The sequence below is a fragment of the Rissa tridactyla genome, chromosome 19 (genome assembly GCF_028500815.1).
Source record: "Rissa tridactyla isolate bRisTri1 chromosome 19, bRisTri1.patW.cur.20221130, whole genome shotgun sequence".
NCBI classification, from domain to species: domain Eukaryota; kingdom Metazoa; phylum Chordata; class Aves; order Charadriiformes; family Laridae; genus Rissa; species Rissa tridactyla.
In genome coordinates, this window is record NC_071484.1 from 349,602 (window position 1) to 421,690 (window position 72,089).

General features: G+C 42.6%; 4 protein-coding genes across 4 annotated transcripts; 3 read left to right on the forward strand and 1 right to left on the reverse strand.

Annotated features, from left to right (window-relative positions):
* Positions 1–7,084: 7,084 nt before the first annotated feature.
* On the reverse strand, positions 7,085–21,672 carry LOC128919437 (histo-blood group ABO system transferase 1-like). Its single transcript, XM_054224764.1, has 5 exons — positions 21,608–21,672; positions 20,828–20,896; positions 16,101–16,139; positions 8,692–8,826; positions 7,085–7,760 (listed from the first exon to the last, which is right to left on the reverse strand). Exons 1-5 carry the CDS (start codon positions 21,670–21,672, stop codon positions 7,085–7,087), a joined length of 984 nt encoding a protein of 327 aa, XP_054080739.1.
* Positions 21,673–36,104: 14,432 nt separating this feature from the next.
* On the forward strand, positions 36,105–37,073 carry LOC128919251 (olfactory receptor 6B1-like). The gene has a single exon (XM_054224459.1). It carries the CDS (start codon positions 36,105–36,107, stop codon positions 37,071–37,073), a length of 969 nt encoding a protein of 322 aa, XP_054080434.1.
* A 6,497-nt stretch (positions 37,074–43,570) lies between these two features.
* On the forward strand, positions 43,571–44,506 carry LOC128919439 (olfactory receptor 6Y1-like). The gene has a single exon (XM_054224765.1). The coding sequence runs from the start codon at positions 43,571–43,573 to the stop codon at positions 44,504–44,506; it is 936 nt and encodes a 311-aa protein (XP_054080740.1).
* Positions 44,507–50,566: 6,060 nt separating this feature from the next.
* On the forward strand, positions 50,567–51,502 carry LOC128919425 (olfactory receptor 1052-like). The gene has a single exon (XM_054224753.1). It carries the CDS (start codon positions 50,573–50,575, stop codon positions 51,500–51,502), a length of 930 nt encoding a protein of 309 aa, XP_054080728.1. The 5' UTR covers positions 50,567–50,572.
* The last annotated feature ends 20,587 nt before the right edge of the window (positions 51,503–72,089 follow it).

The following is a 72,089-nucleotide window of genomic DNA, read 5'->3' on the forward strand; positions in this document are numbered from 1 at the left end:
AGTTCGGCTTCACTCTCGCACCATCATCATCCAGCCTACACAGTGACATGGAGAGGTGTTTGGTCTCATCAACTTATACATGCTCTCTAGTCACCACTGTGATCAAATTAAATCAAGCAAGCAGAGAGCTTGTGCTTATTTTAGTTTTCTTTTAACATCCAAAAGCTTTATTTTGGAAGCTTTATTATGGAAAGCTTTATTTTGCTGTGATCCCAGATAATTAACATGGATCATACGGGAGAACTGTGGAAGAATTCTTGTCCATCCACAGTACCATGCTGTCCATATTGTGTCCAATCCATCTCCCATTAAGGGAAGAAATTTTATCTTTACCTCCCAGAGAGAGCAGCTGAAGATACTAACTACAGGTAAAGCGGGGAGAAGAGCCTGCTACTCTGGTTTGTGAGGGGGGAGGGCACAGTCAAAACTGGCTCTTCTGCAATAACGAGCACTTCTCAATAGCAGGATGAGAAGCACCTGCTGCTGTGGCTCCTGTGGTGGTGCATAAGCTAAGACTGAATTTGGTGCAGATTGAATGACTGGAAGTTCAAATGTCAGCAATGGGCTGAGCACTGTAGGGAAGAGATGCCATACAAGTCACTGCTCTCTTCTAGCACAGGCATGCTTGCCTAATGTGTGTTGCCAGTTCACCAGTACTGACCCATGAACACCATCACCTGTTCCACAACTGTTAACCCATTCAGTTTTGCTGCAGTGTTATCATGATTTTTCACGTTTGTATTAAACCCCTGCTTTGGGCTGGTTCTGATACATTGCTTCGATAATCTCTCCCAGCCTTCTGAAAGAAACAAGGAAGACACGATCATTCTTTTCCCCATGGTCAGAGTATTTCAGAAATGTAGGTTAGTGTGAGTGATTCACACCAGCTACCCCCAGAACCTGGTTTCAAAGGTATCTCCCTGGTATGAGCTGAGATTTCAGTCAGAGTGCTGGAGTTTTGTTTACTACTGGCAATTCCAATATCATTTTACCTATGGAATTAAATGCAGACCACAGAACTTAGTTCCTTCTGTTAAATAACAGAGGAAAATGACTGGCCATGATGAACCTCCTATAATAATAGATATTAAAAGCTACCAGATTTGAAGGTGGTGTAGTGTATGGCCAGGAGTTCAGTCAAAGAGTAAAAGAGTCCTGCAGGTAGCAGAAACTGTAAGATTAACCTAATTACATTACCCTTATTTAGCCCATGTCCATTCATCTCAGTCTTGAGTTTCAGAGCCCAAAATATGTTACAGACTGTTACTATGAAGAAGGAGATCTGCCACTGCAGGACAGAGAATTTACATAAATATACATGGCCCGTGCAGAACCCTTGCCAAGTTCTAGGAATGAGTCAAAGCCCACTCCAAGCTTTCTTTTGCTCTGGATGCCATGAGCTAAGTATGCTTGAAGGTGGGCCTGAATCTCTTGAAGACAGCTGGCAGTGAGTAATGGTAAACATTGAGGTCATCTCTGCGGACGGCACCAAGCTGAGTGCTGTGGTTGACACGCCTCATCCCTCTGGATGAGATGCCATCCAGAGGGAACTAGACAGGCTTACCTAGACTTTGACACTGTTTCACACAGCATTCTCCTGCATAAACTGGCTGCTCATGGCTTGGATGGGCATACGCTTCACTGGGTAAAAAACTGGCTGGATGGCTGGGCCCAAAAAGTTGTGATGAATGGAGTTAAATCCAGTTGGCGGTCAGTCATGAGTGGTGTTCCGCAGGGCTCACTATTGGGCCCAGTTCTGTTTAGTACCTTTATCAATGATCTGGATGAGGGGATTGAGTGCACCCTCAGTAAGTTTGCAGATGACACCAAGCTGGGCGGGAGTGTTGATTGCCCTGAAGGGAGGATGGCTCTACAGCGGGATCTGGACAGGCTGGGTCGATGGGCAGAGGCCAATCGAGGACAAGGACAATTGAAGAAGGACAAATGCCGGGTTCTGCACTTGGGGCAAAACAACCCCATGTAGTGCTACAGGCTTGGGGAGGAGTGGCTGGAGAGCTGCCTGTCGGAAAAGGACCTGGGGGTGTTGGTCGACAGCCGGCTGACTATGAGCCAGCAGTGTGCCCAGGTGGACAAGAAGGCCAACAGCATCCTGGCCTGTATCAGGAACAGTGTGGTGAGTAGGACTAGGGAAGGGATCGTCCCCCTGTACTTGGCACTGGTGAGACCACACCTCGAGTATTGTGTCCAGTTTTGGGCCCCTCACCACAAGAAAGACACTGAGGTGCTGGAGCGTGTCCAGAGAAAGGCAACGAACTGGTGAGGGGTCTGGAGCACAAGTCTTGTGAGGAGTGGCTGAGGGAGCCGGAGGTGTTCAGCCTGGAGAAAAGAAGGCTGAGGAGAGACCTTATCCCTCTCTACGACTACCTGAAAGGAGGTTGTAGCAAGGTGGGGGTCGATCTCCCAAGTAACAGGCGATAGGACAAGAGGAAATGGCCTCAAGTTGTGCCAGGGGAGATTTAGATTGGATATAAAGAAAAAATTTCTTCACTGAAAGGGTCAATAAGCATTGGAACAGGCTGCCCAGGGAAGCAGTTGAGTCACCATCCCTGGAGGTACTTAAAAGACGTAGAGATGTGGTGCTTAGGGACAAGGTTCAGTGGTGGAGTTGGCAGTGCTAGGTTAATGGTTGGACTCCATGATCTTAAAGGTCTCTTCCAAACTAAATGATACTCTGATTCTATGATACTCTTAATCCACCACCCTGGCGTGATCCATCCATATTAAACCCCTTCTCCTGTTACCAATTTAAGTCTAATCTAATACCCATCATCATGACCAGCCTCAAGCTCATGCAACATCCACCCTGGCTCAGTACCTGACCTATCCCCTCATGCTTTCTCGCTTGCCTCCTCTGTTCTGTTCAAACTATCCTAGTATGCCAACATGTCCAATCCACCGTAATTTACTAATCCTGCCTGCTCTGTCTGATTTTATACTGTATCCCAGCATTGTTCATTCATGTCGATGAATAATGATGAAATCACGCTGCAGTAATGATGAAGTCCATTCTGTTCATACACGATCCGTTTTTCCATGACCTACCCCCATTAACCCTCTATTGTAGCCAGGTTTAACTTTAACACAAGGAAGTAATTTGGATGGAGCTCTGATTTTTAAAGATCAGCTGAATTTTCTTACCTTAATATGATGCAGGTTGCCAAGGCAGCCTGTTTGGTAGTCCTTTCTCATGTTCACCAACTCAGCTTTTCTCTGTACGTTGTGTGTTCAATCCTGCCTCTGACAGTGGTGGAAAACTTGTCTCCAATCTCCAGAGGCACTGAGCAGGAGTAAGCAGGCATGGATAAGAGATTTTTCCAGCCCTCAGACAAGATGCTGCAAGAGACTGGGACTGTAGAACCTGCGGGAGTCTTTGTTCTTCACTGAAAAGCAGGAGTGAGACACTTGTAGTGTCATGCCTCCCGAGGTGTCAAGTTTCACATGTAAAACCGGTTTGGCAGTGGCACAGAGCATGGCTGAGAAATCAGCAACAGCGGATTAAATCTTGCAGAGGGGAAAAGCTGCAAAAAGAATCTTGAGTCCCTCCCCTCACCTAGTCCAACACTATTATTCGATTGCACCATCCCAGCCTATGCTTTCTAAAGTGATTCAAATGGGTCGGTTCATGCTGAGACTGACTCTCTCTAACTCTTATAACTCAATACGTGGCTTGTTCTGTTCACGTTAAATGATTTGATTACTTTGGCCTGACTATACTAACTCAATTCGCCAGAATGCTTCAGCTTCACTTGCCCACTAATCTTTATCATGCATCTGTCAGATTCCTTTTTTCTGGCCCATCTTCAGGAACCTTTTACCGCCCACCCCTTGGAAAAACCAGCCTTGAGTACGGTGGTGCTTTCTTGCTCTATTTTCAAACCCGGGAAACCACTTTTAATGGACACAGTTGCAACAAAATGGATAACAGCATCAGAAAGCTGGGACTACCAAACCAGAGCAGAGAGCAACACATTCATAACAGATATTATGAAAAAACAGACAAACAGGCCTTAGAGAGAGACTGTCCCACCCACCTAAACCTTCTGCATAGCCTGGCCTATTCGCGTGCATGCGGGTCAGGTCTGGCTTTGCTTATCTCGTGTTCTGGCTTGTGCTGTTCAGCTGATTGCAGGGTCTGGATTGCTGCTTAGCAAGACGCTTATTCCTGGTGCAGAGCATATGGGACTTTTTTCCACAGACCCCTTTCCCTCATTCCACACCTCACAGCTCATTGTACTACTGTCATCCTGGAAAAAATACAGTGGGACACTGTGGGGAAGGTTTATGGATTATCCTCAAGCCTACAGAGAATGATCGGAGAGTGTTTTCTTTGTCTGCAGCAAAGTTTCCCATAACTCTTGGAATGACCTCAGGAATTGTGACACCTCTGTTTCGAGATATCACCCCTCAGCTGGGTTTGAAAATTATCATGAAAATGGTTGAGTTTTAAACTGACCCCATAAGCAAAGAAAGACTGAATGCTTCTATAGACAAGGAGAACTGAGTTCTTCCTAATTCTATGTCCTGTCTTGATCCACCTTTGTTAAATTGCTTCCCTTGACAAGTCCACTTTTGGCACTGTGCTGTTCTACTTTCATATATCAGTGTTAACTCTCAATTTCAATTTTGTCCTTCAAGTCTAACCTGCCTAGAATAAATTAATTCACTACCATAATCTGGCCTTAATGTTCAGGCTTTGCCCTGATCTATTTCAGTCATGATGTTCCATACTAGGTTTTAATTGGGAAATTTAACCACAGTGCCAAACTAATGGATACGTTGTAACACATTGCTCCAGTTTCTTCTTATCTTAATAGCCCTGTGCTCATCCTCTGTCAGGGTTGGGAATTAATTCTCAAGTGAAAAGACCGAGCCCTGAAAGGTGCAGAAAATTCAAGATACATATTAACACACTGGCTTCCCCTTGTGCATCTGTGTTTGTGCAGTCCTGGCCCACCCATCTTAACTTAGATACGCACAGTGCTTCAGTTTGCTCACACATTAATGTCACTCAGGCTTCACAGGATCTTTACGGATTGCCTTGGGTGGAGACACTCAACAAAACGTCTAACCCCTGCTATTGCAGCCCAGCCAATTTGGAGCTGCCAGTGGCAGTAACAGGCCCCAAGCATATAAGAATAATATGTATTACGCCTCAGAATTTGTCAGGTATTGCCTGGATCTGAACTTATTTTTATTCACTTTTAGTTTTCTGTGTGAAGTAATTTAAGAAGCTGGCTGTACCTGCAACTTGCTTTTGGATCAGAGTTGTCCCAGCTGCAACAGCAGAAATACTTAATGATCTTATATTTATGACTAGCCAGAGGTTTTGTGTGTGTTTTTAGAGCAAATTATCTGGCTTCCAATGAACATATTTTTAATTATAATTTTATTATGAATGGCTCAATGTCCAAATAGAGATTGGTGACAAGTGGTGTCCTGTAGGGGTCAGTACTGGGACCGCTGCTGTCTAATATCTTCATCCATGACATAGACAGTGGGATCGAGTGCACCCTCAGCAAGTTTGCAGATGACACCAAGCTGAGTGGTGCAGTTGACACACCTGAGGGACAGGATGCCACCCAGAGGGACAGCTGGAGAAGTGGGCAGTCCATGTGTACCTCATGAGGTTCAACAAGGCCAAGTGCAAGGTCCTGCACCTGGGTCAGGGCAGCCCCCAGTACCAACCCAGGCTGGATGGAGAATAGATTGAGAGCAGCCCTGATGAGAAATGCTTGTGGGTACTGGTGGATGAAAAGCCGGACATGAGCTGACAATGTGCGCTCGCAGCCCAGAGGGCCAACCGTATCCTGGGCTGCATCAAAAGAAACATGGCTAGCAGGTCAAGGGAGGGGATTCTGCCCCTCTACACTGCTCTGGTGAGACCCCACCTGCAATACTGCGTCCAGCTCTGGAGCCCCCAACATAAGAAGGACATGGACCTGCTGGAGCGAGTCCAAGGAAGGACCACGAAGACAGGCTGAGAGAGCTGGGGTTGTTCAGCCTGGAGAAGAGAAGGCTTTGGGGAGAGCTTATTGCAGACTTTCAGTACTTAAAGGGAGCCTACAGGAAAGGTGGTGAGGGACTCTTTATGCGGGAGTGTAGCGACAGGACGAGGAGTAACAGTTTTAAACTGAAAGAGGGTAGATTTAGATTAGCTACTAGGAAGAACTTCTTTACTGTGAGGGTGGTGAGACACTGGAAGAGGTTGCCCAGAGAATTTGTGGATGCCCCATCCCTGGTGGTGTTCAAGACCAGGTTGGATGGGACTTTGAGCAACCTGGTGTAGTGGGAATTGCCCCTGGCCGTGGCAGGGAGGTTGGAACTGGGTGATTTTTAAGGTGCCTTCCAACCTAAACCATTCTGTGATTCTATGATTATGAGGGGTACGTGTCTCTAAGGTCCATAAGAGACCTGTTAATTGCACTAGCACTTGTACATTAGGATTTTTTTTCTTGGCATCTCTATACATCTAGACCTTCTAAGATTAGCCAATTAAGAGAGCATTGAAATATGTTTTGTTGGGATTATTAACTTTGTTGGTGGTGTGTGAGTGGGTACGGTTGACTCAGTGTTATGGCAAATTAAGTCTGTGAGAGGCTAGAAAAGACATAACTCAAGCAAAGGCTAGTCTAATAATGCTGAATATATTAGAGGATAAGGAAGAAGAAAAGGAAGAAGTGCTTGAACTAATGACTTTAAATGATTATAAAATCTAGAGGTAAGACTACATGATGGGACAGCATGGCCCACATGGAGATTGATCCTGGACTCCCAGGAGTCATGAGCACTGAAGACAGTAGTATCACAACTACAAAGCAAGATGAGTGAAAAGACAAATAGGCATACTTATCGCATTGCTTTCTTATCGCCTGTACTCTGCAATAAAAATTATGTTAATAGAGAAAAAAATCTCAATAAACATCATAATTTGGCCTTTCCTATTTGCATCAGAAATGCAGAAAGACAGACACAGGTAAATTTATGACTTTATAACCTCCACATCTGTTTTACTGTCTTGACACTGATGATCTGTTTTCTTTCTTTCTTTCTTTGTTTTAGAAGCTTAATTATTGCTGTCCTTGCGAATGGAGCACATCCTCTTCACCTGGATGATGCGGGGCCGTCTTAGTTCTTCATCCCAGTAGTACTCTGGGGAGAGCAGGCGCGTGGGCTTGTGATACAGGAGATACCTGTTGAGGTGGCTCTCATCATGCCACCTAGCCTCAATGCCATTTTCTCTGTCCTCCATGACCCCTTTAAAACAGGCTCTAGTCAGTTTGTAGACCTCGGCTACACTTCCCCCATAAAAGCTTGCTGTATAATAGAAGTCCCCTTCTCCTTTAGGGATAGCAGCTTGTGACTCAGTGCGTGTCTCATACGGTTTGCTGTCACGACGTGTGGTGTACTGCCAGGGGCTGATGGTTGCCACCAGTGCATCAATGATCTCCACACCAATGTGTTCAAATAGCTGGACATCAATGTCTATGTAGTAGAGATAGTCGACCTCATACTGGAATTGGCTGTGGATATATCTCCTGATGATATCCATACGGCTCATGGAGATATCCTGCCAGTGTGAGTGATTCTGGACAGGGATGACAAAGAGGTTATTCTCAGGGGCCATCTGAAGGTGAGAGATGTGGTCAGGATTGTCTGTGAACAAGTAGAAGTTCACCTGGTGCCCAGCAAGGAAGTACTTGTTGGCAGAGCTCATGAACCCTTGTACGAACTGGACATATCTGAGAGACAAGGAATGGAAGAGAATGGAGAGGGGTTCCTTCTGCTGAAAATGGTGGCTTTTCAAGTTCATTTGTTTCTCCTTTTCTATCCATTGTTCCCTTCTAATATTAGTGCTCTTTATTTAATGTAGCTGCTACCCCTTCAACCCTTCCCCATACTGCTGCACATTATACCGTTTCTCAGTTTTCACTATTCTCTACTCCATTGGTCTTTCATGCTCACTATAGAGAACACATACCTTCTAAGCCGTGCTGCTCCCTTATATAACTGCATCGTATAAATACTTCTCCTCACCCTTCACTCTTACATGCTGCCTGTCTCCCTGACACTCTTTCTGCAGTTTAACTTTTTGACTTACTGTTCTAGAGAGGATCGAAATTATCAATTAAATAATTTTGATTGCCTCGAGGTGCCTGAAGTCTCTATTTAAACCTGGGATGCTTAGTGGAGGTAGAGGGAGTACAGTTCTTTACTAATTCAGAAACTCGAAGACAACCTCCCCTAGAACTTACAAGCTAAAATGGCATGGTTAATAATTTTACTGGAGCTAATATTTTCACTCTAAAATCTAATAGGAGCCCATTTAACGTCTCAACTTTGCAGAATTTTTGTATTTTTTACCCCAGGTTAGAGGCAAAACTTGTTGTTAGAAACATAGCAGGAGCTGGAATTGTTTTTCTCAAGGGATCAAAATGCTAGTTATATTTCCAAGGATATTTTTTGCCCTTTGAAAGGCAATGTCTCCCACTTTTTCACAGCCAGTTGCCTTATTTGGGAAGTTGATGCTCACATGTCACATTTCTCCCAGTCTAAAGCTGCTCATATTCTGTCTTTGGAACCTTTCTCAATCCTGCTCCACCAGCAGTATTTCAGCATAGCTGGAAGAGAGAGGTTTAAGCAGTTGACAAGAAATAAATGACAAACCAATACTTTTTAACAGCAAAAGTGGCCACTCCAGTGACGAGGTTCTTCTGCATATATTGGGCATTCAGGATGTCTCTATTGAATGTGCCTTCCCAGACAATTGGAGCCAACCAGGGTGTCAACACCAGTACATCCCGCCTCCTGCAAGGAGTTTGAGAATGAAGGTAGTCTTTAGAGGACCTATCGAATTCATGAGGAAAAACACAAACTTCTTCAGCACAGATGTCCACCTTTGAGTTAACCATCTCAGACTCCCTTTGAAATCACTAGGGGTCAAGAAAGTACTGTCAATGAAATCCGAGGCATGAGGCATCTTATCCTGCAGTAGACACCTTAAATAAGTCAGATGTCTCTAAAATATTTGCTTCTCTACAAAGTATCTAACTGCAAAAGAACTGGAGTAAGTTTAGTACCTGTGCTCCCAATTCAGCCTTTGGTGATAGGAAAGTTAGAGCCACACCTGACTGTATACAGCCATACCTGACTACTATCTCAGCTTCACAGAGCCATGCGATCGGAACCGTTTGTGTCCACACAGTATTTAATTCTTTCATCCAGTTTTAACATCCAGAGAGTGTACTGGATCAGTCCAACATATACTCAGAGAGCAAGCAACCATGTAAACAACACACGCAATCAGGGGCTTTAGACACAAGTATGGGCTTGAGCCCTGAGTTAATTTGAAAGTACAGAGAAAAACAAAATTGGCAGAATGTAATTTGCTGCTGAGACTGTTTGGATCACCTTTTGGGGATGCCAATGACTATTGAGCCCCTTAGCCCATACACTGATTAAATTTTTCTGTATGATTATTTAGATTTTATAAAATTGAACCAATACGGTTCTCAAGGCATTTTTCTGTCCAAATGTAGGTGTCTATATTGTAGATGCATAGACAAGTTGTCAGGGATCCATTATTGTAAGTGAAGAGAAACAAGCACTTCTATAGTATAATCAACCTTCTCATAATATAAGCATATAGAATATGTTTATGCCACAAATTCCTCAAAATTATTTTAAATATTTGTATGAACTACACCTAAGAATTATCTGTTTATACTTACTGAGTATAAAGGGGAAATCTAGCATCATTAGTTGAAGGTAGATATTGTTAGGGGAATTGCTGAATCTGGTAGCCCAGTAGAGGCAAGGCTGCTGAAACTCAGTGTCCCCTGGCCCAACCAGCAGTGAGGATGAGAATATATTCCCAGTAAACATGCACACAGGCACAGATATACAATGTACACATAGATACGTCTGGCCACACAGACATATATGTGTATGTTGTATACAGACAGAAAACAACACTTACGCAAACACAAACAACACAAAGAGTGTATCCTGTCCCCCTTTTCAACTACTGAGGATGAAAGCCCTTTAGTAAAAAATATATATACGCACATATATTACACACAGATATATATGTACATATGTGCAACAAGGATCCCTCCAGCAGCTGGCCTTGCAGAATTTATCCAGAATTTATGTCCCTGGACTCCCAGCCTCCCAGTTACCTCGCAAGCCCATGTGCTCACTAGCACTGACACATATGCAGTATTGACTCCCCATGCTCACACATACACAAACATTCATGGTGGATCCCTCTATTAACTGGCCTTAGACATTCAGTCAACTCAGTAGCTGTCCTATGGATGTTCTCATCTCCGGCTCGCTCATACACATACACACACATGCAGGTGGGTCTCACAGGCAACCCCCAGACCTTACAGTCTCTCCAGGAGTTGGCTTGGACCTCTTGGTCCCTCCAATAGCCAAATCTCAGACCATCTGATCTCTCCAGTATCCAAAGCAGGCTTATGGCTACTTTGATGCCTACCTCCCAAATCATTTATCTACTTGCCAGCAAGTACAGCTTGGCATTCGCTAGCTATTACACCCTGACATATGTACCCACAAAATATGCGTGCACTCCAGTCTCTCCAGTTGCTGACATCACAAACATGTGGGCCTCCATGACCTGTGGTCCCCTGTCCAGTTGCTAGCACTTACATCCTCACTCATTCCAGTTTGGGACCACAGATCCACAAGCCCCTATGACCTGTGGTCCAACTATATTCACTAGCACTTAAATTTTCACTTGTTCTGGTCTCTCCAACTGTAGGCACCCCAGACACACAGGTCCCCAATCCATGGTCTGACTACAATCGCTGATATTTAGCCTCCATACAAATACATGCACACAGAAGAACCTCTTACCTAGGAAGACAGGTAGAAATAGAGCTTAGTGAGAAGACAGAGCAGACTGTGCTGACCAGGTACAGGGCATTGTCACAAAGGCATACTGACCAGCATGCTTTTACATGCAACCACCCCATTATATAACCTTATTCCTTTATTTTCCCATGCTCATTCCTCCCCAAACCACCTTGATCCCTCCCTTTCTCCACTTGTGCTTCCTCCTCTCAACATCCCATAATCCGTCTTGCGTAATCCCAAAATGCTTTTCCCTGCCATCCCATGCCCTTGTAGGCAGTAACTTCTCTCAGTCCGAAAATTGCTCTAGAGAGCCGCTCCCTTTGACTCACCTTAATAGATTTTATCCCTGGACCAATTGCTCTCCCCTTAAAGCCTTGGTAGGCACCTTTACACTGTGATTGTTTCGCTTATTAGGCTCCTGGGGTTCCCTGCCTCCCACTGTCCCTCCGTGCTCCTTTGTGTTGTGTGGAGATGAATCTTTTATCACATAACCTAAAAAGTATCTATACGACAAATCTCTGAAGTTATCTGAGAAGAACCATCCTTGATACATCTTCTTTTTCTTTTCAGTGCTTACAGATTTACAAAAATCAAGCTTACCTTGGTTTTGTCAGAAGCGGCTCAGGATATAATATGCTGTAGAAAAGAAAGAAATACATATGACCTTGGAATAATGTACATGGCCATTCATTATCACTATAATACAATAATAGTAATAACAAGAATAGCAGGGATCGTAAGGACATGTGGAGTGTAAAGACTTCTGATTTGAGAGGATATCTGGTTAATGACTATTCAGCATCAAAAGCAAAGACAAGAAACTAAGGACGTAATCAGTTAAAAATTTGACACACAAACTTTAATGAGCAGTAGATTATTAAAACAATAACAGGGAAGGAACTCTTAAGTCAGTGAATGACGGGCTGAGGCACATTGTGGGAATATGCAATATTTATATTTCGTGGAAGAGCCAAAGCAGAGAAAGGGAGAAATAGAAATAGACTGGGGAGAACAAATGTGTGAAAATGGAGAGAAGTTGGTGGACAACAGGGTCCAGACTTGTATAAACAGGATGTTGGTCACTCAGCTAGTTTGGCTAAGCCTTGAGTCTGATTATGGCAGTCTGTTCCATCTTCTTTTTGGACTGTATGTTTATTTATTTTCCATGTGACCTTGCTTTCTAGTCTGTGCATGCAGATGGATATGTCAGCAAATGTCAAATTGATCTAGCCTGTGAGTAGGAGACCAGAATCTGGAAAGACTTGAGGTCAGAGCTGGAGACTGGATAAGTGAGGCCCAAGGTCTGGGCTTTGGATTTCAACAGAGGTGCCGTCTGGTCTGGGCTTCGAGGAGCTCACAGGCATGTTCATCCCTGTGAAACGACAGAATGGGTTGGGGTGTTTGTCCACTTGTAAACTATAGCTTCGATGAGCAGGAAAGAGCAATAGGATCAGGCACTCTGAGTTGTTTACATGACTCTTGCTTATGTAAAAAACACTACTCTTTGCTCTGTCTGGGTCAATCTTGGTGTGCCTTTATTCCGTGCATCTTTCAAATTTGTGTTCAGTTTACCCATAGACTGAGAAGGAGAAATCCTTGCGTCTTAAAGATGATGAGATTCATCTTGCTTTAACAAGAATAATAATTACATAGCCCTATGTTTTACACTAAAGAAGCCATGGCAGTTCTCTGTAAACTTTGGAAAAGGGCAGCTGCTATATATTTTATTTCAAGTGAAGAAGCTATTCTTCACATCGGCCATAAGATGGCGGAAGAGGACAAGGGAGAAATCCCTCAGACTAATCACTTGCAGGATGTTCTTAGGTTTGTGTTTTAATATACTGAATCATGTATAACCTGAAACCTTCCAGTTACAGGGATGTGTTTCTGAATTAATTTAAGAAATATGGATACAACTCAGGGAAAACAGGAGAGTTTATGGCCTTTGGAAAAAGGGCCAGGCCACTCAGCAAGGCTACAAAGATGCTGTAAGGCTATGTAGGCAGAAAATTAGAAAGGCCAAAGCCCAACAAGAAATTAACCTGGCTTTGGATGTTAAGAACAATAAAAAGTTTCTATAAATATATTAGTAACAAAAGGAGGACTCAGGAGAATCTTCACCCTTTATTATTGGATGAAGGCGGTAACATAGGGACAAAGGATGAGGAGAAGGCTGAGGCACTTAAAGCCTTCTTTGCCTCAGTCTTTAGTAGGAGAGTCAGTTGTTCCCTGAGTACGCAGACCCCTGAGGTAGCATATAGGGGCGGGGAGCAGAATGAAGCCCCTGTAATCCAGAGGGAGGTGGTGAGGGACCTGCTCCAACACCTGGACATACACAAGTGTATGGGGCCAGGTGGGATCCACCCGAGGGTACCGAGCCACTTTCCATCATTTACCATCAGTCCTGGCAAACCGGGGAGGTTCCAGTTGACTGGCATCTAGCAAATGTGATGCCCATCCACAAGAAGGGCTGGGAAGGATGATTTGGGGAACAACAGGCCTGACCTTGGTGCCTGGGAAGGTCGTGGAACAGATCATCCTGAGTGCCATTATGCGGCACATGAAGGAAAACCAGGCAATCAGGCCCAGTCAGCACGGGTTCATGAAAGGCAGGCCCTGTTTGACTAACCTGATCTCCTTCTATGACAAAGTGACCTGCTTGGTGGATGAGGGAAAGGCTATGGATGTTGTTTATCTGGACTTTAGCAAGGCCTTTGATACTGTTTCCCACAGCATCTTCCTGGAGAAACTGGCTGCCCATGGCAGCTCTTTTCATGTGGCTCTTTTGGCTCCTCAGTCTGACTCAGCACAGGTAGTCCACATCCAGCTACAATCCATTCTGCTCTTCATAACCCATCATCTTAGCCTGCTTAGTAGTCCACTGTAAGCAGTTGATTTTGACCAAGTCACCCAAGGTAACTATTCTTTTGATTTGGTTCCTTTTTCCCGAGGACGTTGATCTCTTTTGATAGATTTTCTTCCAGAAATCTGGAGATTCAAGTTAATCTAAAAAAATTTAATACTGCATTCGGTTCAGCCATCTTCACCTCATTTGATGAACATTGGTAACAGCTGGGACTTTGTATAACACCTACAGAAATCCAAGTTCTGGCTGACACTGGCTCACAGAAGAGGTGAGAAGACAAGAGGACAACTCTGATCCTTTTGTTTTCAGTCCAGGCCTTATTTCACTTCTGATATTTCAAGGAGAATTAGTCTCACCAGCCCCATGGGACTTGGGCTGGCTGGCAGCCTGGATTCTGGGATAGCTGGTTACTAATGGAAACAGGAGCTCTGTAAACCAAGTTCAGCATAGATAAATGAAACGTGACTTTCGCAGTCCTACTAGTTACCAGGTACTTCTCTCTTTCCTTTTCTCAGAATTCAGTGTAGCAACTGAGTTCAAATTCTATGATTCTATGATTCTATAATTTACAAAGCCACTATTTGGAAACAATCCATGCATTCCAGAGGGCCTGTAGATGACTACATGCAAAAGGATAATTTGAGACCATGGTAAAGGATAATATGAGATCAGATTGCATCTGAATAGCTTCAAAACAGTCTCTGTGTTAATAGTGGTAAATTGTGGGTCTAGGTGTGTATGAGTTTGTGTGTAATGTCAAAAAACACTATCAGTAGTTAGTCAGGTGAAGATTTCACCTGAGGAGGATCTTCCTGAATATGACTAAAGAAGGCCAAGAACAGAACAAAGAACAAAACAAAGAACAAAATTTCTCAGAAACTCCCAAGAGAAAAAATGAACTCCCTCCTTTTAGGTTTGTAGTAGTGAAACTTAGAATCTGAGAGGAAAAAATAATTAAAGAAACGTTAATGTGGAGCATATATATATTTAAATTTATACATCTGAAAGTAAGTTAAATAAGTACCAGAGTTCAGTCATCTAAATATGAATTTGTCATCTATAATTCTTCAGAGAATCACAGAATGGTTGAGGTTAGAAGAGAACTTTGGAGGTTATCTGGTCCAACCCCATGCTCAAGCAGGGACACCTACAGCCAGATGCCCAGGAGCATGTTCAGACAGCTTGTGAATCTCTCCAAAGAGAGACTCCACAACTTCCCTGGCTAACTTGTTCCAGTGCTCAGTCACCCTCACACTAAAAAATGTTTCCTGTTGTGCAGAGGGAACCTCCTGTGTTTCAGTTTCTGCCTATTGCCTCTTGTCCTGGCACTGGGCACGACTGAAAAGGGCTTGGCTCTGTCTTTGCACCCTCCCCTCAGGTATTTATATGTATTGATAAGTTACCCCCCAAGCCTTCTCTTCTTCAAGTTGAACAACCCCAACTCTCTGAGCCTTACTTCATAGGAGAGATGCTCCAGTCCCTTCATCATCCTTCTGGCCCCTTGTTGAACTCTCTCCAATATCTCCGTTTCTCTTCTACTGTTTTTCTAGAGCCAATGGCTCTATTCTAGGCAATTCCAGAAAATAATTCATCCCACTGACCTAACGTGTCCCTTTCATAGACAATTACAAATCATTTGTAATTCTGACTGTTACCATTTAAAATAGTGTCCTGGTTCCGGTGGGGATAGGGTTAATTTTTCCTGGTATTCCATGCCATGTGAGCCACGCCCACCCTGAGCTGCCGGGGGAGGGGGCAGGAAGTTGCTGCTTAAAAGCGGGCTGGGGCGTCCCGGGTCCAGCAGGCAAGCGGCGGCGAGCGGCGGGGGAGCGGCGGTTCCGTAATCGTGTTTGTATATTCCCCTATCCGTGTTGTTGTTGTTGTTTGCCTGTTCCCTTTGCTGTTCTGTTAAACTGCCTTTGTCTCAACCCAAGAGTCTTGCCTTTTCTTACGATTCTTCCTGTATTAGGAAGGCACGAGCGAGCGGCACGTGGTTCTTTGTTGCCGTTTGAGGCTAAACCACGACAAATAGCATCAACCAAGGACTCTTCTTTTTTAGCTTCTGAGATGGGTGGTGACAAGGGAGGGAAAAAATGAATTGAGCTCTAAGTAATCCGAAAACGTTTCAACATTCATCATAATTTCCCAGTTTCCTTTCTGAAAGGAAACAGATGAAAGACATGACGGTTTCTGGAAGAGTACCTTCTCTAAAAAGGCACGCTTTCCTATTCATACAGCCTTGTTCTCAGCTGTCCTGACTTGTATGGGCCAGAAACAGAGTCATGAAAAAAATGTAATATCACATTAATGAAGCCAGAGGATATATACTTACCGTGGAAGCATTGCAGATGTTTCATTTAAGTCTGCTTGTCTGTAAATGAGAGAGAAATAAAAGACAAATAAATACCTTACACCACAGCAGTTTCATATTTTCCTTTTTCATGCTAGGAGGCCCACAAGAGATCCTTTTGTCTTTCAGGAGTACTTCCTTGATCCAGTGTCAATGCGTATCTAGTCAGTTAGCTGGCTATGATATTTACTTCACCTCCACATAATGTTAACTACATTTAAGTAATGTTCCTCAGACATACAACTCAGCTGGTCTAACTAGGCTTGAATGCAAAATAATCTATTTTAACACAGAATTGTGAGCTTCTCATCCAACACCCCCAAGTCCTTCTCCTCAGGGCTGCTCTCAAGCCATTCTCCGCCCAACCTGCATTTGTGCCTGGGGTTGCCATGACCCAGGTGCAGGACCTTGCACTTGGCCTGGTTGAACTTCAAGAGGTTCACACAGGCCCACCTCTCAAGCCTGTCCAGGTCCCTCTGGATGGCATCCCTTCCCTCTAGTGTGTCGACCGTGCCACACAGCTTTGTGTCATTGGCAAACTTGCTGACATTATTTCAGCGAATCTGTTCCTGTAGGGCATCTTCAGGAAATTTGATTTTAATTCTACATGGTAAGTGTCTGGTCCAATCTTCAATACAGTTTGTAGGTTGCTCATGGGTGCATGGCTGCATGCCTGCCCTCTAGAGAAGATGGCACTGCTGTCCATTCTCATTGTTTATGCAGGTTCCTGTAAATGGGTCACAAAATGGGAATACACCAGTCCTGATTCCTAGATTTTCCAGTAGGAAAACCAGGTTCTATAAAGTGGGAACACTAAAAGTAATAGTTTAAGCAAGCTAAGAGAGAGGTATAAAAAGAATCACATATACACATACGCAGAAAGATATGTCTAGCCATATTAATTTTTTGGGGGGGCGGAGGTGGTGAAAATACTGTCTTATATTGGATACTTTTTAATTCCAAAACAGTTACAAGAATAATACATTCTCTCTGTCATATTTTGGTGTCATGTTTTGTTGGTGTTAAAGTTTATTTCTCCTTCAATCACACATGCTAGACTCCTTAAAGAATAGTGTGTGACATTGTGAATGCATTTAGAGCAGCATTGCCAGACAGTAACATGACTCCGTGTATTATGAGAGAGGTGATGAAGAGGGGATGTCTAAGCCAAAAAAGCAATGAGGATTAGAAATGCATAATTCATAAGGCAATAAAAGAAGCTGATGAAATACAGCTCAGTTAAAAGAAATAAAGCATTTTTTGTTTAAAAATATGGAAGTGTTTCATTATGGTAAACTGCTAGATTAAACTCTTTCTTGCTTCCATATTCAGAATCTGCTACTTCTCAGCGAGTTTGTGTACAACACCACATTAGAGGGAGTGAGTCAATATGCCAAAGGGCAAGGTTGCCATTCAGAGGACTTGGAAAGGCTGACAGGAACAACATGAAGTTCAGCAAAGGCAAGTGCAACCTGGTCCAGAGTAACCCTATGCAGCAGGACAAACCGGGGGCTGACTGACTGTGGCGGTGTCCTGGTGGACAAGTCAGCAGTGTGTACTTATATCAAAGAAAAGTAACTGCACCATGGCCCATATTAATAAGAGTGTAGCCATTACCAAATGGGACAGACACTTTGGGAGATACATCTGCAGTACATGTCCCGTCTGGGACTCCCTAGGGCAAGAAAGAGATTGACATACAGATGTGAGTCCAGCAGAGGCCACCAAGCTGGTGGGGGCTGGAGACATGAAACAGGAAGAGAGGCTGACATAACGAGGCCTGTTCAGGTTTAAGCTGGAAAGGCTAAAGGGAGATCTTGTTGCTGTCTAGAACTACCCAATGGGAGCACGATACAAAGAAGATGGAGCAAGGCTCTTCTCTGATGTGCACAGCAAAAGGATGAGAGGGAATAGACATAAGTTGGAACTTGCAAAATTCCAATTATGTATGAAGAATTTTAAATTAACTTTAAGTGATGAGAGTGATCAAATACTGGAATGGACTGCCCAAAGAGGTTGTGGAAGCACCATCTTTGGAGGTTTTTAAGACTTGACTAATCAAGTCCCTGAGCAACCTGCTCTAGCTGACCCTGCTTTGAGCAGGGGCTTGGACTAGATGAACTTGTCGTCCCTTTCAAACCGAATTATTCTGTGATTCTGTGAAAGGGTTTCTTCTCCTTGCTTTGCATTTTCTTTAAAAGAATATTCTGATCTTTCAACTGTGATAATCTCAGGGCAGAATTAATGTCAATGGCCACATCTTTCTGCTTAAGACACTCCAGGAAGAATTGCCCAAATGTGTAGAGTGACCCATGTTGGCAAGGCTCCAGGCAAATGACTAGGCTGCTGGCTATACCTTACCCTGAGGTTAATCTAACTGACCAAGATATAGAAAGCTACTGTACAAGACATAAGAAATTGCTGGATATTGCAAATAAGAGTGTGGGAATCTGACAGAACCTGCAGATAGTGCTGTGCAGGATGGCTGGATTTCATAGCTGGTTAAGGGGGAATCTTGTGAGAAATGACCAAGATTGACAGTGTGTTGGAGACTTTTTAGGGACCAGATTCTTGAAAGGCCAACAACTCCTAGATAACCCTACCAGTAACACTATATAAGTCCAAGGTCAGATAACAATATCAGAAATACAAAATTTAGGTCTGGATGTAGCAGAACTGTGAGCACTGGATAAAAAGTACCTAGAGGTGATTTGTTTATTTGGAAGGGGACTGGGGTGGAGAAATGGAAGTACATGGCTGGCAAACAGGAGAGTCAAGAAATGGGAGAGTGAATATGATGAATCATGTAATTAGGGCTGTCTAAGGGTACCATTGGGTAAACCTGGGTTTCATTTTAGCAATGTACATCAGGACAATAAACCAAACCTGTTTTTCTGATGATACCACAGGAGCCAGATCTGCTTCCACGAAGAGTAGAACCACTATGGGAGAGAGGTACCTCCCATGTCTAAAAGGGGAACACCCAGCACTGATGGACTGAGAATTCTGGTATCATCGTGCCCGCTCTTATTTGAGGATCAATGGCACTAGCAACTATACACCACTTCCTCGCACGTATCTGCTATGTTCTTATCCCTCTTTGCTTTATCAAGTGTGCCTAGTGTGTATGGCATATAACCTGTGTCTCTACTGAGTCTGACATAGTTGGCTTATTACCAAGACATAATTTTGACTTTTGAGATTATTCAGGTTCAAAATTCATAAAAAGAATGGGATCTGTGTCACAGACCATATGAGTGTTATCTTCATTGTTTCACACAAAGCGTGTCAGTTGCATTCGCTCCTTGTGGATGAATCTTGCCCTCTTCCAGCAATAACATGTATAGGTATTCTGAATATCTTTAAAGAAACGCTGAAAAAATGAATACATATAATCCTAATGTGGTCTGCACTACATTTTCTAAAGGAGTTAATGCAGGGAACTTTTCCCCTATATTGAACCCACGTTTTTGCCTCCCATTAAAGCACAGCCCAGGATTCAACATATTCTCCTGGTGGACAATCAGCACTTGTCATTAAGAATAAAACTCAGGAATTAAATTATTCAACAAGCTAGCTGTTCTATAGGACAGAAGGCCCAGCTTTGGCACTATGTGTTAATCAAAACTGATGAAGAGGGATGATGTTTAGCAAGATATCCATATTCATAGGTCAGAGCTGTGGGAGAGCAGAGGTAAGAGGCCCTTACCGTGAAAGCTGGCACGAGCTCTGATTCATGTTGGTCATACTAAAAACAAAACAAAACACAGAAACGAACTTCAGATGAATGAAAAGAATGTCACAGACATAAGGCAGGTCCTGCTTATATAGTGGTGTACATCCCATGTTTCACATTTCAAGGCAATGGTTTGGAATTAAGGTCATTGAAGACACACATCTGACCAAATAAGAGTAGGTTTTTTCCCTATAATAGGTTTATAACATAATATAATATAATGTAATGTAATATAATATAATAATAATAAAATAATATACCTATTTTAATTGTGTACTTCCTTTAATTCAAGTTACTCCTAACACATCCATGCACATGCGTATGCACACGTGCACACACACACACAGAGTTTAAATAATTCAAAATGCAGCTGTACTAATTTCAAAGGATTTACTTCTGGCTTATAGCAAAATAAAAGGTCCTAGTGGTCCTCTCTTTGTATTTGCATTATCTTATAACAGCAGCCCCAGATCTAGAAATATAATTAGTTGTCCAGAGTGTTATTTGCATAAGAACATGACACAGGCTAACTACCTTTAGATCCCTAAGTATGGGATTAATAGACTTTGGCAGGGCCCACTCCTTTCTAATGATTACAGAGGACACCTAGATGACTTTCTTAGAAATATACAGACAACTTTTAGGTGTCTAAACCAGGTGGGATTATACTGTCTTTTTATTACATGATTTTGGAGGAGCTGGATCAATCAATTTGTATTTCCCTCTTCAGAGTACCCATGTTAAATCTCTGGAATCTGAGTCTGTTCATGCAGCTCAAGACATTCACAGTAGAAATGTCTGCATCTTAGCTGGTCACTGCAGGATGATTTATCCCGAAATGGAGATAAGCACTTCTACGGCATGTCTCTTCTGCTTAAGAATTAGTCTTAACAGATGAGTATTATCCTAGTGGCCTAGAATGACACACATGCGGCATCTTGAAAGGCAGGCAGAATGAAACTCAGTCCCTTACAGCGATATACCCTCTTCAGAGGAGGTTGTGTGTTCCTGGTTACTGTCTGGGGAGAACGGGTGATGGTACCTTGGACAGAATAAGAAAGCAATGAGTCAATGATAAAAACAATAAATCAAACCCTCCTCCACCCTCTTTATGACTGAAACTGTAAAACAAGTCTAACAGAATACATATTTGTGGGACCAAACTGGTGATGGGGGTGCGCAAAGCCCAGTTATTTCAAGAGAGCTGTCTAGCCTGGTGTTACCTGCAGATCTATTCACTCTGAAGATCTGCGGATGATTTAATTTGCATTTTATGAGGCCAAATATTATTCCAGCAAACTCTGCATTCCCAAATATTCCCACTTGATCTCATGCCAGGCCCCAGGGCACTGAGCACATACTGTCAAAGCATCACTGTAGCAGGCTACTATAGGGACATGCAAACCAAAGGAGACCAGGCTAACCATTACACAGGATAAATACAGCTAAATCTACTCCACAGAGTACTAGCTCTATGCCAGGATCCTTCTCTTGGTCTGGAGTCCAGTGGTATGTAAACAGGAAAATAAACACTTGTGCTCACAGGAATACACATAGGCCAGTTTCACAAAAGAGATGAAAATGTCCACACTTGTTTATTTTCATCTTTTGAATATAAAAAGGGCTCAGGAATTTATCTTTGTATAAACGCTTACATCGTACCTGCCTAAGTATCGCTAGAAGAAACAACACTCAAGCTGGGCAAGAAAAATACATACTAGTTGAGAATCATTATCAAAGGTTAAACACCCACCAAATTGCTCCAGTGATTCCTGCTGTCACTAGAATAGCCAGTCCATGTAATTTTGTGATTGCCATGTTGGTGTTGCAAAAAAGATTGTGAACCCTGGAATGACAGTAAAGTGAAAAACCCACACAGAAGATACTGTAGTTATTAAATGTTGAATAAGCCTCCTGTTTTGGGCAGCAGGTCTGGACACAATACAGAGAAAAATCATTCTTTCTAGAGGGAAGGTTTTACATCTAGGTATTTATAATAGGTACTACGTGCTTACAACAGCTGTTCCACAGACTGAGCTCTCATTTTAACATGGTAGTACAGTGTACAGTTTTATTAATGTACAGAATTCTCAGTTCAGATTTTCTCTGGATCAGGTTTTCTTTTCCTGGCCAGTGCCTACTCTGCTGTTTGTCTTCTCTGCTCCAGTCTCTCATTCATCTTTTCTTCCTGTCTAGCTCTCCTTTCTGACCTGAATTCCTTGGGTTTTCTACTGTCTCTTACCTGTGCAGTTCTCTTCTCTTTCTAACGGTTCCAATCCATTTCTCTAGGTCATCTTCTCTTCTCTATCCACTATGTGGCTGTTCAAAATTGTGGTTCAGCCAAATCTTCCATTGTGTCAGCCTTATGAAAAGACTCTTCATAGCATTCTTTGTTTGTCCATATTACCTTCCCCTGCTCTTCAGCACCCCTTCCACCTGTAACCACCATCATTAGCCACCATGCCCTAGCCCCAACCTACTCCCCCCAGCCATACTACTCACCTATGGTGCTTTCAGTCCCTTCACTTCAGCAGCTTCTGCTCTCTTCCACTTCTGCTTGGTCTCTCCTCACACATCTGCTGAACCAGTATCAGCTCAGCAAATCCTTCCCATATGTCAACCATGTGTCAGCAGCTGGGCTCAGGGCCAAATGACGGGCCTCCACCCAAGTTCTTTACTTTATGTGGGAGTGCTGCCTCCTGAGTAATGGGGAAACAACAAGAAATTTGCAACAACCGCTTATTCCCTAACACTGCAACACTCAGATTTCTGATGAGCAAGAAGGTGACTGCCTAGACTTCTGATATGGAGATTTTTTCTTAGAATGGGAGCCTTTTTGTTAAGAGTTATTTGTCCTAGATGCAAATACTTTTAATGTAGACATTTCCAACTGCACTGAACTTAAGACACATTTTTGTAGTCACAGGAGAGAAATAAACATTTTCATAGAATCACAGAATGGTTTAGGTTGGAAGGCACCTTAAAAATCACCCAGTTCCAACCTCCCTGCCACGGCCAGGGGCAATTCCCACTACACCAGGTTGCTCAAAGTCCCATCCAACCTGGTCTTGAACACCACCAGGGATGGGGCATCCACAAATTCTCTGGGCAACCTCTTCCAGTGTCTCACCACCCTCACAGTAAAGAAGTTCTTCCTAGTAGCTAATCTAAATCTACCCTCTTTCAGTTTAAAACTGTTACTCCTCGTCCTGTCGCTACACTCCCGCATAAAGAGTCCCTCACCACCTTTCCTGTAGGCTCCCTTTAAGTACTGAAAGTCTGCAATAAGCTCTCCCCAAAGCCTTCTCTTCTCCAGGCTGAACAACCCCAGCTCTCTCAGCCTGTCTTCGTGGTCCTTCCTTGGACTCGCTCCAGCAGGTCCATGTCCTTCTTATGTTGGGGGCTCCAGAGCTGGACGCAGTACTGCAGGTGGGGTCTCACCTGCCCTGACCCAGGTGCAGGACCTTGCACTTGGCCTTGTTGAACCTCATGAGGTACACATGGACTGCCCACTGCTCCAGCCTGTCCCTCTGGGTGGCATCCTGTCCCTCAGGTGTGTCAACTGCACCACTCAGCTTGGTGTCATCTGCAAACTTGCTGAGGATGCACTCAATCCCACTATGTCATCAAGGAAGATATTAAACAGCACTGGTGGCAGTAATGACCCCACTCATCACTAGTCTCCACTTGGTCATTGAGCTATTGACTGCAACCGTTTCATTGCGGCCATCCAGCCAGTTCCTTATTCACCAAGTAGTGCATCCATCAAATCTGTTTCTCTCCCATTTAGAGACCAATGTCAAACACTTTGCCTAAGTCCAGGTAGATGATGTCTATTGCTCTCCCCTTATCCACCAACTCTGTAACCCCACCACAGAAGGTCACCAGATTTGTCAGGCATGACTTGCACTTGGTGAAGCCATGTTGGCTGTCACTGATCACCTCCTTATTTTCCATGTGCCTTAGCAGAGTTCCCAGGAGGATCTGATCCATGATCTTGCTGGGCACAGAGGTGAGAGTGACTGGCCTGTCGTTCCCTGGGTCTTCCTTTTTTCTCTTTTTGACAATGGGGGTTATGTTTCCCCTTTTCCAGTCTGCATGAACTTCACCAGACTGCCACAAATTTTCAAATATAATGGAAAGCAGCTTGGCAACTTCATCTGCCAGTTCCCTCAGGACCTATGGATGGATTTCATCAGGTCCCATGGACTTGTGTACCTTCAGGTTCCTCAGATGGTCTCATACTTGATAGTAACCTACAATGGGCAGTTTTTTATTCTCATAACCCCTGCCTTTGCCTTCTGCAACATGGGCAGTGTGATTAGAGCCATTGCTGGTGAAAACCGAGCTGAAAAAGTCATTGAGTAACTCAGGCTTCTCCATATCCTGGGTGACTAGGTCTCCTGTTTCCTTCTGGAGAGGGCGCACATCTTTCTTAATCTTCCTTTTATCATTAACCTACTTACAGATGTTTTTCTTGCTGTCCTTGATGTCTCTGGCAAGATTTAATTCTATCTGGATTTTAGCTTGCTTAACCTGATCCCTGCTACTCAGATAGTTTCTCTGTATTCCTCCTAGGCTACCTGTCCTTGCTTCCACCCTCTGTACACCTCCTTTTTAGTTTTGAGCATGTATAGGAGCTCTTTGTTCATCCATGCAGGCCTCCTGGCTTTTTTTGCCCAACTTCTTCTTTCTTGGGATACACCGCTCCTGAGCTTGGAGGAGGTGATCCTTGAATACCAACCAGCTTCCTTCCTTCCTCCAGTATCTTATCCCATGGAACCAAACCAAACAGATCCCTCAAGAGGCCGAAGTCTGCTCTCCTGAAGTCCAGGGTAGTGAGCTTGCTGCATGCCCTTTTCACTGCCCTAAGTCTCTTGAACTCTACCATTTCGTGATCACTGCAGGCAAAGCTACCCTTGAGCTTGACATTCCCCACCAGCCAACCGTGTTGGTAAAGACAAGGTCCAGCATAGCTCCTCTCCTCATTGGTTCCTCTACCACTTGGAGAAGGAAGTTGTCATTGACGCATTCCAAGAACTTTCTGGATTGCCTGTGCCCTGCTTTTTTGTCCCTCCAACTGATATCAGGGTGGTTGAAGTCCCCCATGAGGACCAGTGCCTGTGAACGCAATGCCGCTCCTATCTGTCTATAGAGGGCAACACCCCCTCCTCATGTCCCCTGCTTGTCCTTCCCCAAAAGCCTGTATCCCTCCATTTTAACAATCCAGTCCTTGGAGCCATCCCACCATGTCTCTGTGATGCCAATGAGATCATTGCCCTGGAGATATATCTCTGCCTCCTCTTGTTTGTTCCCCATGCTAAGTGCTGTTGCATAGAGGCACTTAAGCTGGGTCCCATTTGAAGCTGACTTACTTCCTTTGTGCTGCTCTCCAGGTGGCCTTCCTTTGAGGTGTTTTACCTGTGTTTCCCGTGAGCTCCTATTCTCTCTGGAGCTCCTGGCTCATCTGCATAAGACTTCGAGTGTTCTGCAGTGTACACAGCACATCTCAGAGCAACAGGCTGAGGGCTCTTGCTAGTGCCCCATCCTCAAACCTTGGTGTGTAATCCCTTGGCTATCACGGACAAGCCTGATAATAGCCTACTCCTCCATCAAGTCTAGTTTAAAGCTCCGTTAATGACCCCCACTTGCTCATGAGCAAAGACCCTTTTCCCTCTTTAATAAAGATGAACCCCATCCGACGCCAGCAAGCCTGGTGCTGTGTAGGCCATCCCATTGTCAAAAAAACCAAAACTGTGTTGGTAACACCAGCCACGGAGCCATATATTAACAGACTAAGTCTGTTTCTTCCAGTGTCACTGCTTGTAACTGGAAGAAGGAAAGATAACCTGTGCCCCAGATTCCCTTACTAACTCTCCCAAGGCCATGAAGTCTCTTTTAATCACCCTTGGGCTACATGTTGCCACTTGACCGCCACCCACATGGAAGAGAAGGAGTGGGTAATAGCCTGAGGGATGTACCAGGCTGGGAAGTTTCCTAGTGATGTCCCTAACCTGGGCCCCAGGGAGGCACCAGACTTCCCTACGAGGAGGGTCTGCTGGGCATATTGGACCCTCTGTTCCCCTCAGAAGGGAGTTTCCCACAACTATAATACATCTTTTCTTCCTCTCAGAGGTGGTGTAAAACAGGGGGTAGACCTTTCCGGTCCTGTCAACTTCTCTAGTGTAGTTGGACCATCTTCCACATCATCCATTGACTGGCCTTACCTCATCCAGAGCCTCATACCTATTGTACAGAGGCACCTGAGTAGGCAAGGTGAGCAAGGAGGGGGTTCTCTTGCGACTCCTAGCACGGACTTGCCTCCGTTCACAGCTTTCCATTTGGCCACCACCTTCAGCCTGGTGGGGGGAGGGTATGGGATCCCCTTTATCTTGTTTTTTTTCTGGTGTCTGTCCCTGTTTCTCTCTCAGAGAGGTCAGAGCATGATCCCACCAGTCTATTTCTTTCTCACACTCCCTGGTACTCCTTAGCCTTTCTACTTCCCCTCTTAGCTCTGCCACCAGGCCGAGCAGGTTGTCCACCTGGTCACACCTCGCGCAGGTGTCATCTCTGCTACTGTCCATTAGCCGTGTAAAGTTGTGGCACTCCCTGCAGCCTGAGACCTAGGTGGCTGCATGTTTCCATGGGACCTCTCTCTGTGTGGCTACATCTACTCTGGCAAGTCCAGAGGACGTAGCTTTCTGCTGGGTGGAAACCATGGCTAAGCTCTCTCACCAGCTGAACTCCCCTCCTGAGCTGGCAGAGCTTTCTGTGGCCCTTGCTGTGAGCCCTTCCACGTGAACTGCCAGGCAAACTGCCATGCCATGCCCTGGCTGTTTGCCCATCCTGGTCACTGCACTCCTGGTCACCACACTCCCTTGTGCTGCCTTTTAGGCGAGTGGGGCAGCCACTGTTGCTTCTGGCCCCATCCCCACCTCGCCAGTCACCCTCGTGCCAGCTGCTGGCTCCCTGCAGGTCTATGCACTGCCCTGACCTTTCCCCACCACAAAAAAGCTCTGGAAAAGCCCCTGCCTCCCACGGTCACCAGGCTCCACTGTGGATGTGCTTGCACCGGAGCTGTTCGTCTCGGCAAGTGACCTTTTCAGGACATAATTTAATCTTAAGGCGGTCCTTTATAGTCAGTACCCTAGGTTCACCAGAGCTAATGGATACCTAAGACGGTAGATCCATTGTCTGTGTCTTTCTCTTCATTTACTGAAGGAAAAGCAAGTTGCCTATGAAGAATGATTCAGGTCCTACACAAGATGAATCTGTTCTGTTGGTGCCAGTCTGTTCAGTTCCAGTGATCGTACAGAAAGCATGCAGCTGATACGAATAGCATTACAACAGCTGGATGGATAACAACTGCGGTTTTTTGAGTGAACTACAAATAATGCAGGGAAGCTTGGACAGAGAACGGTAACTGTGAGTTACCTGCTGCTTTTCAGTATTTGTGGGTAGGCTCAGACTAGTAACTGGGGTTAGTCGGTAACTTGAAGTAACGTTCCTTATGCCTACCTTCACATCATGGGCTATTCAGCCAGACTACAATATGTTTACTATCAATGGAGATAATGATAAAATTCTAGGGAGTCTTCATGTGACCTACTTCCATTCATCTATCTGAAAATTATGTGACTGAGATCCTCACCCTTAACTATTAAAAGAATCAGACTGTAAGGTTAGGTATATGTTTCTATGCCCTACGTGCTTAAAATGAAGTGAGATGAAGCTTACAACTAATTTAAATTGCTAGGAGACATAAAATCTAAGAGGAATAATGAAAGATGTAAGCTAAAGAAATGGTAGGGGAATGATAACAAGAAAATAACGCATAAAAGTGGAGTTAAGTGGCTCACACATGCAAAATGACCTAATGTCTTGCAGAGTTCTCTTGCACCTATGTTGTTACTATTTACATCCTGAAGGAGTTTTAATTAAACAGAATGCTGGGAAGTAGGAAAAGGGGATGAGAACAGGTCACAATCAGACTTACAAACACTCACCTTTCCAGAATTTCACCCTCCCGTTTTGGTCTCCAGGCATTCAAAAATACTATGTCCAAAGTTCATTATTTATGACTTTAATTATATTTAGTACAACTCTGAATGTCTGTCCATCACTGCAGATATGGGCACGTATGCCATCAGTGCATCAATCAACACAACAAACACAAAGTCTGTTTACAAGTATGCTATTAATAACACCCTACCCTGAGTGATCTGTGGTCACCCAGACCAAGTGTTACATAGTTAGTTGGCTCTGCATTGGACAGGATTAAACCCATATGAAGTTAATTGCTACATACAAATCACATCATAACATTTCACCCAGGTCTTCCCTGGGGTCTGTCTGGTCCCTGTGGCTCTTTGAGATTTCTCTTTGACAAAAGTACAAGTTGTGTTACAGTCCAGAAAAATGTTGTTTCACTTGCATGAAAGAGAGTGTATGAATTCTGTGTTCTGTAACTGCATGAAGCATGCAGCTGTGTTTAATGGGACAACCCAAGGTTTCCTTGGACCAAGTCAGAAATTGAAGTTATTTGCCAATTTCAGGCCTGCCTGAAAACTTAACTGTTGTCTCATCTAGAGTGCTTCACTGGCCCTTTATTACTTTTGTTTGCCCATACTTTGAAATAGAAGTTGGACTAGACTGAGAATTCTGGTCTCTAAAGGAGCTTTGTACCATTTTAAAAATTTGTTTTTGACAACTTTGAACTTTAGCTCTCACTCAGGCCCAGACTTCCTGACTATCTGCCTGGCTACGCATATTTGCACTCTACTTCTAATGAGAAATAGATTTTCAGAGATGAAGACTTAATTTCTCAAACCAGTAGGTTTTCCAGCAGCACAAAACTGAAGTGAATGTGTAGACACACATAGGTGATGGGACACATCTGCTTTATTTTAGTCATTGAAGAAGAGAACAGATGGTTAGTGCCTTGGGTATCCAAGGTAACTACATGGGTCTGGCAGGTACAGCTCAGAAAATACAAAACATCAGCTAAGAACATCCAGCAGTATTTGAAGAGACACGCATTTTGGAAAATGAATCCCAAACAATCTGGCTACTTTTGAATGAGGTGAAGCATTTTGCAGCCTCTTATCTATTGATTCCCTCCCCATTGACTGTAATGGGAGTTCAGACATGTAGTTCACATATTGCAGTATTATTTAGGTGTCTTAGTCTTTGATCTGAATCATACTCTGAATTTGTTAGGCACGTGGTGGGAGCTGAATTTCCCTTCTGAATGGTGTCTCTCACACCTACAGTATTACTGAAACTTAATGCTTGGGCACCACTTTCTCTGTGCAACCTGAAGTCTTTTTCAAGGCCAATATAATCACTGCTTTATATATATGCTTTATATATAATTTATATATTATTCCTCTCACACCCTCTCTGTATTATATTCAATAGCACTTCTTCCGAAGATAGTGAAGATATTCACATGGTAAAATCTGCCACTTTCAGTGGACTAAAATATATAAAAAAACATTCAGTATAATTTTTACCCTGAGAACCTTCACGTGCCATTAAGGATTCTCAAAATTAAGCATGGAAGTTACCTTTATATGTCACCTGAGAGTGATACATTATTTGAAGGGAGGTACCTGAAATACTCTAATTAATCACCCTTTCTTATTAACTTATTTTCAGTCAATATTCTAGGGTACTATAAGGTAGTTTGGGAATTTTTAAAGTTGATATTTGAATGTGTAAACATCATTTTTATTTTCTCTTTTTGACATCCTTTTAACTCATGGACTTTTCAATTATGGTTTGTATTCAATACCATGCTAAGATGACACAGGCTAGGTTCTTCTTGTACTGCTTAGTTCAGGGGCTATACTGGAAACCAAGTTACCTGCCTTAGCTGTCATCGTTTACCACAGCTTAAATTAAATGCCACAAGTTTCATGAAAGGTGCCTACACCAAGTTGCTAAAATAGTGTTGAGGAGTCCCACATACAGTACAAGCTAGGAAATGTGAAAGCCATGCCTAGAGATAAAATTATATTTTATATTCTGTCACTTTATTATTTGGCAGCAGTTATGTACTTGTAATGAAACATGCAAGTTATGCAATTAGAATAATTCTACAAACAGAATCTGTATGCAAAAAAAAAAATCAAAATCGAAGTAGATATTTTGGAACTCAAAGACAAATATACAATGAAATCAATAAAATATCTATTTCTTTTTCTGTGGGAATTTTTCTAACATTTCATAACGTTGATGGAGTTTTTTTCTTAATGATTTCTATGAAAAATATTTTGTGAAGGACAAAGCCTGAACATCGTTCTAGAAAGGCAGTTGATTATTGGACATGAATGTGCAGGAATAGGTCAAAAAAGCTTGTTTGAAACCTCACTAAGTGGAAAAGAACAATATACATCAAACTTCAGGTATATTGTGATAAATCAAGATGAATTCTATCAAGTAATGGAGAAGCAAATTGATGGATGGGAAGTAAAAGACACTTTATGGAAGGTCTTGTGTGGCATGGGTGCTGTCTCCAGAGTTTCTGGGTCACTAATATAATACTTAGAAGATAATCTTGCAACTGAATTTGTCTGAATCCTATGAATGTCTAATAAGACTTCTACTTTCACAGAAATTAAGGTTATGGTTTTGTGTAGACATCAGTGGTTAAGGATTGCTTTTCCTGAGTCAATCTGCACGTTAAGCTAAAATCAATGAATGCTGACACTGTGTGAATGTAAAAGAAGGTGTTTCTACCAAACACACATACATCATTCCTGACCAGTAGAGAAGGCAATAAACATTATCACCTTATCTTAATGTATTATTTTGGTACGCATCAAAGAACACAATTGCATTCTGACCTTGATCCAACTTAATATGAAACTGGAATTCAAAGAACTTTAGGCACCAAATAGATAGTTATGTCAGCTTTCTTCACACGATTCAGTAATTCAGATAATATCAGTCATTTTAGATATCTGTCATAGAAAAACATGAACCATGACTAAGAAGTTATGTCTTCTCTTCATTAACTTCAAATAAAACTTTGGGAAGTAGCTGAGATTTACAGAACAAATCTTTACTTTTGAGGGGAGAGGGTTAATCTACACAGTTTAATTTCCATTTTAAATGGTAAATGAGCCTGCTGATTTTCAAGTGTCTCTTAACATCTTAGTAGGTCTTAGTAGGAACCTCTCTAGTTTCTCCACATTTTCCTTGAATTGGGGGAATGCCAAAACTGGACACAGCAATCCAAGTGGAGCCTCCAATAGAAAGGAGATGAGAAGGGTTCTTTTTCTCCTGGCAGCACTACTCTTCATTCTTCATGCTTTTACGTTACTCTAAAGATGACTTGTTCATGAGGTGGTCTTAGATGCCTAAGCATGCACATAAGGCTTTGACCAGCAGGTAGAGGTCAACCAACATACCTTAACACATGTCAAATGTCACTAAATTCTAATATACTGGCAAATTAATTCAAACTGTGTGTCCTAACAGTCCAATAACTTCTATAATTTCAACTCTCCTAGACACTAATCTTCCACTTAATCTCACTGTACAAATATCATTTTAATCTTATGCTTTTGGTTTAAGTAAGGTATCTGACTCATAAAAGACCAACTCCAAAGTGGTTTTAGAAACAGCTGACTCCAGGGACTCCTTCCACTAGGCAGTATGGAGGACACTCTTTGTGCTACAAAATCTTACAACAGTACCTCAGCAGGTCTTTGATCCTCAAATTCCATTCTGCCATGGCCCAGGACATCTAACATTTAACTTTCTGGCTATTCAGTAAAAATACACTGAGGTGACCTGAAGTACAGTCCCCATATTTTGGGGGGATATATGGAATTGAAAAATTGCCTGACAGACATTTACATGAGGAAGATAAATGAAAGAAGTTATTTTAGAAGCTCTGTAATGAAACAGAATAATTTCATTTAGCTCTAGGATTGTGTTGAGCTATTACACCTCATCTGTAAATATCTATTTAAGAGTTGGACTACCTCAGCATTGGCAGTTAATATAATCTGAGGTCACTAAAGTAATAAACATACCTTCATGAGTTGACAGATTTGACACAGAACTTACTGGAAGTATATGACTTCTGGAAACCCAACTGAAAAGTACATAAAATACCTCAGGAAAATTAAACACCTCTCTTTAGGTAAATGAATCCCCTCCCGAGTACTTACATTTCCATTAGGGTCATAACACTTAGCTCTAGTTTTTGAATGCCATTCAAACTGTTCAATGGTCTTCCTCATGAGTTCCAGCTGCTACTCCAGGTGGGAACAGAACTGCTGTAATTCTTCTGTCATACCTGTTAGTCTTATTTCAGTGTTTCACGTATCTGAGGCCATTGTATGGCATTGGAAGCTCAACAGCACACAGCTGTGATGAGAAACTATTCAGGGCAGATAGTAGACTCTAGAGATCTATTAAGCTGAGTGAATGTAGGTATACATGGTAGGGTGATCTGTATAGCTGTCTAAACTCCTAAGTATAGACAGAAAGCCTTCTCCACCTGTGTTTCTCACCTGACTGTGGTCATCATATTCTTAACAACCCTCTTCATGTATGACTGACTCAGGATCTCCACAAACAGGTTTCCATCATTTATACTGTAGTTACTCCAATGCTAAATCCATTCGTTAACCATGAGGAACGAGGACGCAAAAAACACTTTTAGGAAAAAAGTCTTGCTGACTTCCTCAAATGTGTATATCTGCAGGTGAGATAGTGCCCACCCATAAAAGTTAAATTTGGTGTTATCTTCCATTATGACAGGGTGAACAACAGGGCTTAGAGATGTGAGTGAGTTGAGCTCTCAGGTGACTTTGACCTACCTTAATTGCCTATTTTAATTGTTGAATCTGGTCTTTGATATGGCTTAAATTTTTGTTGCAATCAACAGAGGTGGAGTAGCAACAAACTAAGAGTTATTAAACTTCTGATAAGCATAGTAGTCAAATCACCTAGTATAGGCATCATGAAACTGCATAACTAATAAAAGGTAATGGTCTAGATTAATTCTGGTGATATCTGCAGTCATACACACACACACAAAACACACAAAGCCCCATATTTTTCTATGAACAGCATGAATCTCATTCTCTCAGTAAGCAAAATAGATCTTCATCTCAAATCTGAATAGTGTATTTGATAAACGTCTATGGAATTTTAAGCGAATCTCAGGAATTTAGATTTTAGTTCTCAGAAAGAGTTCTGGGCTGTGTACTAACTCTAGTATAAGTAAAGTATTTACTGGATGCCTCCAGCTCTCTTCATTGATTATTATATTTGATCCAGACTGATCTAAGTCTGTCGTCTCCTGGGAACCATCTTTGACATCCATCCTGCATAGCGTTAGCCTGATGACAGGTTACATTCATGTTACATGGCACCTCAGGCTACATGGACTCCTTGTGATTCTGAGGAATTTATTTTCCTTGGTGTTCAATTCGAAAAACCCTGTTAATGACAGGCTTGTACTGAACTTAGTTATGTTTTTCAGCATGATGTTAGTTGTGTATCCTGTGAAGTGGCATGAGGGAACAAAGACTGATGATACAGTGCTTGAGGAATTTGCAGGCCAGAAAAATCTTGCCCATACTACCTACAGCAATCAGTAATTAGAGGAAACTAGCCATGAAGTTACATTTTGACCTGGTCTAAAGGGATGCTAGTTGGCTCTGGTACAGCTAAAAGACAAAGAGGTTATGAACTAACAAAGAAGGAGGCTCTTACACAAAGACATTCCCTTAAATGGATAGAGTTAGGCCTACTCATGTTTTAGATGTGGCAGGGTAGCCTTCCTTCTCTCCAGAAAGGTTTAAGTCTTGCCAAAGGTCTTGGGTGAGATCTGCCAGACCCACACATGTTTCTGAAATGGCCACAAAACATGAAGGTGTAGATAAATTAGCTCCATTTGCAGGGTGATATGCTTTGTGAAAACACAGTTAGTTGATCACGTAGGCACAGTAACAGACAATTACTCAGCTTATTCACACTATATAGTTTTGGGTAACTTCCTGAAGAACCTCTGTCAGTAGCTTGTTCATAAGAAGAATCACTAGTAGATAACTGAGGAATAGTGACCTCCAGAAAATGTTTCACGACCGCTAAGTTAGGTTATTGTTTTGTTTCATGAACTGCAAGTGCTGCAGAGAGAGCCTCAGAAAGCTAGAATTAATACTCATGAGTTTTCTTCTTGGGTACCTCAGTTATACAAAGGCAAAGTAAACAGTGAAATCCCATGAGTAATTACTTATGCAATCTTATACTGAACTGTTTTTTAAGAACAGGTAAGAAGCAATTACATCAGTATGTTTTGCAGAACTCCCACCACTCAGGTTATGTTTTTTCAACGAAATCATGGAGAAGGGTTGTTTTCCCTAACTAGCCCATGAATGGGACCACAAGCACTGCTGAAGTGGTGGGAAGGTAAGAGGAAAAGAAAGTTTTTCACTGTTATTCTTCTTCGTGAATTTTTGTAGGATAATCACCTTCTTCTAAGGAGGAATTAATCCACTGGCATTTCAACATCTACAGCATACATAGGAACTACGCTGAGCAACGCGTCTAGGCATCTTAGCTACTTGTTAACATGAACTTATAGAGACAAGGAAGAGAGAAATAGAAATGGCTATGGAATGATGCATCTGACCTACTTTAGACCTTTTCCTCTCAATGAGAACAGTATTACCTGGAAATGCCTGTATATATATATTCCCTAGAAAGAAGACAAGCTGAGTATATTGTATGCTAGATAACTAAACCGATAGCCATCTAAATTTCAGTAGATGAATCCCAGCTTCTCAGTATAGTCTTCTGATGTTAAGATAGCTCGGGTATTTACTCCAGTTCAAGTGACAGAGAAATGTAAGCATTGTATTTGACTTAGGAGAATCACCATCACTCTCTTATAATTGCTTATTTGTGGACTTGACTGTTGTGTAAGATGAACAATTTGAAATTTAAAATGCTCATATATCCCCAGTTTTATAGAACTAATACTGGCCAGGTAAAGAAGTACTGAATGCATGTACTATGGAGACAAATCGGTTAATGATTATTTTGCACTGACTAAGAGAAAAAGACAAAATTTTGCAGCTTCTCCTTAGACCTGTGAAATTTCTCATGGTAGTAATAGCTAACAGTAATACGGTTAAAAAGTTAAATGAGTTTGCACATTATAAGTCATCAATCATAGTTTATATTACTGCTTCTGAAGCTATAAAAGGTTTTAAATGAACTGTATCTGGACTGGTGTTTCAGTGTCAATGAATTCTTTTATGAAGATGAATGTTCTTCCATCACTGAAAACCTAGTTTATTATATGCTTTTCTCTGATAATTCTGGGTAAGGGCGGAAGAGGTGGGTTGTTTCATTGCTTTTAACGCAAAATAATATTTATACAATTTATGTGTAAAGTACAACTTTAAAACAAGATGAAAAAGCATTTCTTATCTTAGATTAGAGGATGGTAAGGTTAAAGGGGATAAATGTGCATTTTCCAATTTGAGAAATGTATTTTCCTTTCAATTTCACCTGTGGAAATTGAGAATTATATATGAAAGTTGTCTTGTGAACTTCTTTAAAAAGGTGGATAGAGAAATGGAAAAACAGTGGATGGGAGGCAGAGAAACATAGAGAAATACATTCCTCCAAAATGCAATTCATCTTCCTGGAGAGATTTATCTAGAATATCACATATTGCTCTCTGGAAAAGCCTGTTTCATTTAGTGAATATCTTGAGGCTTTCTATGCTAGGAAAATGTAGTGTCGACAAAGCTCTACTCTGTAAACAGTGAAAGAATGACTTGGTGTTGCAGAACTAAGCGCAATTGCCTAAGTCACAAAGATGCATCCTGGATATCCAGTATCCCCTGCAAGAGAGAACTGGGCATCCACCTGGACATTCAACGCCCATGGGTTTCAGTAATAATCTAGGCCACTAATTATGAACCAGATTTCAAAATATCATATTGAATTTGCTTTTATATTGTCAAAATGGTATACGATCTGAATGAATAATGTTGTTCCTTTTCTCCCTCTCTTTAACTTTTTCCTTTTTTATCATTATTAGTATTCCTTTTTATCACTATTATTATTCCTTTTTTCTTTTCAACTTGCCATTTTATGTTTTCTTCCTCTGCAGTTTTTACCATTACTTCTTTGATTTTAAAAGTATTGCATATTTTTTCTCTTTTACTGTTTCTACCTTTTCTCTGAAGCTTGATACTATGCCCTTTGCCATGAAACACAAAAACAGCACAAAATTCCAGGAATTTATCCTCTTGGGATTTCCAACTATCATGGAACTTCAGATGTTGCTCTTTGTGATATTCCTGGTGGCCTACATGCTGACTATCTTGGAAAATACACTCATAATTATCTTGATAAAGATCAACCATCAACTTCACAAGCCCATGTATTTCTTTCTCAGCAACCTCTCCTTCCTGGAGGCTTGGTATATCTCAGTCACTGTCCCCAAACTGCTAGTGAATTTTCTTGTTGAAAGCAAGAATATATCTTTTGGAGGCTGTATGACCCAGCTTTACTTCTTCAGCTCCCTTATTTGTACTGAGTGTGTCCTCCTTTCTGTCATGGCTTATGATCGTTATGTGGCCATCTGCAATCCCCTGCGCTACCCAGTCATCATGAACCACTGGCTGTGCATTCAACTAGCCACATGCTCCTGGCTCATTGGCTTCTTGGCCTCCATGCTGAAAGTATTTTTCATCTCTCAGCTGTCTTTTTGTGGCTCCAATGTCATCAACCACTTCTTCTGTGACATCAGCCCCTTGCTGAACATATCATGTGCTGACATGACAATGGCTGAAATAGTGGATTTCATCCTGGCCTTGCTTATCTTGCTGGTTCCCCTCTCTGTCACGATTATCTCCTATACATGCATCATCAGTGCCATCCTGCATATCCCCACAACCCAGGGCAGGAAGAAAGCCTTCTCCACTTGTGTTTCTCACCTCACTGTAGTCATTATATTCTTTTCAGCCACTCTGTTCATGTATGCCCGGCCCAAGAGAATCCACCCTTTTGACTTAAACAAGGTGGTGTCTGTTGTGTACACTATTGTAACTCCCATGCTCAATCCCTTCATTTACTGTCTGAGGAACCAGGAGGTTAAAGGGGCTGTGAAAAAAATCTTCAGTGTTAGACAGACTGCCCCAAAGGTCTCTCAATTCATTGCTGTCCACCTTTAAGGTAGCTCCTTGTAGACAGAGTGTAAATGTGAGAGTTAGAAGGAAAGTTTTTAATATTTAGGTTGTACTTAGAACTGCAATCATCATAATGCTGGTATCTCAAGAGACTGAGGCATACATATGGCCACGTATCCACAACAAGAAATCGCCTTTCTACCTATTACCTTCAAATGATCTTTCTTCTCTGGTGAAGGCTTATGCACAATGAAGTTATTGATTTGACTCACAGGAACTCTAGAGAACAAAAAGACATGTCTAGATTATCATACACCAATGGCTCTGAGAACAGAATTGAAAAGTTCTGTTAATAGCATGTGATTCAGTTCCAGATAATATCCGACAGCTAAGGCGAGATGCATGTGCCTAACTATAGGCACATCCCTAATGTTTTAAAGACCCTGGGTATTCTGTTTGATCTACAAATGTAATGCTAAAAGGAAGAGTTTCTTCTGCAGTTCCTGTATCATAACTGCCTATACAAAAGGGGAGGTCTCAGGCATTCTACAGTATTTCATATTCTACAAGAAGTCTGTACTTAGGAACCTGAATCAATCCTCCTGGAAGAGAGCAAGAACAGAAGGAAAGAAAATGTTCAAAGTGGAATGGAAGAAGCCCAACTTCTTAAGGAAGGTTGAAATAAATACTCTAAATAAATTGAAGAATTTAAATCCTGGTCACTGTAAATAAAATAACTTTTTGTCCAGTTTGTAGGACATTTTCACTAATTTCTGTTCATATAACTTCTGCTGAAGTCACTGTGTATTAGTTTGCATGTGAATAAACATACAGTTTTTCGGGAATTTTGTGTATTTTAGGACTCAGTGGCTGCTCTCTGCTGCCTCAGTCAGCATCTGCACCACAAATTTAATTTAATCTTAGGAGTAATCTGTGGCCATTTTGCTAAACATATCACAGCACCAGATGTTAATAACACACATGGCTAGGCCCCTTTTGACCAGGCTGGCCATGCCAATGAGTAATCCCTTGATTGTGACCTACTCCATAGGCTTTTGCATCTGTTCATCCACGTCTTCTGACAGTGTGTTGTGTGTGCCATTCACTGACACACCTCTGTTCCACAACAGCAATGTGATCTTCCCAATTTCTGCTGCTATTATTTTAGAATAATACTGTGGTTAAAACACTTCATATGCAACAACATTGATGTCCCATTCAGTTACAAGCAAGATTCCTGCATTTCCAAACACAAGGTCCTGGGATGTTATGGCCTTCCTGTGTCCCTTCACTGGGCTGGAAATACTGTAATAGTTTCAAAAGTTAATCTAAAAGTTCACAATTTTTATAATACAACCAAGAACTACCTTACAGCCTGTGATGTTTATGCTTCTACATGGTACTGAATTTCTGTGCTATATGGAGAGCAGACAAAATGAGGCGAGTAAAGATACCAAGACTGGTGCAATAATTTTGGAGTATTGGGCCAATATGAGGACAGAGCAACAGGGAGGAGATGTTTCATCTTTGCATCCAAGTCAAATGGGCTCTAAACTGAAACTGACTGAAACCACTGTATCACTGCTATGTTTTGTTTGAGGAAAGAACCAGTTTTCCATTGCAGAGGAGTCCTAACCTGCATTCACTAAATAGTCAATATAGACTTTATACAGAAACAGCCAGATAAATAGCACTTTATAGTGAAACACAGAGAGGTCCATAATAACAACACAGAATCATGGAATGGTTTAGGTTAGAAGGGACCTTAAGGATCATCTAGTTGCAACCTCCTTGACATAAGCAGAGACACCTCCCACCAGACCAGGTTGCTCAAAGCCCCATCCAACCTGGCCTTGAACACTTCAAGGGATGGGGCATCGACAGCTTCTCTGAGCAACCTGTTCCAGTGTCTCACCACCCTCAGGGTAAATTAGATAAACATAGAAACATAGACTTCACCCCGTATGGGCTCAGTCCAGTAGAACCATTATCTGATTCCTGATTGACAAGGTGTGTTTAATGACCTTGGAGGACAAGTTCAATTTCATCCTTACCTTTAAATATGCAGATAAATAATAAGGCTGCACAGCTGGTGGATAATCATCTCACCTAACATTATGAATGGGATTTGACTCCAGTTTTAAAAATGTAAGTGGGAGCAGAAGATGTCTCAGCTTTCAGCATTATCAAGGAAGTTCTAGGACTTGAATTATTTGCAGAGTCATGGATGCTTAGTGCCTCTTGAAATGACCTTGCATACCCTGGCTGTCCTCTAGTCCTATTCCAGAAGGACACTGGCCTTACACAGAATCTATGTCATATCTACAAGTGTTGTAAGGTGCCCTGGATACTCTGGGGTGCTCAAAATAATAATAGCCATCTATCCTGGACACTGAATAGGTCTCTAAAAATATAACAACAGTGTCTCGAGATCTGTTAAGATGATTAAGTATAAAAGCAGGATCCAGTTTCGTAAATACAGCCATTTGGAGCCATTTCAGTAGAATTTGTATACCTCATCTTGGCCACAGTTTACAGAGACTGGAGACTGTATTGCCCAGACCTTCATTGACTATAATCACCTCTTAGGTACTTAGGATGGGAATTTATTCTAAAGGAATGATCCACTACGCGCCATGTGGATATATATCATTCTAGTCCATTTGTTCAGGGGAATAGAGATTAATCCCCAAGACACGTCACAAAGCACTTAAGAAGCATTATAAGCATTATAATGCTTATGTATTAGTGTTTTATAATGCTTATAAAGCTTATTATATCAAATAACTTGGACTTGTTCCTGTATCACAGATATGTGATATTCATTTGTGATATCACATATGATATGTGATATTCATATGTGATATTCATTCAATGTAAATTCATTTGCAGGCTCCCTTTTGGAACTAAATAATTCTTTCTCAGCCACAACTCATTAGGGTCTGCTCCTCATAGAATAGAAAAAACTATTTTAATTTTGGCTCCTTCCTCTGTGGAACAACTATGGAGTTTTTCAAGAGCTTCTGGGTATGATGTGCTTTCAGTTTCATACCATGAACACCGTTCTGGAAGCTTGCAAAAAAGCCTTCATATTTTTTTAAACACTTTGAACTAAGCACATTCAGCCAAATTGTAAAAATACCACTATCTTCACTGTTCATAGAAGAGCTGGGGCAGTATTCTCCTGACTGTAGACACAACAATCTGGTTTTGGCTGTTAACTAGCAGACTAACTGCTGAGAGAATTTTCTGCCTCGCTGCCTCTTTGAGGTGTCTCTTCTGGCCACAGGATTTATTTCTTGGGCCTTTTTCTATTAACTCCTGTTTTTTCCTACTTCTTAAGGAGAGTCATGAACCTCTTCTGCCACTTCAGATCTTCAGGCACAGGAAAACTATATTCAAGCATCAGAGTATACATCATGCCCCAAAGACAGCTCTTCCTATTTCAGTACTGCAAGGCTCCCCAGTCTGGTGCAGGTGGTACTATTTTATGTTCAGAACACCAGAGTGTTCTGTTATATCTGGACTCACACAGCATTACTTAAATCACTCTAGTTTCCATTAGGGAATGAGCAGCACAATTTGGAGCAGATAGACCCTATCTTCTCTAAACAGTGAAAAAGAGGAAGTTGAAGGGGATGAAAAAAAGAGGTCACAAGTAAGTGCCTTGTTTGTGATGAGAGCAGAGCTGAGCTTATGTTAGTAATGTGTAGGACCAAGCAAATGATAGATGTAGTATGCATAATCTGATTTTGAACTCTGGGTCCATGATGAAGTGCATAGATCCCGCAGTGTTTCACATGGCCTTATTGGACTTTCTGGAGAGAGATGATTTACTGACCATAAGATGGAATGAACTGATAGTTAGCATGTTGACAATGATGTTGATGTACATCTTGAGGGAAATAGTGAGTGTTGGTGTGTTCTTGGATCAATCGCTCCCAGAGGAAGCTTTGTTAGTATTTCATGGCTTTTTCTGGGAGAGATTTAGATTTACGCCTAGCTACCCAAACTGTACTTATTCCTTTACTGAAACTCTCTGTTTACCCTGTGCTATTGCTTAATTGCCCTAATTTGCGTTGGCTCTACTGATTTATTCTCAAAATTTCCCAGCATGCATTCTGTCATTCCTGTTCTCCTCATTCTTACTGTCCCACTTCACAGATGAGAGTCAAGCATGTCTGCATGTGTATGTGAACGTATGCTAACTTCAGAATCATGGAATCATAAAACAATTTAGGTTCAAAAGGACCTCTGGAATTCCAACATCCTTCTCAGAGGAGGGCCAAAGCTGAAGATACTTCAGCTTGCTCAGTGTCATATGAGGCTGAATTTTTATTATCTCTAAGGAGATTAATATCTCATTGGGTATTCTGTCACCAGTATGGGCACAGCTTCTATCCTTACTGTGAAAATAGAATTTCTTTATATCTAACACGAATTTCCTGTGTTCCAACTTGTTCTCTATTGCCTCTAGTCCTGCCACTGAGTACCTCCAAGAAGAGATTGTGTCCAACTTCATAAAATCATAGAATCATAGAATCATAGAATGGTTTGGTTTGGAAGGGACCTTAAAGATCACCTAGTTCCAACCCCTCCTGGGCAGGGACACCTCCCACTAGACCAGGCTGCTCAAAGCCTCATCCAGCCTGACCTTTAACAGATCTCCAGCTCCTCTTGCTTATTGAGGGAGCTGGTGGAATTCATTGCTGGGCGCTTTCCATCATCTTTGAAAGGTCCTGGAGAACAGGCAAGGTGCCTGAGGACTGGAGGAAAGCCAATGTCACTCCAGTCTTCAAAAAGGGCAAGAAGGAGGACCCAGGAAACTTAAAGACCAGTCAGCCTCACCTCCATCCCTGGAAAGATGATGGAACAGCTTGTTCTGGGCGTCATCTCAAGGCATGTGGAGGAAAAGAAAGCTATAAGAATTAGTCAACATGGATTCACCAAGGGGAAATCATGTCTGACTAATCTGATAGCCTTCTATGATGGCATGACTGGATGGATAGATAAGGGGAGGGCAGTGGATGGTATCTACCTTGACTTCAGCAAGACGTTCAACACAGTCTCCCACAGCATCCTCATAGGGAAGCTTAGGAAGAGTGGGTTAGATGAATGGACAGTGGGATGGATTGAAAACTCTCTGAAAGACAGAGCTCAGAGGGTCATGATTAGGGGCACAGGGTCTAGTTGGAGGTCGGTGACGAGTGGTGTTCCCCAGGGGTCGGTACTGGGTCCAGTCCTCTTCAATATACTCATCGATGACCTGGATGTAGGGATAGAGTGCACCCTCAGCAAGTTTGCTGATGACACAAAGCTGGGGGGGTGGCCGACACACCAGAAGGCTGTGCTGCCATTTAGAGAGACCTGGACAGGCTGGAGAGTTGGGTGGAGAGGAACCTTTTTCTGGTTTAGCCATTGGTACATGACTGTCATAACCCCTGCTTCAGGGCTTTTTGGTTTTGGGTTTTTTAATTTTTTTTTTCCTCTGCCCTATAAAAATCAGTAGACATTAGCTGGTGTTATTTCATTGTTCAATGTCTCAGACAAAATTTTAGACATTTTCAGAGTTTCTTACTTCTACTCTGTATGGAATCACAGAGGAAACAACAGCATCCCTCCTCTTTCAGCGATTGCTTCCACTGGGAGGCTATGTATAATTTCTGGGTCAAATCTCATGAGACACTGAAGGTAAATAAAGTGGTCGATTTATCTGTGTTCGTATAAATCATGCAACTGACATAACAGCCTAGACTTCATCTGTTCCCTATTGATCATATTCTCCGGGATCAACTAAGGCAGTGGATTCCACTCTGATTTTCCACTACAGAAGGTTGAGAACAGTTTCGTTTTTAACAGAACAGGCTGAGGTATTCTTATTTTTGAAGGAACAATCTGAGTTAGCTACAAAAAACCAGACCCAGAGCTATAATTAGCTGGCAATTATGCTGTATCTGGGATGCTATGTGTACCTTTGTATCTCAATAAGCTTTATGTTTTTATATATAAGTCTCTTCAGAGCTAACCTTAGAAATCTTTAATGGGGTCCTTCAGACGTGTTTGGAGGGCTTTTATATCAAATTGTATATGTCCTTGTGGTACTTCACATTTCCCTCATGGTTCATGCGATATACATGATATAACTTTAGAAATGTATAGACATAGAAACTAAAACATTGGCAACGTAAATGTCTATCCTTTAGCTCATAACCTAACATTTCTTTATACTGGATGTACAATATGATAGCATGATTCATTTGGCTTATTTTAGACCCATATCTTAGATGAGATAGGACTAGTAGTGCCTATTTATCTCCATGAATTATGAAGTAAAAATGGTGCTTATATTTTTATAATGAAAAATTCTGAATTAAGTAGATGAGTTTCAAACAGTTAATTTCTAGAAACTCAGAAACAAAGCACCTGAACTTTTAGTGTCTTAAGTGGTGGTGTAACATATTGCTATGAATCTAAGCCTGTCTGGTTAGGTTTCATTATATACATTTATTGCAGGTGAATAAGGTTCATCTTTCCCCTGCAGAATGGATGGCAGGAATGAAACCAGTGTCATGTATTTCATTCTCCTGGGTTTTCCCACCACTGCTGAACTGCAGCTGTTCCTGTTCTCTGTTTTACTTCTGGCTTATTTATTAACCGTGTTGGAAAATTTCCTTATCATTCTCATCATCCGAACTAACCAGAGTCTGCAAAACCCCATATATTTCTTCCTAGGAAACCTGTCATTCTTAGAGATCTGGTATGTTTCTGTCATTGAGCCAAAGATGCTCATAGATTTCCTCTCTCAAGACAAACATATCTCATTCCAGGGGTGCATGACACAGCTGTATTTCTTCGTGACTTTTGTTTGTACTGAATATATTTTGTTAGCTGTTATGGCCTATGATCGCTTCTTGGCCATATGCAAACCTCTCCAATATTCACTCATCATGAATCATCAGTTCTGTGCTCAGCTGACAGCTGGCTCTTGGATGTGTGGTTTGATCACTTCTTCCATCAAGCTGAGCTTTATAGCCCAGCTCTCATTCTGTGATGTAGATAAAATCAATCACTATTTCTGTGATATTTCACCCCTACTGAATATCTCCTGCAGCGATTCCTCTTTGGCTGAGCTAGTGGACTTCATCTTGGCTCTGGTGGTCATCATGGTGCCTCTGTGTACTGTAGTTGCATCCTATATTTACATCATGTTCACCGTGTTGAAGATCCCTTCTTCTCAGGGGAGACAAAAGGTCTTTTCCACCTGCAGCTCCCACTTGACTGTAGTGATATTGTTCTACTCCACCACTCTTTTCACTTATGCCCACCCCAAGGTCATGTATACCTACAGTGCTAACAAGTTGGTATCAGTCTTGTACACGGTAGTTGTGCCACTTCTGAATCCTCTCATATATTGTCTCAGAAACAAAGAAGTCGGGTTTGCCCTGAGGAAGACCTTTACTTGCACAAGACACACCTAAGAAATCAACTAAAGACTTCTGGAGAAGATCAACTGGCAGTGCTGATTAACTAAAGTCAGGAGGTCCAGACCCTAGTCCATGCCAAAGTGAAACTCTACTATTCATGGACCCAGTAACCATATTTATTGAACTAGACCTTGATAAATCCAAGTTTGATCTATATATATACACTATGATTTTGGGTTGAGAGGGTTTTTTTGCTTATTTGTTTTCCCCCTATGATTCTACGTTGCCTACCTTTCTTAAAAGTCTTCAGCTGAATGACTGCTCCAGTTTTAAAAGGTTTGTCAATGCATGAAACTGAACCTTGGATTTTGTTTGCCCTAGATAGATTACTATGTCCAGAAAACATTGGGTGAGATTGTAAAATGCAGATATCAACATCTGATTCATTTACTCCGAGATTCTGTTATTGTTCCTGGAAAGAAATAGGCAGTGGAAAAGGATGAGTAATCTTAATTTTCTTAGATAGCTGATTTAGGATAAAATGAAACATTCTGTGAAGGAGGCAACTTTTCTAATACAGCAATAGATGGAGTATAATGTGAGTAGCTCGTGTTGTCGTAGAGCTACAGCGTCACTTGGGCTCAGTCTGGTTCACACCAGGGCCCTGAATAATGTTATCGTACCCAGGGCACACCAAATAATTCAAGATGAAATTCAGACAAAACTGACAGTATAGATCACTTCAATGTTTCCTTCAGGCTGCATGAGCCTTGGATCCAGCAGTATTACAGGAAGAGTCATGACCTTAAACTCTGACTCACAGCCTACAGTCCAAGTCTTCCCATTCCTTCCCAAGAAGGAGTCTGGAGACACAGCTGATGCGTCTGAGTTAAATACTGACTATTTGTGAGAAAATATGATTATCAGAAGTCTCTTTAGGTAAAAAGTTGCCTCTAAGAAATATACTCCATGCTCAGAATATCACATTGATTCAAAATGTTTAATACTCTGTAACAAATAAATAAAAAAAATATATTAAAATCTGTCAGATGAGTGCATATCTATATGACCAAGTTAAATGTAGGTTTGAAATTGTAACTGACACCATATTTTCTGATATTCTATGCTCTGTACTAGTAGGCTGCTTTTTTAGATTTTGCAGTTAATGAAACATTTAGTTTTCCAGAGAGGAAACCTTAAGACACGTGCTGGAAGCATACTGTTGCTATGGATACAACTGATCCAAACAAGACTTTCTGAGGACTTAGCACAATTTTAAGGATAGGTGTCAAGAACAACTTGAAGTTAACCATACCGGAAAGCTATCACCAGAAATGTAAGATGCTGGCTGTATTCCAGGTATTAGCAGAAAATCTGCTACGAGAAAACAGGTAATTGACACAATATGAATATATAATACAATACGAACCATGGCATGGTAAAGAAGCCCCCCAAAAATCCAGTAGTTCTTTAGTTTTGCATTTGAGACCAAGAGCCACAGAGACAGTTAGATATATAAGCATGGATTCCTCAAAAAATATCTAAAAATTAGACATCTAAGTTTAGTGTCTAATTAGATATCTAAGGCTCCTTTACTATTCATGGACATGGATTGTCACCCCCAGAGTACATTTATTCTATTTATCTTTAATGTGTAGATGTTATGAATCACTCTCCAGAAGTGCCTCTTTCTCTCATAGATTTTAAACATAGCCTGTAATGCCCAAATCAGGCTTGTGTGTTAGTTGTGGGTTAGCCCCAGCAGGCAGATAAACCCCAACCATGCGCTTGCTCACTCTCCCCTCAGTGAGATGGGGGAGAGAATCAGAAGGTAAAAGTGAGAAGACTCGTGGGTGGGATAAAAACAGTTTAATGGGTAAAGCAAAAGCTGCGCACACAAGCAATTCAAAACAAGGAATTAATTCACTGCTTCCCATCAGCAGGCGGGTGTTCAGCCATCACCAGGAAAGCAGGGCTCCATCATGCGTAATGGTTACTTGGGAAGACAAAACACCATACTCCAAATGTCCCCCCTTCCTCCTTCTTTCCCCCAGCTTTTATTGCTGAACATGAAGTCATATGGTACAGAATAAACCTCTGATCAGCTGGGGTCAACTGTCCCAGCTGTGTCCCGTCCCAGCTCCTGGCCCACCCCAGCCTACTTGCTGGTGGCGGGTGCAGTGTGAGAAACAGAAAAGGCATAGGCACTGTGAAAGCACTGCTCAGCAGTAACTAAAACATTCTTGTGTTATCAACATTGTTTTCATCACAAATACAAAACATAACCCCATACAAGCTACTGTGAAGAAAATTATCTCAGCCAAAATCAGTAGTGTCAAGCCTACTTTATTCTTATTACAAGATATTGAATTAAAGCATTTATACACCAATGATCACCTAACCTATTTCTCCTTTTATTTCAGTTTTTCATATATAAAGTGAAAACCATAGCATTTCAGTACTCCTTAGCGAGCTTTCTATTGAAATATTAAATTTTGCAAGGTGTGTAACTCCTCTAACATAGTGATTTGACTACACATGTTGATTGTTTTTAAAGCGTTGATCTGCAGGTCATTGCTTTGAAATTGTGTCTACAAAACCTTTCAAATATGCTGTGAAGAGGATTATCGTCCAATTGTTATGGTTTTTTATATCCACTAATAATGATGTAGTTAGACAACCTGAAGCAAATAATCAATTACCTATTCAACAGGGATCCCTAATTGTTCTTAGGGAAGGAGAGAACACCAACAAGTGTTATACAAACACAAACCTTCTGAGAATGCAAGTTCTCTCTTGCATCTAAAAGTTTATTTCTGGAAGCTTTCCTAATAAACACTTCTGTAAATTCAAGGTTAGGTGCCTTTAGAGTATTGTAGATAAATCACCTCCCACAAGTAATGTAGATATGACTAGCAGTCCAGTCTTAGCTGTTGAGAACCTTACCATCTCTCTTAATCTTACCATCTGTCTCAGGGAGCTGGTGAGAATGTATGCAAAAGAGTCTGGTTGTAGAAAGTATTGATCTATCATAAATCACAAAATATGGAAAGCTTTTATATCAAGAAGAGAAACAACTATTTCATGTAAATCTATTTAAAAACACCACCCAAACCAAAGATAATTTAATATAGTCTACTGTAACTAAATGTGATGCTCCCGTGCTGAAAAGAATGCAAGTTTACTTGTTGAAAAATAACAGGATATGCTAGGGTGTCTGAAATACCCACAAGGGAGCTGTGAGATGCTTTTTTCTTCCTGGAGTGGCTGCTGGAATCCAGGCAAGTTTTCCTTTAGAGGCTGGACCCTCATTTTTAGCCACCTGAATCACATCTCGGCATTTTAGGTTGTGAGTACTCTCTCCCTGACAGTCAGAGAAGAGAGCACACTTAGTGAAAACTTGGGCATTTTTAGGGAAAGGAAGCACATTGTTTGTGAAAAAGGCAATGGTGTTTGTTCTGGTTTCGTATTCTGAAAGGAAGAAGATTCTAATGGCTAATAGGGATTTTATAAGGTCCACAGTATTTTCCTCCTCAGAAAGAAATCTTAAAGGGGCATGAAGAGCTCCACTTAAGTAACTGTGAAAAAAAGTAGGGGTAAAACCACACAGAAGCAGCATTGCACTTTATTGTTTGGGTTTTCTTCTAGGTTTCTCTTCGTTTGCAGGCAAAGACAAATGGCACAAGGGAAAAATGTCTCATTTGAAGTTCAGATGACTGCTGTGAAAACCCAGAAGCTGAATCTCTAGCGTGTTTATGTACATCTATTAAAGTATAAATGAGCAACGTGCTAAGGAGAATGCCCTCACAACCAGCGAGATGAAAGGTCAGTGATTTGTTGATTACCAAGAGACTATTGAAAAATCGGTTGAGTAGAAAAAACGGTCAACGTTTTTGGCAATGTGTTCATGAAATCTGAATTCCAAAAAACACATGTGACCTTAATCATGATATTACAAGGTACGTGTGTTGTGGTTTGTGAAGTCTGAGCTTTGCTTTGCTAAGTTTAGTGATAGAACTGCATTAAAAATCATTGTGTCTTTATTTTGGTTCCATAGCACTTAAAGTAAACAGGGCTTTTGAATACAGTTAGTTCTTCTGGAAAGTAAGTCAATTAACAAGAAGCCAGTATTTAATGGGTCTACATCAGTTATCCTAGACTTTCTGTTTGATCAACAGAGACAGACATTTACAGAGAGACTTCAGATCTCAAGTGAATAAAAAATCTTCCTAAAATGTCCTTCTCACTGACTATAAAAGCATATCCAGCAGCTTCATTCTTAGCCATTCAAAAAGCCATTTACTTAAAGCAGTAGTGTTATTTTGACAAAACAATTTTTAATAGGATATCGGATACCTTTCCATTGAAAAGATGTTTTATTGTTATGAAATTATTTCATAAGTTTTTATCTGCTACATTTAAATCATTGATAGTTACACACAAAACCAGAATAAAGATTTTAAAATAAGCACAATTAGGTCAGACAGGACTACACATCCATCAACTGGTTGATCATACTGACATACAATTTTGGCATTTTCCTTTATATTGTTGTGGATAAAGGTATCCCTTTTTTCTTCTCATGTTGTTGCTTGCTTCATTCCTGTTCTAATGAAAATAGATAAGGGACCGTTTTCCCCTTATGTTTTAAACAGGTACATTAGGACTAGAAGAATCATACCGTGGATGCATCTCTTTCTCTCTTTTGACAATAGAAGAAGCTATAGACAATAGGTTTAGACTGGATGCTTAACCATGACTGCCTGAACTTAAGTTCTCCATACAGAAAAATCCCAAGGGTAACTAGCCAAAATATGTGATAAGCAAGGATATGCAAAGAGAAGTTCTTTCTCCAAAGTTATTTCCTTTTCTAAGATACATGAATAAAAAAAGAACAAAGAAGTAGTGAATAGGGCTTCTGAAGGCACCCAGAGCTGAGGGTATATTTCATGGATTATAAAAAGATGGCTGAAGTAATGTCTTAAAAATTAATACAGTGTTTTAAAAAGATCAGGTACACGAGGGTTATGATAATGAATCTATTGGAAATGACAACAGAGCAAACAAAATACCAGTAACTGGATGGGGATTCATATGACTCAGCTTTATACATTTATGTACATCTTCACACACAGAGAACAGTTAGCTGTGACTGAGCTGGACTTGCCTTTAGGTCAATGTTTCTACAGAAAATCCTAGAATATGATTCATACCTTCTATAGTAAATACTCTAAAGTGGGAGTGTTTATTTCTATCCACTGAATTTAAAGGTAATCTAAATTATTAGTTCTAATGTAGGCGTCAACCCACTGCATATACTCAAGCCTAGGTGAGATGACACCAAATTTATGAAAACAAAGTCACTAAACATAACTGAAAAGCAATCACTTGAAATATTCTGTTGATTAATATTATTTTGAACATCCTCTGTGATGTAAATATTTTAATGGAGAAAATTTATTTAAGAAATACAAACATTTGAGAGCGTTGTTACAAGTACTTAAAAAAAAAACAAACCTCAGTTTCTCACATAAAGAAGTGTTGCCTTTTTTAGTAGGCTTTTTTTTTTTTTTTTTTTTTTTTTTTACAATTATCCACACTTTTTCCATGCATTTCTTGGCATTCTTCTTTTTAAATTGTTTTCCATCAGCTGAAGAAGCATATTCATTTGTTCTTTTATTGAGGGGAGAGCAGTCTTTTGTGGGTTAGCTGCAATCTTAGGGAGAGATTTTTCTTCCCAGTTATATCAGAAATAGTTGTTTAGACTAAGTTTAGAATGAAATGCCTGTTTCTTGATTGACTACAAAATAGACCTTTAAAATAGGTTGGATGAGCTGCATGAAGGATATTTCTTTACACTGCACAGAATATAACATGGTAATTGCCTCATCTGTAAATGAATATACTAGAAAAATCTTCAGATATGATAGATGAATCCATTTTCCATTGTTTTCCATCTGTCTCTCTATTTTTCATATTTCTTATGTTTCATATATCTCATGGTTTATCTTATTCTCCTAATTGCTTCTCCAAAGTGGTAAATATTCTAAAGTGGTAAATATTCTAAAGTAGGAGTGTCAACTACATTGTAATTTCCTATTTGATCATCTGATAGGAAACATGGAAAACCACAGGAACGTAACTGAGTTCATTTTGACTGGGTTCAAATTGCATCCAGGATCACAATTCTTCCTCTCTGTTCTCTTTTCAACAATGTATATTGTCACTGTGGTAGGAAATGCCTGCATGATACTCATCATTAGAATGGACTCCAAACTGCACACTCCCATGTACTTTTTCCTGGAGAACTTGTCCATCTTAGACATCTGCTATTCCTCTGTCATCACTCCCAAAGCAGCACTGACATTCTCACTAGGCAGAAGAACCATTTCCTACAATGGGTGTGCATCTCAAATGTTCTTCTTCTCTCTCTTTGGAACAACGGAAGCCTTCTTCCTTGCTGTGATGGCTTATGATCGCTTCACTGCCATCTGCAATCCACTGCTGTACCACATCATTATGAATAAAAGACTTTGTGTTTTTATGGTGGTGGGCTCTTATCTGTCAGGCTGCATCAATTGCACCATCCAGACAGGCTTTACATTCAGTTTGTCCTTCTGTGGGCCCAAAGAAATAAACCACTTCTTCTGCGATGTTCCTGCAGTGATGCATACCTCCTGCTCAGACACATTCGTCAATGAAATAGTAATGCTGGTTGTATGTGGATCAATTATTGTGGGTACTGCCTTGGTGGTTTTTATCTCCTATGTTTATATAATTATTACTATTGTCCAAATGCCTTCAGCTGAGAGCAGGCACAGGGCCTTCTCCACTTGCTCTTCTCACATGCTGGCTGTCAGCTTGTTCTTTGGGACTGTTTTCTTCATGTATGCTCAGCCTGGGGCCACATCTTCACCTGACAAAAGCAACACCATCTCTATCCTCTATACTGTTGTTATTCCCATGCTAAACCCTTTCATCTACACCCTCCGAAACAAGGAGGTAAAAGGATGTCTTAAAAAACAGTTAAAAAGGAAAGGGTTTTTTTAGTACCTTTACTAAGGACGAGAATGACCACAGTGTCCAATTTGCCACAGACAGATGTTTAGAATGTAAAACAAGGGACATCAAGGGACATCAGGGCTTGATGAAAGCAGGAGGTATAAAAGGAGAATTTTAGGAGAATTAGATCAGATGAAGGTGTTGATTCATTTAACCAGATTTAGACATTTACAATCCATTTGAGCTCTAATATAGAGTCCTTCTCTAATCACTCAAAACTCACAAGCATTTTAAAGCCATAATTAATTCAACTGTGTATTTAGACATTTAAAATAGGACATAAAACTCGATTCTGGCAGTGCCTTATTTCTACGCGCTGGAACACAGCCAGGTCAGGTGGAGACATTCTCACTGTAAACATCCAAAGATAAATTAGGTCAATCAATAGTAAAATGAATGATTCATTTGTCTGGGACTACTCATTTTTTAAACTATTTTTGCTTTGAATCACTTCTCTTAGAAATGAGTGTAACCACTGAAATTCAGGTTCCAACCATCGAGCATTGACGGGCAACTGAAATCTTGTGTCTGAAGTGCTCTCTAACCCCCAGTGTGCAGGACAGGAGCTATTTTTCTGTGATAGATAAGCTTGTAACAACACGATCTGACTTAGTATAAAGATAATATGTTTCAGTTCAATGTTACAGCTGCTTGCAGTGGTTTGAAATTCTGGTTAAAAAATGCACATTTCAAAAAATGGCAATTTGAAACTTTTGCATCAAGTGTCTGAAGCATCACTTCTTGAGTTATCGTGTAAGCACTGTCCTACCAGAAGACTGCTCAGTTCTCATTATAGTACAACATCAGGTAAGTGCCAGGGCTGACCAGAAATCAGAAATTACCTTTCAGAGATATTCATTCTTTAAATTAATTATGTGTTCATTTTCCACTCAAAATAAATAATATCACTTTAAAATAAATGAATTGCTATCCGTAGTTACCTCTTTCTCTGTTTTGATATAAAAAGAATCTATTCTATAAGCTGAAATGAATATGCCTGTATTCCCATGCATGCAGAACCATGGAGAAAATACCAGAGGAATATCTCTCTGTGTAGACCATGTACCATAGGTATTTCTATGAGCATTTTCTACCGGCCACTATTACAACTTCAGTGCTCACTAGTCTTCTGAAGGATCTAAACTAGTAGAAAACATCTGTAAATTGTGCGTTTTAAGACATTGGGATGGAATGCAGCTCCACTTTCAGACATATATGTTCAGGTACAATGGAGGTCTCTGCACCTGAAGTTTAATGTTATGTAGCGAGGTATTTGGCCCATCCCACTACAGACAAGCCTCAGCCGGGGGTCCTTTCTAGTTACCACTGTATTTGGTAGTTAAAAAACATTAAGTGGTATGCATATTTCATGCCATTTGACTTAGACACCAGAAACATTCCTGACATTGTTTAATAATACAGATAGAGCCTGCATACAAATCCTAAATGCTACTTCAGACAAAGGTATAATGTTGGTATATTCAGAAATCTCATTTGTGGTTGAACCTCAGCCAAATACTAAGCTACTAGCCACCTATGCGCCTTTCTTTTAACTATTAGTGAAACTAATTCTTTATTAGATTAGATTAGATACTGTTAAACACTGTTCAGTTTAGACCAACAGTTTAGTATTTGGCTTCTGATGGGTTGAACTCTCCTGTGAAAGGTCCTTTGAGAATCAGAATAGCCCAAGTTGGAAGGGACCTCAAAACATCTGGTCCGCTCTTTCATGAGAAAGGGAACCTAGATGAGATTATCTAGCACCCTGTCCAATTGCATCTTGAAAACCTCCAGCAATGGAGATTCTACCATGTCCCTGTGGAGGTTGTTTCAGTGAATGATTGTTCTTACTGTAAGAGATATTTTTTCTTATGTCATGATAAAAACCTCTCCCAGTGTAACTTGTGCCCATTGCCCCTTGTCTTCTCCATGTGACTCCTTATGAAAAGAGAGCCTCCGTCCTCTTTGTCACCTTTTAAATACTGTGATGAGATCCTCCCTGAGCCTTCCCCCCTACAGGGAGAAAAACCCTAACTCCTTCAGCCCTTCCTCAGGGGGCAGGTTCTCCAGCCCTTCGATCATTGTGCTTTTCATTGCCTATTAAAAGAAGCTCAATTATGAGCTTAGACTAGAAAACTGACATTTAAAAAGATGGAGAGTAAATTGGTGTAAAATGAAGACAACTGAATTAAGAAAAAGAAATGTAGTTATCTACAGGCTATATAAACATCAAGACAGACATTTCAAATAATAGAGAGCCAATTTATCTCAATGAAGGAAAGGTAAATACTCAGCTCACCTTGAAAGAAAAGCTTATAGGCTGATAAATTTCTGGCAGAATTAAACTGAGATATGGACTAGATCTGACAGGTTAGATGCTCAGAACAGCTTCCACACTTAGATGCCGTGTGCACTTTGGCATGCCTTAGGGAATGTGGGACATCAAGATGTCATTGCTGGATGTGAAACAGGACTGAGTTCTTTAACTTTCTGCAATGACTATCCAAGGTACTTGAAAGATCATGGAGAACCCATGACTAGGTAACTGGAGCAAGTCCCATCCTCACGTTTTTTAAGTTAGGTACTTTATTGACAAATGTCTCTGTAAGTTGGTTAGGTCAATTTAGTTCCCTCCCCCCAGCCACCCACCCCCAATTCTCTGTCCACAGCTGGGATGTCTATGCAGCTGCAGCACTCAGGATATAATCATGTTCTTGTGAAGCATTTAACTATGATAACCTTCTGGATGTCAGATGAAGCTGATCAATGGCTTCCACTCCAGTCAAAGTAAGATGTGTTAGGCAGAGCCTACACTGCTTCAGGGAGGACTGAAACTTGATATGGTCTCAGTCCTCCAGCCTAATCTCATCCTTAATTTGCTGCATTTCCATGCAAGCCTTTACAGACACCATGATCACATGTTCCCTGTGAAGATAACTCCCTGAAAGAACGCCTTTAAGAAACAAGTCTGTTTTCTCCGCCAGAGGCAACTTCTCGATTTCTCCAAGGAATTCTTGCCTCTGAGTTGCAAGCAGAGACAGTAGAAATAATACTTCTTGCTACAGGATGAAAGGTGTGGCACTAGAGCTTTTCAATCAGGCCAGCAGAGATAATTTTATGGACAGAAAATTATTTTCTATTTCCAAGGAAAGATGTGTGTTAAGAGACACCTCTCTTTCTTCCACTGCCTGCTCAGCAAGAATCCTGTCTTACCCTAGTGTCTTCCCCAGTGGCAAGATCTTACTTTTTCTTCCTCTCACAAAGATGTAAAAAAACCCTGCCATCAGCTTGCATTGCCATTCTACACCTGTGGCTATGCCAAAAGCATTCTACAGACTGCAGTTCTATGTGGGCAGCTAAATGAACTGCTTCTTTTGTCATGTCCCAGCTGTTATGATTTCTAGCCTTTAAAGGCAATGTAATTGTGACCATCAGCATGGCAGTGATATTCACCTAATGCACATATGTTATCTCCACTAGGCTGAGAAAAATGGGCAGCAAGTCAGGAAAGACCCATCAGTTGAGCTCATCTATCTCAATGTAGATATTTATAATACAGAAATCTCTGTCTGGACTTGTTTAAAATTACCTCTATATACATAGACTCAGTGCAGAATAAACTTTCAGGTTTTACAGGAAGCAAGCACAACTGTGGCAACCAGATGAGGTGAAAAAAAAGATAAGAGCTGCTTCCTTTGCTGCAATACATTTTGGGTGTAATGTGAACATCTTCAAAAGTCAGTTTGAGAAACTACAGGCCATTCAACTTCCTCACTTCTGTTCCTGGGAAAATCATGGATTAATTCTTCTTGGAACATGTTTTTGGTCACATGAAGAAGAAGAAGGTGACTGGGAGAATCGCCATAGATTTATCAAAAGGAAATACAGGCCAACCTATATCTGGCATAAAATCACTGGATTTGTGGATGAAGAAAGAGCAGCAGATGCCATTTACATGAACTTTAGCAAGACTTTCAACACTGTCTTCCATCGTATTGTAGCCAAGTTCTGACTTTACAGTCTGGATGGGTGGACAACTAGATGGATAAAGAGGCTGATTGGATTATCAGGCTCAGAGATTGGGTCAATGGATCATACTCTACCTGGAGTGGTCAATGTGTCTACTCTACCCTGCAATAATGCAGAGGTCTATCTGGGCATCTGTCTTGTTTATATCAATGACTTGCAGGAGGTGAGGGAGTGCTTACTCACCAGGTTTACAGATGACACAAAACCAGGGGAGGAGGAGGAGAATGACACTCAAGGGCATGCACTTGCCTGAAGAATTGGCCAATAGGAACCACATGAAATTGGCCAAGGATGCAAACAAATGCAAATTCCTGCATGTGGCAAGGAATAACCCCTGGCAATGACACAGGCAGGGGACTGACTGGCTAGGTAGAAGCTCTGCAGAAGAGGATCTGTGAGTCTTGGTAGACAGCAAACTGAACAACAATCATCAGAGTGCCATGGCAGCAAAGCAGCTCAACTGCATTCTGGACTGTATAAACAGTACCATACTCAGTAAATCAAGGGAAATGTTTATCCACCGCAAGCTACCATTCTAGACAAGTCTATGATACTATGACTCTATTAGACGGTACCTACTTTGAGCAGGATGCTGTACTTGAGATCTTCAAGTCCCATCCAGCATAAATTGTTCTATGAATCAACAGAAGGTAAGGATAGGATTCATAGAATCATAGAATTGTTAGGGTTGGAAGGGACCTTAAAGATCATCTAGTTCCAACCCCCCTGCCATGGGCAGGGGCATCTCCCACTAGATCAGGTTGCTCAGAGCCCCATCCAGCCTGGCCTTAAAAACTTCCAGGAATGGGGCTTCCACCACCTCTCTGGGCAATCTGTTCCAGTGTCTCACCACCCTCATGGTGAAGAACTTCTTCCTAACGTCCAGTCTGAATCGACCCATTTCTAGTTTTAATCCATTCCCTCTAGTCCTACCATTACCCGACATCCTAAAAAGTCCCTCACCAGCTTTCTTGTAGGCCCCCTTAAGATACTGGTAGGCCACTATAAGGTCTCCTTGGAGCCTTCTTTTCTCCAGACTGAACAACACCAATTCTCTCAGTCTGTCCTCATAGGAGAGGTGCTCCTGCCCTCTGATCATCCTCGTGACCCTTCTCTGGACACGTTCCAGTATGTCCATATCTTTCTTGCAGTAGGGGTCCAGAATTGGACGCATTACTCCAGGTGAGGTCTCACGAGAGTGGAATACGGGGGGAGAATGACCTCCCTCGAACTGCTGGCCATGCTTAGAATGGAATCATAGAATCTTCATGGTTGGAAAGGACCTTTGAGATCATCGAGTCCAACCATACACATACAAAAAAACAAAACAAAAAAACAAACCCCTACAGTCTCTGTCACTAGAGCATGCCCTGAAGTGCCAAATCTACACGTTTCTTAAATACCTCTAGGGATGGTGACTCAACCACCTCCCTGGGCAGGTTGTTCCAGTGCCTGACCACTCTTTCAGTAAAGTAATTCCTCCTAATATCTAATCTAAACCTCCCCTGCCACAACTTCAGACCATTTCCTTCAGAGACCTCTCCTCTGGGAGAAGAGGCCAACACCCACCTCTCTACAACCTCCTTTCAGGTAGTTGTAGAGGGCAATGAGGTCTCCCCTCAGCCTCCTCTTCTCCAAGCTAAACATGCCCAGCTCCCTCAGCCTCTCCTCATATGCCCTGGTCTCCAGACCCCTCACCAGCCTGGTAGCTCTCCTCTGGACACGCTTGTGTCCCTCTTGTACAGAGGGGCCCAGAACTGAACACAGCACTCGAGGTGAGGCCTCACCAGTGCCGAGTACAGAGGCACCATCACTTCCCTACTCCTGCTGGCCACGCTTTTCGTGATACAAGCCAGAATGCTGTTGGCCTTCTTGGCCACCTGGGCACACTGCTGGCTCATGTTAAGCTGGCCTTCCACCAGCACCCTCACGTCCTTTTCTGCTGGGCAGCTTTCCAGCCACTCTTCCCAAAGCCTGCAGCGTTGCTTGGGGTTGTTGCGACCAAAATGCAAGACCCGGCACTTGGCCTTATTAAACCTCATACAGTTGGCCTTGGCCCATCAATCCAGCCTGTCCAGGTCCCTCTGTAGAGCCTTCCCACCCTCAAGCAGATCAACACTCCCACCGAGCTTGGTGTCATCTGCAAACTTACTGAGGGTGCACTCAATCCCCTCATCCAGATCATTCATAAAGATATTAAACAAAACTGGCCCCAAAACTGAGCCCTGAGGGACACCACTGGTGACCGGCCACCAAGAGGATTTCACCCCATTAATCACAACTCTCTGGGCACGGCCATCCAGCGAGTTTTTAACCCAGTGAAGAGTACACTTGTCTATGCCACGATTTGCCAGCTTCTCCAGGAGAATGCTGTGGGGGACGGTGTCAAAGGCCTTACCAAAGTCCAGACAGACAATGTCCACAGCCTTCCCCGCATCCAGAAGGCGGGTCACATGGTCATAGAAAGAGATCAGGTTGGTTAAGCAGGACCTCCCATTCCTAAACCCATGCTGGCTGGCCCTGATCCCTTGGGTGCCCCACGCTTGCCGTGAGAGCTCACTCAAGATGATCCTTTCCATGATCTTTCCTGGTACCGAGGTCAGGCTGACAGGCCTGTAGTTCTCCAGATCCTCCTTCTGACCCTTCTTGTAGATGAGCGTCACATTAGCCACCCTCCAGTCATCTGGTACCTCCCCTGTTGACCAAGACTGCTGATGAATGATGGAGAGAGGCTTGGTGAGCTCTCCCGCCAGCTCCCTGAGTACTCTTGGGTGAATCCCATCCGGCCCCATAGACTTATGTGCATCTAGGTGCAGAAGCAGACCATTGACTACTTCCTCCTGGATTATGGGTGGGCTGTTCTGCTCTCCATCCTTATCTTCCAGCTCAGGAGGCTGAGCACCCTGGGGATAGCTGGTCTGACTATTGAAGACGGAGGCAAAGAAGGCATTAAGTATCTCAGCCTTCTCCTCAACGTTGGTTGCAACTTCCCCCCCCGCATCCAGTAAGGGATGGAGGTTCTCCCTGGCTCTCTTTTTGTTGATGTATTTATAAAAACTTTTTTTGTTGTCCTTAATGTTAGTGGCCAAGTTGAGCTCCAGCTGGGCTTTTGCCTTCCTAATTTTCTCTCTCTATAACCTAACGAGATCGCTGTACTCCTGAGTTGCTTGTCCCTTCTTCCAAAGATGGTAAACCCTCCTTTTATTCCTAAGTCCCTTCGGAAGTTCCTTATTCATCCAGACCGGCCATTTTCCCCGCCCTTTACACTTGCGACACTTGGGGACAGCCTGCTCCTGGGCCTTTAAGATTTCCTTCTTGAAGAGTGTCCAGCCTTCCTGGACCCCTTTGCCCTTCAGGACTATCTCCCAAGGGACTCTTTCAACCAGTGTCCTGAACAAGCCAAAGTCTGCCCTCCAGAAGTCCAAGGTGGAGGCTTTGCTAACCCCACTCCTTACATCACTACAAATTGAAAACTTGACCATTTCATGATTACTAAACCCAAGATGACCTCCGACCACCTCCCACTAGTCCTTCCCTGTTTGTGAACAGTAGGTCCAGTGAGGCACCTCCCCTGGCAGGCTCACCTACCAGTTGGGTCAGGAAGTTATCTTCCATGCACTCGAGGAACCTTCTAGCCTGCCTGCTCTCTGCTGTGTTATATTTCCAGCAGATACTCGGCAGGTTGAAGCCCCCAACCAGAACAAGGGCTGGCGATTGCAAGACTTCAGCCAGACGCTTACAGAATACTTCATCTGTCTCCTCATCCTGGTTGGGTGGTCTATAGCATACTCCCAGCACAAGATCTCCCTTATTTGCCTTCCCCTTCATCCTTACCCATAAACACTCCACTTTATCATCACTGGAATCTAGCGCTATACAATCAAAACATTCCCTGATGCACAGAGCCACACCCCCACCTCTCCTTCCTTGCCTATCCCTTCTGAAGAGCTTATAGCCATTCATCGCAGCATGCCAGTCATGACAGTCATCCCACCACGTTTCCATGATGGCAACTACATCATAGGTGCCCTGCTGCACAACGGCTTCCAGCTCATCCCGTTTGTTGCCCATGCTACGTGCATTCGTGTAGATGCACTTGAGCTGGGCTACCGATTTCACCCCCATCCTTGGCCCTTTATCCCTAGGCTCATTACTAGTGGGCCTGGTTTTATCCCCTTCCCCCTTCGTTTCTAGTTTAAAGCCCTGTCCGTGAGCCTTGCTAACTCTTGGCCTAGTCCCCTTTTCCCCTTTTGGGATAGGCTTTTCCCATTCTTAGCGAGCAGGCCTGGTGTCCTGCAGATCAAACTATGATCACAGAACCCAAAGTCCTGCTGGTAGCACCAGTTTTGGAGCCAGGTGTCGATCTGTCCAATTTTCTTGTTTACCCATTCGTCAGTCCCCAAAACTGGAAGGGCAGAGGAGAACACAATTTATGCTCCTGAACCCTTGACAAGCCGTCCCAAGGCCCTGGAATCTTTCTTCATTGCCCTCAGACTTCTACTGTCCAGCTCCTCACTCTCTGCCTGTACAATCAAAAGAGGGTAATAATGTGAGGGCTGTATCAGGCCAGGAAGCTTCCTGGCTATATCCTTAACACGGGCCCCAGGGAGGCAGCAGACCTCCCTGTGGGAAGGGTCTGGCCTGCATATGGCACGCTCAGTTCCCCTCAGAATGGAACCCCCTATGAGTATTGCCCTCCTCCTGCTCTTCACAGAAGCAGTCTTAACGCGTGGAGCTGGCTGCTTTGGCAACTCCCCAGATGGGGCTTTATCGCATCCTTAATTCCCTCATCGTCTGTCTCCAGAGGCCCATATCTGTTCTGTACGGGCACCTGGGGCAGCATGGGGGGTCTGGAGGGGGCTCTCCTGCTGCCCCGAGCAGGTACCTGCTTCCATTCCCCCCATCCTCTCCTAGTTCCCTCCTTCTGCCTGGTGACAAGAGGGCAGGGGATCCTCCACCTCCCGTGGAGCCCCCTCCTGCTGCTTTTTCCCTGAGGATGGCAGGGTATGGCTCCACCAATAGATCTCCCTTTCACAGTCCCAAACGGTCCTCAATCTTTCTGCTTCCTTCTCAAGCTCAGCCACCAGGCTGAGCAGATCATTTACCTGGTCGCAGCGCACACAGGCGCTGTCTTTGCTGTCCTCCCGCCAGAGCGACAGACGTTCCCTGCAGCCCGTCGCCTGGACGGGTGCGTGTCTCTCCGTCAGGTCCGTTTGGGTCGCTTTATTCCTTCCGGCTTTGGCTGCAGGCCGTTCGGAGACCATGTTTTCTTTGCAGTCGGCCCAGCCTGCCTGCCGGCCCGCTCTCCCCTTGCTCCTCCCCTCGCCGTCACCCGCCGCTGCCACCGCCCCTCCGCCGCACCCCCTCCTCTGGTGCACCCGGGGGGTTCCGCGGGTGACGCGTGGGCAGCGCCCACTCGCCGCTCGTTTGCTCAGTGCTGCCGAAGGGCTGCTTTTAGGAGGGGGAGCGGTCCCAGCCCGCCTCGTGCAGACGTGCCGCCGGGGGCGCTGCCTCCGCCCTCGGCTCCTCTGCTGCCTCCGCCCGCCGGAAGGGCCGGGGACCGGCCCGCGGCGGCCGCTTCTCCGGGCTTGGAAAAGCCTGGAAAATGAGCCCCTTGACGGGCTTTTTTTGCCGCGATTCCCTTCCCCAGCGCGGAGTTAGCTGCACTGGAGCTGGTCTCCTCGGCTCCTCCTGATGCAGCCGAGGATACGATTAGCTTTCTGGGCTGCTAGTGCACACTCATGTTGAGCCTCTCGTCCACCAGCACCCCCAAGTCCTTTTCTTCAGGGCTGCTCTCAAGCCAGGCACTGCACTGCCTGTATCGGTGCTTGGGATTGCCCCGACCCAGATGGAGGACCTTGCACTTGGTCTTGTTGAACTGCAAGAGGTTGGCATGGGTCCACCTCTCCAGCCTGTCAAGGTCCCTCTGGATGGCATCCCTTCCCTCCACCGTGTCAGCCGCCCCATGCAGCTTGGTGTCGTCGGCAAACTTGCTGAGGGTGCACTCTACGCCACTGTCCATGTTGCTGACGAAGATGTTAAACAAGACCGGTCCCAGTACTGATCCTTGAGGGACTCCACTTGTCACTGGCCTCCACCTGGACATGGACCCATTGACAGCCGCTCTATGAGTGCAGCTGTCAAGCCAGTTCTTTATCCACTGAATTGTCAGTCCATCAAATCCCTATTTTATCAGCTTGGAGACCAGGATGTCATGTGGGACAGTGTCAAAGGCTTTGTTGCTCAGGTCCAGGTAAATGACATCAGTTGCTCTGCCCTTGTCTATTGATGTTGTGACCTTCTCATAGAAGGCCACCAGGTTTGTCAGGCACGATTTACCCTTGGTGAAGCCATGTTGATTGTACCCAATCACCTCTTCGTTATTCTTCTGCCTCAGCAGAGCCTCCAGGAGGATCTGCTCCATAATCTTACCAGGCACTGAGGTGAGACTGACTGGCCTATAGTTCCCAGGTTCATCCTTCTTTCCCTTTTTGAAAATGGGGATTGTGTTTCCCCTTTTCCAGTCAGTGGGGACTTCACCAGACTGCCGTGACTTTTGGAATATAATAGAGAGCGGTTTAGCAACCTCATCCGCCAGTTCCTTCAGTACCTGTGGGTGTATCCCATCGGGTCCCATGGACTTGGTCACTTTCAGGTTCATCAGATGGTCATGAACCTGATCTTCACTTGCGATGGGCAGTTCTGTCCAGCCCCTGCCATTGTCTTCTGTGACTCCGGGAGTGTGGCTGGAGCCCTTGCCAGTGAAGACTGAGGAAAAGAAGTCGTTGAGAACCTCGGCCTTCTCCATATCACTTCTCACCAGCTCCTCTGTTTCCTTTCTGAGGGGGCCCACACCTTCCCTAGTCTTCTTACCAGTAATGTACCTATAGAAATTTTTGCTGTTTCCCTTGGTCTCCTTGGCTAGATTTAATTCTAACTGAGCTTTAGCTTTTCTCATCAGGTCTCTTGCTGTTTGGACAGCTTCCTTATATGCCCCCCATTCTAGCTGTCCTTTCTTCCACTCCTTATAAAGTTTCTTTTTGTGTGACAGTGTGTCCAGGAGCTCCCTGTGCATCCAGGCAGGTCTCCTAGCATTCTTTCCTGCCTTCCTCTTTGTCGGTATAGTTTGCTCCTGGACACGGAGAAGGTGATCCTTGAATACTGACCAGCTGTCCTGGGCCCCCCTTCCCTCTAGAGCTTTTCCCACGGCACTTTGGCCAGCAGATCCCTGAAATGATCAAAGTCTGCGTGCCTAAAGTCCAGGGTCGTAAGCTTGGAATACATCCTCCTAGCTGCCCTGAGGATCTTAAATTCTATCGCTTGGTGGTCACTGCAGCCAAAGTTATCCCTGAGCCTCACATTGGTCACCAGCCCTTCCCTGTTGGTGAGAACGAGGTCCAGCATAGCACCGTTTCTTGTTGGTTCCTCTACTATTTGGAGGAGGAAGTTGTCATCAATGCATTCCAGGAACATCCTGGATTGGTGGTGCCTTACTGTCATTATCTGTCATTAGGTACTGACATTTTAGGTGCCCCAGATCATCACACCTGGCTTCTTGCCCCCACTAAGGAGTATAATTTAACATACGCCTTGTACAGAAGTGTCTAATACCCTAAGACAAATAAAATATTACTGTATGCCTGTGTTTAGACACCTTGCTTGCTCCTTTAGTATATACTAGGCTAATCATAGTAACTTTCTTTCTAGTCATGGGAGAGTAACTATATACAGGTCATGAATTATCAGAAGTAGTCAATCTCATTGTAACAGACCCATTCAAAACAGAACAGATGAAGGAAATTCTAGATTACTAGGTCATGTTAAATATATAACAGAAAAGGAAGAAAAGCACCTGGGGGTGTTGGTCGACAGCTGGCTGACTATGAGCCAGCAGTGTGCCCACATGGTGAAGAATGCCAACAGCTTCCTGGCTTGTATCAGAAATAGTGTGGCAAGTAGGACTAGGGAAGGGATCATCCCCCTGTACTCGGCACTGATGAGGCCCCACCTCAAGTATTGTGTCCAGTTTTGGGCCCCTCACCACACAAAAGACATTCAGGTACTGGAGTGGGTGCAGAGAAGGGCAACGGAGCTGGTGAGGGGTCTGGAGCACGAGTCTTGTGAGGAGTGGCTGAGGGAGCTGGGGGTGTTCAGCCTGGAGAAAAGGAGACTGAGGGGAGACCTTCTCGCTCTCTACAACTCCCTGAAATGAGGTTGTAGAAAGAAAGGATTTGGTCTCTGCTCCCAAGTAACAGGGGACAGAACACGAGGAAATGGCCTCAAGTTGCACCAGGGGAGGTTTCAACTGCTGATAGGTCTTTTCCAATCCAAATGATTCTGTGATTCTATGATTCTGTTACACAGGATTTTGATTTAGCATGGTAGAGTAATGTTCGTAAATTACAATACAAATATAAACTAGACATAGCAGAGAGTAGCAATTGGAATACACAGTTGAATCACAATGAAAACATGAATTTTTTTACCATTCTTCATACTATACTCAGTGTCACAATGCTGGTCATGCCCAGTCAACAGGAGGAAACACGTGGGTTGAAATCAGCTCAAGCCCATTGCTCTTTTGGAAGTTCTTTTTGTTTGCTCTACAGTTTTAATACACTATGTTGTGCTGAATGATGTAATCACGTCCCTGGCTAAATTAGGAAGATATATGCACTCTTTTGATTAACTCAGAGACAGTTACATAGCCAGTTGATCCACTCAACTGATACAGCCAACTGTTCTACTGAATCTAGAACTAAGGGTACCTTCTGGTCACCTTTGTGTTAAGTTCAGCTTGCTTTGCAACAGCTGTGGTTAGCAATTTCCTACGTTATTCCCTGAGTTTCATGAGTACAAATTCCTTCCCATATCCTCATACCCTTCTACCATTGTAGAGGTTCATTGGCTGGTCACAACCAAGTGCAGGACTTTGCATTTCCACTTGCTGAACTTCATAAGATATCTGTCTGCCTATTTCTCCAGCCTGTCAAGGTCCCCCTGAGCACAACCATCTAGTTTATCAAACACCTTTCAGTTTTGTATCATATGCAAAGCTTTTGACAGGTCATTAATGAATATATTAAAAAATACTCACTCCAGTATTGCCCCTGCCTCCACCTGGAATTTGTGCCACTGATCACAACCTTTTAAGCCTACCAGTTCAGCCAGCTTTCTATCTCCTTCATTGTCCACTTATGTAACCCATACTCCGTGAATTTATCTACGAGGACGTTATTGAACACACTGTCAAAAGCCTTGCTAAAGTCAGGGTAAAATCATGCACTGCTCTCCCCTCATTCACTCAGCTATTAATTTCACTGTAGAAGTCCATTGGATTGGTCAAGCATAATTCCCCTTTCATACATCTATGCTGACTACTATCAACCACTTTCTTGTCCTTCATATGGTTGGAAATGGCTTCCAGGAGGGTTATTCCAATCACCTTCCCAGGGATTGAGGGGAAGGCTTACTGGCCTGTAGTTACCCATATCTTCCTTCTTGCCCTTCTTGAAGGCAAGAGTGACATTTCTATTCTTCCTGTTCTTAGGAACCTGCCCAAATCACAATGACCCTTCAAGGACAATTAAGAGTGACCTTGCAATGACACTGCCCAGCTCCTTTAGCACTTATTGGTACATGCCATCAGATCCCATGGAATTCTGCAGGCCTAGTTTGTTTAAATGTTCCCTAACCTGATCTTCCTCCACTAAGGGTAAGTCTTCCTTGCTCCAGAATTCTCATGGATCTCAGGGTACTGAGATTCCTAAACGCAAATCTTATCAATAAAGATCAAGGAGAAGAAGGCATTAAGAACCTAATCTTTTCCATGTCCTTTGTAACCAGGTCCCCTGACCCATTAAGTAGCAGGCCTGCCTTTTTCCTGGTCTTCCTATTATTGCTGATATACCTGCAGAAGCCCTTCTTGTTGCCCTCCTTATGCCTCTCCAGGTTCAGCTCCAGAATAACTTTTGTTATCCTAACCCAAAGCCTGCAACATCAGACATTGTCTCTATGTTACCCCCAGGATACCTGACCCTGCCTCCACTTCTTGTATTCTTCCTTTCTGTGTTTTACTTCAGCAAGGAGATCCTTGTTCACTCATATGTGCCTCCTGCCACCTTTGCTTGACTTCTTGCATATGGGGACAGACTGCTCTGGAGCTTGGAGGAAGTGGACATTGAAAACCAAAAGTCTCCTGGACCTCGCTTCTCTCCAGAATGGTATCCCGGTGGAGTATTCCAAGCAAGCCCCTGAACAGACAAAATCTGCTCTCCTAAAGACCAGGACTGCGATCTTGCTATTTGCCTTGTTCCCTTCTCCCCAGCTTCTGAACTCCACCATCTAATGGTCACTTCAGTCAAGTCTGTCCCTGACCTCTAACAGCCCCAACCATTTTGTCTTTGTTTTTAATTACGTGTCCCAGAAGTCCCCCTTGCCTCATCAGCTTCTCAAATGCCTGTGTGAGGGATTTAGCATCAATGCATTTCAAAAACCTTCTGGATTCCTTGTGCCCCGCTGTGTTGCCCTTCCAGCAGATATTGGAATCATTTAAGTCCTGTATGAAGACCAGGACCTGAAAACGTCAGGCTTCTTCCAGTTTACTCATGAAGGCTTCATATAGTGCTTCATGTATGTGGTCTGTAGCAGACGCCAACCACAATGTCTCCCATGCTGGTCTGCCCTCTAATCCTACACTAGTTTCAATCAGTGACACAGAACAGCAACATCATAGAAAGAAAGAGCTTTCCTGACCTGAGCACTAGACAACTCTTTTGTAACTCATTGATATTTAAAATTCTTATTTGAAGATGACAGCCTCCAGCAAACCTGTAATTATTTTTAAAAATGTGTGTGTGGTGGTCTCCAGCCTCAGGGAGTGGTGGAGGAAAGAGGATTAATAGCTCTGACAAACAGTGACCTACAAAGGAGGAAAAGAAGGAATAGAAGAAGATGAAGAAAAAAGCCTACAATAAAACCAACAAAAAACAGTATAAAGAGGTAAAGTGTTTCAGATTCTTTTAAAGAAACATTAATACAGAGAACAATTCAGTCTGGTCTTACAGATTCCATCGTCCTTTAATACAGTTATTAATAAGAAAGACTTTTTCTGTGGAAGAATACATTGTCTTGCTTGATTCAGATTAGGTCTGAATTCAACCACTTGATCCACGAGTTCCTTCATTTTTGAGGAAAGAATATATGTGAACCAGATACAAATCTTTTAAATTTCAACTTTAAACTCAATAGTCATTAAGCAAATTCCCCTAGAAGCTATTTACAAGCACATGAAGGACAGGAGGGTGATGGGAAACAACCATCCAATTAAAAATGTGCCTGACCAACGTGATTCGCTTCTATTAGGACGTGATTGTCTTTATGCATAAGCAGGGAACACTGGATATTGATTTCCTTTGTAGCCTTTGAGATTGTCTACTAAATTATATTGATAGCCAAACTGGTGGAGCATGGGCTGAATAGATGGACTATGAGATGGATGGAAAATTGGCTGGACCGTGAGGCTGAAAATGCTATGATCACTGGTATACAACCCACATGAAAGCCAGTCACCACGGGACTCCCACAGTCAGGAAAACTCTAGTCAACACTGTTTAACAACCTTATCACTGATCCAGTTGAAGGGATAGCACGTACAGGCAAATTCATTAAGTTCAGTAAAGACAAATGTAAGCACTAGATTCACATAAGCTGACTGTGGGCCAATGGGTAGAAAACAGCTTTGCAGTGATTCTTCCGCTATACTCTGCACTTACAAGACCTTATCTGCAGCACTGTGTCCGGATTTGGGCTCTCCAGAAAAAGAAAGTCATTGAAATCCTGGAGGGAGTCTACTGCAGGGCCACAAAGATTGTTAGGAATCTGAAGTATGTGATGTACAAGGCAAGGCTGACAGCTGGATTTGTTCATCCTTGAAGAAAAGAAGGTGAAGGGTTGATCTTTTTCCTGTCTTCTTCTACCTAATGGTACACAGTAGGATGAGAAGCATCAGACACCAGTTGCAACATAGGAAACTCCAGGCAGATGTAAGGAAAAACTTTATCCTCCTGAGAGACAGCATTCAACAGACACAGCAGTTTGTGCACCAAAGGGGGCTAGAAATTCTGATGAGTGCCATGTACACGTGCTCAAGAAAGGTGGTGATGTGCCACAGGGCATGGTCCCCAGCACAAACTGGAGCAACTACTCTTGTGTTGTGGTTTAACCCTGGTAGGCAGCTAAGCCCTAAACAGCTGCTTGCTCACTCCTCCATTAGCAGGATGGGGGAAAGAATCAGAAGGCTAAGAGAAACTCATGGGTTGAGATAAAAACAGTTTAATAGCTAAAGCAAAAGCTGCACACACAAGCAAAGCAAAATAAGGAATTCATTCACAACTTCTCATTAGCAGGCAGATGCTTAGACCTTTCCAAGAAAGCAGGGCTTCATCATACCTAACAATTACCTGGGACGACAAATACCGTAACTCCGAATGTCCCCCCTTCCTCTTTTTTTCTCCTAGCTTTTATTACTGAGCAGGATGTCTTATGGTATGGAATATTCCTTTGGTTAGGGTGGGTCAGCTGTCCCAACTGTGTGCACTCCCAACTTCTTGTGCACCTCCAGCATGGTCCTGGTGAGAAGCAGAAAAGGCCTTGACGCTGTGTGATGCTCAGCAATAGCTAAAACATTGGTGTATTATCAATACTGTTGTGGTTACAAATCCAAAATATGTCACCATATGAGCTATTGTGAGGAAAATTAACTCTATCCCAGCCAAAACCAGTATACCTTGGAACTGCAGAGGTCTCACTGAGACCAAGCTTCCAAGGGAGGATGCAGCCCTCCAAGCATCAGGCTACAGGGAATGCTGGGTGGAATTATTGGCTTCTCTGAGGCTGGTGCAGGGGAGACGGTGTCCTTGTCTGCAGAAAGTGTACAGTGGCTGAGGATGAAAATATAATAAATCTCACCACACCTAAGACATAAGCATTTGCAGCACTCACCTCTTACACTGAAATTGTTTGCCTGATCCTGGAAGGCTCCTTGCTGCTGGAAAAACTTCACTAGCTTTAGTTTTTAGCAAACCTTATGTAAGACTCTCTGGAACATTCCTTGCTTTGGATAAATGAATAAAGACTGACTCTGCTAAATCATTCATAAAAGTGAGTCTCATTCAAGTTGGGACTGAAATGATTGACTTCTTTATATCAGATTAAGTGTGGTGTGGAGAGGGGTTAACAGATGCACTGTCCTGTCAAAAATGAATGACAAATCTTTGTTTATTAAGTACAAAATGGCTTCCATGGGTATGATAATGATAAGAGTGCAAGGATGATAAGGATGTAAACTGCAACAATTAGACATAAAAGATACAAGTAGAGTCCAATCAGTAACTGTCTTGATCTCTTATAAAAGGGGAATCATCACGTAGTTTTTGAATTGGCCTAGAGGGCATAGGTCTATGCCATTGCCTTACTGGGAACATTAGAAAGAAAGTATTAAGGGCATTTCATGCTGAATTCTTGCCACCAAACTAATCCCGAATCTTTTTTTTATGATAAGAATAGTACTAGTGTTTCCCAACGGAAACTGACACCTCTGAGACTATGGTACTGAGAATACATGTACTGCTGTTAGCCCCAGAACAAAAGCTACAGTACCACCTAACACATGACAAGAGGTAATATGCATGATTGGGGTGGGCGCAGGGTGGTGTCCCCATGTGTATCTGAAATCTGCAGGTACTGCAGCTCTAACTTCTATGAGAAGAGTCTTTGGGACATGTATGTCTCATTGCATTAACAACAGAAGGACCCTGGGTTTCTAAATGTGACTAATATAGCCACTTCAATTAAGTGATGTAGAAGGAACAATTTTTATTTTTTTTTCATTAATACTATACTATGATCAGAAATTCCACCTCTGAACTGCTATTTTTGGAATATTTCAGATTTTTAGACATGAAACTGGAGAATCTGCCTCTACCCCAAAGCTTCCTGGCTAGAGATACCAATTGAAAACATTGTGAGTGACTGAGCATTACTCATATCACAGGAAATGCACCAGGAGAGTATCATTTGACATTTAATTCTATTATAGGCTTTGGCCAGATCAAGACCCTTATTAAGTGATTGCATCTATAAAGACCAGCCTGGGGAGTATCAGTGACTCTAGTTACAACTGCAACAAGGATGCTCACAACTTTTCAATTGGAGTCCTCATTTCTTGTAATGACCCCTGAAGGGCCAAAGTGTTCTCTGCTGTAGTGACCTTCTGCAGCTGCTAACAGTGTTTAAATAAATGTCTGCAGACAGAAGAATGGCACAGCTGAAGCTCAGAGGTTGTTGTACAGTCATACAGTTAAATGTTTCCAATCATCTTAGCATCTATTTAACGACAGAGTCAATCTTTCTAACATCCCAAATACATCTGAGATAGGAGTCACTGGTCATACACACAATAGATTGGTAAAAAGTGAGGGGAATAAACATAATACACATGCAAGGAATAATTTAATCATATTTTTAAAAGTAAAGAGGTCATATAATGGCAATCTTTTTGTAAACTCACATTATTAAACATTTTATTAACATTGGTGATGGTAAGAAACCTGTGATGTTATGATATCTCAGCCTTCAATAAGAAACAGGCCTTTGCAACACTTTAATCACATTTTGACAACATAAAAATAGGTATTAATGGTGAAGGAGGCTTCATGTTACAGGTAGTATTCTCTGGGAATCCCAAAGGAACTGACAGCCTTTGGTGGCCTTTGAAACCAAGATTAGAGTAAGGACCCAGGGCTGAGGTTGAATTCCATTTTGCATTTTATCTTGCTATTGAATTCATGTTTTAGAAAAAGTTAAATCTCATTTCATAGAACCATAGAATCAGAATATCTCAAGTTGGAAGGGACCTATAATGATCATCGAGTCCAACTCCCTGCTCCTCGCAAAACTACCTAACACTAAATCATATGACTAAGAGCTTCGTCTGGACGCTCCTTGAACTCTGATAGGGTTGGTGCCATGGCCACTTCCCTGGGGAGCCTGTCCTAGTGACTGACCACCCTCTCCATGAAGAACCTTTTCCTAATGTCCAATCTGAACCTCCTCTGACACAGCCTAATTCCATTTTCTCGCGTCTTATTCCTGGTCACCAGAGAGAGGAGATCAGCACCTCCCTCTCCACTGCCCCCCTTGAGGAAGTTGTAGACTGCGATGAGGTTACCCCTCAGCCTTCTCTTCTCCAAACTGAACAAGCCAAGTGACCTCAGCCACTCCTCATAAATCTTGTCCGCAAGGCCTTTCACCATCTTGGTCATCCTCCTCTGCACACACTCCAATAGTTTGATGGCCTTCTTATATTGAGGTACCCAAAAGGTTACAAATCAAAGGTTTCCTCAAACTACTTCTATTTTATGTGTTTCAGCACTTTCTGACAATGACAAGATGCTGTCCTTCTTTTGTTTCTGTGTTTTTTCTGCCAAGAGTAACAATTATCCAGCTGTTGTATTATTATCCCCCCTTTTTCCAGAAGTATCAGTTATTTCTCATGTTATTAATCAGAAGTATGATAAGCAGGTGTTACAGTTTGGGCCAGGCTGGCCAATGACAAGGTGACAGATTCTCTCCCCCACCTCTCGCTCCAAGGAGGTATCAAGCTCCCAGGGAGATCTCCCCAGCAGGCACTGGGGAAGTTCCAGACCGGACTCAGTAATGGATGGGAACTGAACAGAAAGTTGTCTCTGCTCCACCCCAAACCAGGACATTCCACCCCTTATTCCATACCATTTGCATCATGCTCAAATCACTAATACTTCTTATCCATCAAATAAATACATATATATACACAGATCAGTCGTTTATGATTTACCTTTATACACAAAAGTTCACTAAGTCTATTTTGTTCATAATTGCAGAATTTCATCTATTATAGCAGACTCAGGATTGAGTATTCTCACCAAGGGTTAAATTTCCTTGAGGTATACACTGAATTTCTCCATTGTCCAGCGTCACCCACCAAGTACATACAGATGCTTGAGCAAAAACAGTCTCATGAATGGGTTTGCCTTTGCCTGAGGCAGGAAAAACCCAAACAGTTTTCCCCAACATATTCCTTTCATGCACCATTCTACAAGTCTGAATGAGCAGGACCAGCTGTATTGATAGATCCCCTGGTGTTAACTAACCAGGGAGCTTGTGCTAAATGCTTGTCCCAATTTTTAAAACTTCCACCACTGATTGCCTTCAGGGTACTTTTTACCAATGTATTGTATTGTTCAATTTTCCCTGAGGCTGGTGCATGATAGAGGATGTGATATACCCACTCAATGTCATGTTCTTTGGACCAATTACTTACAAGACTGTATTTAAAATGAGTCCCATTGTCTGACTCAATTCTTTCTGGAGTACCATGTCACCACAAGAGTTGCCTTTCAAGATCCAGGATGGTATTCCAGGCAGTAGCATGGGGCACGGCGTAGGTTTCCAACCATCCAATGCTTGCTTCTACCATAGTAAGCACGTAGTGCTTACCCTGGTGGGT

Bases quoted from the DNA above. Each gene is read 5' to 3' on its own strand.
- LOC128919437 (XM_054224764.1), bottom strand. From the start codon at position 21,672: ATGGCAATCACAAAATTACATGGACTGGCTATTCTAGTGACAGCAGGA. The intron at 20,897-21,607 runs GTGGGTGTTTAA...ATTCTGTCCAAG, and splicing joins GGAATCACTGGAGCAATTTG to GTACCATCACCCGTTCTCCC. The intron at 16,140-20,827 runs GTAAGGGACTGA...TCTCATTTACAG, and splicing joins TCTGAAGAGGGTATATCGCT to ACAAGCAGACTTAAATGAAA.
- LOC128919251 (XM_054224459.1), top strand. From the start codon at position 36,105: ATGAAACACAAAAACAGCACAAAATTCCAGGAATTTATCCTCTTGGGA.
- LOC128919439 (XM_054224765.1), top strand. From the start codon at position 43,571: ATGGATGGCAGGAATGAAACCAGTGTCATGTATTTCATTCTCCTGGGT.
- LOC128919425 (XM_054224753.1), top strand. From the start codon at position 50,573: ATGGAAAACCACAGGAACGTAACTGAGTTCATTTTGACTGGGTTCAAA.